Raw genomic sequence first — 72089 nt, forward strand, 5'->3', positions numbered from 1 at the left:
TTTGGATGGTAACCACTAATCAGTTATATGGTGTCCATATATTTTCTCCCATTCTTTAGGTTGCATTTTTATATTGTTGAAGGCTTTTTTACTGTGCAGAAGCTTTCTGGCATGAGATAGTCTCTCTTGTTTATTTTTCCCTTTGTTGCCTGTGCTTTTGGTATCATATCCAAAAAATCATTGCCAAGACCAATGGCAAGAGGCTATTTCCTTGTGTAGTTTTCTAGGTGTTTTACTGTTTCAGGTCTTACATTTAAGTCATTAATCCATTTCAAGTTTATTTTGTAAGTGGTGTAAGTTAGGGGAACTATTTAATTCTTTTGCAAGTGAATATCCAGTTTTCCCTGCACCATTATTAAAGAGACTATCATTTCCTCATTGAGTATTCTAGGCTCCCTCATCAAATATTAATTGACCATAAATGCAGGGGATTCTTCATGGGCTCCTAATTCTGTTCCATTAGTCTATGTGTCTGCTTGTATGCCACTACCACATGGTTTTGATTACTACAGCTTTGTAATATAGTTTGAAATAAGGAAGTGTCATGTCTCCATCTTTGTTCTTAATTCTCAGGATTTCTTTGGCTGTTCAAGTTTTTAATGATTCCATATAAAATATAGAATTGATTTTTTATTTCTGTGAAAAGTGCCATTGCAATTTTGATAGAGATTTGTGTTGAATCTATAGATGTCTTTGAGAAACATGGATGTTTTAACAAAATTAATTCTTCTGATCCATAAGCATATGACGTTGCTTCATTTATTTGTGTCTTCAATTTATTTCATGCACATCTTAAACTATTCAGTGTACAGATATTTCACTTTCTTGGTTAAATTTATTCCTAAATATTTTTTTCTTTTCAAAGCTCTGAACTACAATAAAAGAGGCAGCAGAAACCGTGAAGAGTCAAAAAACCAAAGATGGCCACAGAGGAAAGTGTAGGAAGCATTTTTCCTACGTCACATCTTTTAGTCCAGAGAAGTTTGGTTTCAAAAGAGTTCCCCATAGTGAGATGTTAACCCATGAATAAAAGGAGAACAAGAAGACCCCAGTAGTCCTCATCACTGCCTTGGTCATCTGCAGTTTTTGAGACCAAAGACCCCCACAGTCTTTGCCAAAACTGAGCCCAGCTCAAGGAGTTGCCCACAGATCCCACTGCTGTATCTCCTGCCCAAGGCTGAAACTGTCACTTTGGTGAGACCTCTGCCTGAGGCCCAAGTCACTGCTGCAACCCACTGTCCAGCATCAGGACCCACAGTGCTTCTCCATCTACGAGGACCAGAGGTGCTGCTGCACTGCCCTCTGCCCTGGGCTTTAAGTCAGGGGTTTAACCCACCATCACCAGTGTTGATCCTGCTCTGTGCCTTCCCCCCTGGGTCCTGAGTCAGAGCTTTGACCCTCTCACCAGCACGATCTGCTGCAACTCTGTGCCCCACTTCTGGGTCCTAAGTTATGGCTTTGACTCTCCATCATCAGGAGTGTGCTGTTGCTGCTCTCTGCCCCTTATCCTGGGTCCTGAGTCAGGGAATTGAACAAAGAGTTAGAAATCATGATAAAACCCAAACAGAAATTAAGGAGCTGAAGAATACAACAATTGAAATTTTAAAAATAGAATAGAGAGCTTCAACAACCAGCTTGATCAATCAGAATAAAGAATCTTTGAACTTGAAGGCAAATCTCTTGAAATTATCCTGTCAGAGGAAAAAAAATGATAATGAGAGTAAAGAAAACCTGTGTGAGTTGTGGGTTACCAATAAGAAAAACAATAATTGCATTATGGAAGTCCCAGAAGGAGAAGAGAAAGAGAAACAGGCAGAAAATTTATTTAAAGAAATGATAGCTGAAAATCCCAAATCTGGGAAGAGATATGGACATCTAGGTACAGGAAACTCAAAAATACCTGGACAGATTCAACCCATTTCCGATGTGTGTGGATATTCCCCAAAGAGCCAACCAATTCTCCAACACCAGCTGGGTGTTCTATAATTCAACTCAGTTCTGACACTGTCCACCTGGAGATAGTTTGAGATTCCATAGGATAAGAGCTCAGTCCCACAGACTGCTCCCAACTTCAGATGCCAATCTCAAGTCCAGGTTGTTACCTGTGCTCCTGACCAATTGGCTATAATTCAAAGGTTCCCTTGACCCCTCCTTGAACTCAATTAATTTGTTAGAGTGGCTCACAGATCTCAGAGAAACATTTTACTTACTAGATTACCAGATTATTATAACAGGATATAACTCAGGAACAGCCTGATGGAAGAGATGCATACAGCAAGGCACGAGGAAAGGATGTGGGGCTTCCATGCCCTTTCTAGTGCACCCCTCGACTAAACCCCCATGTGCTCACCAATCTGGAAGGTCTCTGAACACCTTTGTAGGGGGGCATAATTTGCCACCTCAAGATGTGTCTCCTTGGCATGAAGATTATTTGGGGCTGGTTACTTTTTTTTTTTTTGCTGAGAAAGATTAGCCCTGAGCTAACATATGTGCCAATCTTCCTCTACTTTACAAGTGGTGTAGGTTCACATCCAGGATCTGAACCCATGAACCTGGGCCACCAAAGTGTAGCGTGCTAAACTTAACCACCAGGCCATGAGGCTGGGGGCTGATTACTTTTAAGAAACTGCAGACATGAGAGAAGCTCTGAAAACCAAATAGAAGTTACCCTCTGTAAGAGGCATTTACATTTGTAAGGGAAATCTCCATTTGTAAAGGTGTCTCCCTCTCTGTACCGGAAAGAGAGGAATAACCTTATCTCTAGAAACTCTTATCAAAAGAAGACAAGGACTTAAATCTGCATAATCACCTTACTCTTGTTTACTGTGCTTTTCTGGTAATCTCCCATAACTGACTCCCCCACCCCCAACATCCTGCTTTGTCTTTAGCTGAAAATGGTATTTAATGGTGGCAGCTTTGGCCATTCTGTGAGTTACTCAGCTTTCCTGGGTTTCTCCCAGATACACATGTTATTAAACTTTGATTTTTCTCCTGTTTTTCTCCTGTTATTCTGTCTCATGTTAATTTAATTCTTAGACCAGCCAGAAGGACCCAGAGGGTAGAGGAATTATCTTCCTCACCTACACCTTCCTCATGGGTTTTCATGAAAGTTTTATCACACAGGCATGATTGATTAAATCATTGGCCATTGGTGATTGAATTTAATCTCTAGCCCCTCCCTCATCCCAGGAGATTAGGGGATGGAACTTAAATTTCAACCCTCTAACCACATGGTGGTTCTTCTGGCAACCAGCCTCTATCTTTATGTGCAGTCCAAAGATCACCTCACTAACATAACAAAAGACACTGTTATGGCTCTCACCACTAAGGAGATTCCAAGAACTTTAGGAGCTCTATTCCAGAAATAGGATGAAGACCAAATATATATATTTCTGATTATAAATCACAATGTCACATTTATAAACAGAGTACTGGGTGGAACCCTGATTGGAATTCCGTCAGGTTGCTTCCAGTTCTCAAACTCTGGCACAGTGGTTCTCAATCAGATGATTTTGCCCCTGGGGATATTTAACAATATCTGAAGGGAAACTGCTCAACTCTTCTAATCCACAGGACGATATCCAGTACAAATATTTATATAGGACCAAATGTCAACAGTGAGAAGGTGAGAAAACCTATTCTAGACCATCACTTCTCCAAATTACGTGCATACAAACCAATAAAGTTTATAATTCAAATGCAAATTCATCATGTTTCCAGTGGGCCCAAAAGCTCTGTATTTCTTACAAGCTCCCAGGTGGTGTTGATGCCGTGGGTCCTGGTCTGTGGACCACAATTTGAATAATGTAGGGGGGGAAGACACTTCCTCTACCCTCTGGGTCCTTCTGGCTGGGCAACAAATTAAATTCACATGAGACAGAATAAAAGGAGAAAATTAAATAAGTTTTATAACATGTATACGTGGGAGAGACCCAGAAACTGAGCAACTCGCCAAAATGGTGGAGGATCTTACCATGGGAAAACTATCTATATATCAAATTGAACAAAAGTTTAATAAAGTGAATTACTTAAATTTTATAAAGAAGTTTAATCAAAGAAATGGACACTCATGGAAAAAATAGGAAGAGCAAGTTTTACTTTCACCATCTGATCAAAGAAAATCAATTTCTGGCTCCAAAGCTTTTAACCCTGCAATCAAGGGCACTTCTTCAGACAAGGACAATTATTTCTTTTATAGCTTCCATCCCAAAGAATGATTTCAGAGCCCTCCTTATATCTTCATTTCTCAGACCATAGATGAAGGGGTTTGCCATGGAGTGACAACAGTGTACATCACTGAGGCTGTGGCACTTGATTGTGAGCTGTGGGTAGCATCAGACCTGAGGTACACTCCTAGGCTCGTACAATGAAACAAGGAGACAACTGAGAGGTGAGATGCACAGGTGGAAAATGCTTTCTACTTCCCCTGAGCTGATGAGAGTCCACATGTGAAGGAAACTGAGTATGAGGAAAGGCTGCCAGCAAGGGCCCACCAGCCAGCAGCGCAGCTGCAACACACATCACCATGTTATTGAGAAAGGCGTCAGAACAGGCAATTTGGAACATCTGATTGTGTTCAAAGAAAAATTGGGGAATTTCTAAGTCTCTGCAGAAGAACAATTGTAACACCATTAAGCTTTGTAACAAAGAATAAATGGTACTCATGAAACAGGACACCAGAACAGCTGTGTACAGAGCTGGAGTTCATAATCACCATGTAGTTCAGGGGGTGGCAGATGGCCACAAAGTAGTCGTAGGCCTTTACAGTCAGGAAAAAGTCATCTAATCCTGCAAAGAAAATGTAAAAATACATCTGGGTGATTCAGCCTTCATAGGTTATGCCTTTTCTCTGGGTCTGCATGTTCAGCAGCATCTTTGGTATGGTGGTAGAGGTAAAACAGATGTCCAAAAAGGACAGGTTGGAGAGGAAGAAGTACGTGGGTATGTGGATGTGGGAGTCAAAGATGGAAGCCAGGGTGATGAGCAGGTTTCCAAACCCAGTGATCAGGTACACAGTGAGGAAAAGTACAATATGAGGGGCTGTAATTCTGGTTCCTCTGAAAGTCCCAGAAGAAAGAATTCTGAAAAACATATATCATTCCCTGGTTCCATGTGCAGGAGGTGACTACCAGAAATAGAAAAAATAAATGACTAATTTTCATACAAGCAAGTGTTAGTAACCTACCACAAATGCCATATGTAGAAATATATTTTAGAATCAAGAAATTAATTTCAGTATTTTATGTATGGTCTGGTTTTCATTAGGGCATCACTAGTGCTATTTCTCATTAGGAATTCCTTTCCCACTGGCAACTTGTTCCTCAAGCATATTTTATACTACTGTTTTACTAAATATCTTGCATGTATTTGAAGAATATATTTGGAATATAGACCATTTTCCAAGAACTTTCCAGAGAAAAAAATGCTGAAAGACTGAAGTCCCTAATCTAATGATGGAGAAAGAATATAATCAAGTAAAAATAATAATATAATGTGTGATGGTGACAGATACTATGATGAAAGGAAAACATATAGAAAGGAGAGAGTGGTTAGGGGATGTTACCTTTTATTGGTAATTCAGGCAAGAGCTGCAAATAAGGTACATTTTAACAGACACCTTAAAGAAGAGTGAGTGGGGACACAAGTTCATCTGTGGAAGTATGTCCTGGCAGAAGGAATAGCCAGTGCAAAGTCTTTGAGAGAAACGATTGTTTTAGAGAATCAAATTTCAAAATGAGCCAGCATGTTGAGGAAAATGAGCAAGTGGAAGAGTGATGAGATGCTTTCAGAAGATGATGAGGAACAAGGTGGCCTCCCTGTTGATGTTAAAACTTCAAGACACAGGGAGTCCCTTGTCTGCACTATGTAAACCTTGCACTTTATTAATCTTGTTGGAAAAGTGTTCCACAAAGTGAAAAAAATCCCATCTTTAGTACCTTCTCTTGATTATGTTCCCTGTGTAATGAGTCACCTTGGAATACATGAGTCCAGGTACCCCAGCTCTGAGGACTCCTCTCAGTTCACAAGGCTCATACACACAAGTAGAGCATGGTCTCCTCGTCTGTGCTATTTCTATGTCCTTCTCACTCTCTTCCTCAGTATTTAGGCTATGAGTGGATACAACTCAAGTTGTTCACATCAAATATACATCCCCTAAGGAATTTAGAAATTGTACCCAGATATTCCTATTAAAAGCCTCTTGTGGACAAATAGACCTGGGGCCCCATAATGAAATGTCCAATTTCTGCCCTGTATTTAAAGGAACAATCTGTTGAAGAAACTAGAGGGAGAGAGAAGAATGAGATAAACGTGAATAAGAAAAAGATCTAAAAGTTCAGTTGGTCCCTAAGAGTCTTTGAGGGGAAAAAACCAAACTTCATTGGTTTCTGACAGCTTTCCAACCCCAATTACATTCCTTTGATGCCCAGCAAAAACAAAAAAGGAGAAAAAATAAATGTGTTCAAATGACACAAGTAATGATAAATTTATGGTGTGAAATACCTTACAGATTGAATATCTCAAGTGAAAATGGACCAAAGAAAATAAACCAATAATTCACAAAAGGAGATACTGTACAAAATACAACAAAAGTTGGGGAATTTTTATCAAGTAGTGGAAGACATTTTCCCTGTGCCTAGTGTATGTTTATTGACCAGTTGGATTTTTATATGGTTGAATAGAAAATGAGGCAAGCCCTTTTCTCTCTTCTCTTATGTGGCAGGTTTTCTTTTTGTCTTGTACGTGGTTTGATCTGTTTCTTGACAAGTCCAATGTGCACACTCTAGTCCTGGTTACAATCATCATCCAACCTACAAAGTCCTCCCCAGAATATGCTCTATAAAATCCTGCACTCACCATGACAATTCCATCCTTTGACACTGAATCACTTCTTCGTATGATTTATCCCTGGGCACATTATATCATACACAGATTTATTTTGTTGTACTCTGACTTAAGCAATATAATGTAAGATCCAAACAAGAAGGGCTTCACCAGTTTTATTCACCTTTGTATTTTCAAAAATGTATGTGAATATGCGTGCACCTATGTAGGAATAAATTTAAGTAAATATGAAGCTATGAAATAAAAAGAATGACTGAGAGAATGAAACTAGGTTAAATAGAGTGGTTCCAAAGCAACGTATTAAACAAAATGAAATGGAGTGTTAAAAACTAACAGAAACATGATATGAAACAGCAATAATCTAATAATATCAACATGGATTAATAATTAAATTGTCCAAGACATAGACATAAAAGAATATAATACATAATGTTCCTGGAAATTATGGCACATAGCAGAGGCTCAGTTATTATTTGCTGAATGGATTAGGAATTAGGTCTCAGTATATGAGTACCTTTCATGTATAGTAAGGTTGTATTTCAATATATTAATAAATACTGGATTGTTGAATAAATTTGGCAAAATGGATATTGACCAGGAAGAAAATTAAGTTGATCTCCCCTCAGTCATATTACAAAAAATCAGAGGGATTACCCACTCATCATAAGAGTAAGCAGCACTTTTGGGGTGAACTTCTAGAAAACTACATGTTAAAATCTATGGGTGGGCTAAATCATCTTAATAAGGCAAGAAACTCAGAAGTATGAAGATAGAAATATTTGACTAAAATAATGTAAAATATTTTTATGACCAAAACATCCCCCAATGTCAGTCGAGAAATAAAAATTTTTAAAAATCATTTGACAGGCTGATAACTGTAGAATAACATATATATAATATATCAGCATATAAAATTAATAGGCAAGTCAAAATGGTGATCAAATATATGAATCTTAAAGTCATGTCAGCATTCTGGTGGAATGAGTTGTTCCCTTTGTCTCTCCCCTCTAAGTTACAACTAAATGTACATTCATTAACCAGCAGAAGATTCCCTGCACAGCACAACAGGAAATCTGAGAGATCCACACAGCCAAGCATGTGAAGGTGAGTGGACTGAGTCCCTGGGAGGCAATGGAACTAGATGAGTGCATCCCTCCACTCCCAGGCAGCAGTGAGCCAGGCCACAGATCCTTACACAGTGGCTAGCACAACTGTAAGAGGAGGTGGGGAAGATCCAAGTCTACCTAAACATTTTCAGAGTGGTAGCCTGGCCCATGGGAGTGCCCAACATACCCCATTGGCCCTGCCTGTGGGAACACTGCCCCCAAAGTAGTGGCAGCTCAGCTACCACAAAGGCACCCACCTGCCAAGTGCAGTGTAGGCAAGAAGGTGCCTCTCCTGCTCAGAAGGTAGCCCACTTGCAGAGCACAGCAGCCCAAAGAAACCACTGAATGGTGGCTCAGGCCCCGCATAGGATCCCCTCCTGCCTACTGCAGGAGTTCAGCCAGTACCCAGCCAATCACATTGGCCTTACCCACCACTCACCTACCAAGCACAGAGGCCCCACCTACAATGCCTGACCAGCCTGCCCAGTGCAGACACCCTGCCCATGTGAGCACAAAGTGAAGAGTGGCTGTGGCTGGCACATACAAATGCAGAGCATCTCTACCCTCACAATGTCCAGCAGAAAGGGCAGGATCAGAAAACACAGCCCTTGCTCCCCCCAAGTGGTGGCAGGTAGAATCTGTGACCTGAAACTACCACAAATGCACCACAAAAGGATAAATTCATCAAACACCATGAAGAACCACAGTAACACTTCAGAGCAGAAGGCAAATGACGAGTCTCCAGAAGCCAGTCCTGAAGTCACAGAAATTTACAGTCTAAATGACAGAGAATTCAAAACAGCTGTGATAAAGAAACCAAATGAGTTACAAGAAAGCACAGAAAGACAGTTCAATGAGCTCAGGAGTGAAATTAATGAGCAGAAGGAATGCATCACTGAAGTGATTAAAGCTATAAAAAAACAACCAAACAAATTCTGGATATGAAGAACACAATTAATGAGATAAAAAATTATCTAGAAACCATAAAAAATAGAGCAGATGTTATGGAGGACAGAATTGGTGAATTAGAGGACAGAAATATAGAAATGCTTCAGGAAAAGGAGAGAGAGCTAAGATTTTTTTTAAATGAAGAAATTCTTTGAGAAATATCTGACTTAATAAGGAAAAGCAACCCAAGAATTATTAGTATTCTAGAGGGAAAATAGAGGGAGAAAGGAGGAGAGAGCTTGTTCAAAGAAATAATAGCTGAGAACTTCCACAACCTGGGAAAGAACTGGACTTACAAGTGCATGAAGCCAATAGAAGTCCTAATTACATCACTGTAAATAGACCTCCTCCAAAGTATATAACATTAAAACTAGCAAAAGTCAATGAGAAATAAAATGTACTAAGGGCAGCCATGCAGAAGAAAATAAACTAGAAAGGAACCCCCATCAGGCTTTCAGCGCTTTTCTCAGCAGAAACTTTACTGGCTAGGAGAGAGTGGAATGATGTATTCAAAATACTAAAAGACAAAAACTATCAGCCAAGAATACTCTATCCAGTGAAACCATCCTTCAGATATGATAGAGAAATAAAATCTTGCCCAGGTGAACAAAAGCTGAAGGAGTTCATCACCACTAAATCTGTCTTACAAGAAATGAGAAAGGGAGCTCTCCCACTTAAACAAAAAGGCAAAGGTTTACAAAGCACTGAACAAGGAAATAAACAGACAGAAAATTGCAGCTGTCCATCAGAACAGGTTACCAAACAATTGTAACACAAAAGATAAAGGGAAGGAAAGCATCAAAAATAATTATAAACACTTCAATTGAGTCACAAACTCACAACACAAAAAGGAATAATTTGTGAGAATAACTCAAAAAGGGAAGAGGAAAAGGGTAGAAACTACTTAGGCTAACAGAGATCAGAGGCTATCAGAAAATGGACTATCTCATCTATGAGTTCTTTATACAAGCCTCATGGTAACCACTAAACAAAAACTCAAAACAGAGCCACAATTCATAAGTAAAGAGAAAACTAAGAAAACCATCACAGAAAACCCCCAAACTGAAATAGCAATCAGAAATACAAGAGGAAAGAAACAACAGAAATATATCACAACCAGAAAAAAAGAGATAAAATGGTAATATTAAGGCCTCATATATCAATAATCACTCTAAATGGATTGAATTCTCCACTCAAAAGATGAAGAATGAACAAAGGATTTAAAAACAAGACCCAACAATATGCTGCCCGCAGGAAATACATCTCAGCTCTAAAGACAAACATGAGTTAGGAGTGAAAGGATGGAAGATGATACTCCAAGCAAATGGCAAGTAAAAGAAAGCAGGTGTTGCCATACTTATATCAGGCAAAGCCGATTTAAGATAAAAAATACAATGAAAAAAGAGGGGCAGTGTACAATGATAAAAGAGACATTCCCGCAAGAGAATATAACCCTTATGAATATATATGCACCTAACACAGGAGCACCAAAGTATATACAGCAACTACTAACAGACCATAGGGAGAAATTGACAACAACACAGTAATAGTAGGGGACCACCCACTTACGCCAATGGGGAGATTATCCAGACAGAAAGTCAACAAGGAAACAGTGGCCTAAAATGAAACACTAGACTAGATGGACTTAATAGATACATATATATTCCATCCAAAAACAGCAGAACACACATTCTTCTCAATTCTTCACATAGAACATTCTCAAAGATAGGCCATATGTTGGGAAACAAGGCAAAATTCAATGAATTTAATAAGACTGAAATCATATCAAGCATCATTACCAAACAGAATACTATGAAACTAGAAATCAGCTACAATCAAAAAGCTGGGAAAGGCACAAATGTGTGGAGATTAAACAAGACAATATTGAACAAGCATTTGATCAAGGAAAAATCAAAGGAGAAATCAAAAAATACCTGGACATAAGTGATAATGAAAATGCAACATACCAACTCTCACAGAATGCAAAACTGGTACCAAGAGGGAAATTTATAACAATACAGGCCCACCTCACCAAACAAGAAAAGTCTCAAATAAACAACCTTAAACAGCATCTAAAAGAACTAGAAAAAGAAGAACAAATGAAGTCAAAAGTTGACAGAATGAAGGAAATAATAAAAGAGCAGAAGAACAAAGCCCAAAACCAGTAGAAGGAAGGAAATCATAAAAATCAGAGCAGAAATAAATGAAATAGAGACTAAAATAACAACAGAAAAAATCAATTAAACCAAGACCAAGTTATTTGAAAAGATAAACAAAATTAACAAACCTATAGTTAGACTCACTAAGAAAGAAAAGAGAAAAGACTCAAATAAATAAAATCAGAAATGAAAGAGGAGAAATTAAAACATACACCTCAGAAATACAAAAGAATATAAGAGAATACTATGAAAAGCTATACACCAACAAATTGGATTATCTAGAAGAAATGGGTAAATTCTCAGAATCATGAAACCTTCCAAGACTGAATCAAGAAGTAATAGAGAATTTTAAAAGACCAGTTACCAGTAAGGAGATCAAAACAGTAATCAAAAACCTCCCAAAAAATAAAAGTCCAGGACCAGACAGCTTCTCTGGTAAATTCTACCAAACATTCAAAGAAGACTTAATGCCCATCCTTGTCAAACTTTTCCAAAAAATTGAAGAAGAAAGGAAGCTTCCTAACTCATTCTCTGGAGCCAACATTATCTTGATACCAAAACCAGACAAGGACAAAAAACACACAAAAGTTACAGGCCAATATGACTGATGAATATCAATGCAAAACTCCACAAAAAAATACTAGCAAATCGAATACAATAATACATTAAAAAGATGATACACCACGATCACGTGGGATTTATTCCAGGGATGCAGGGAAGGTTCCACAACTGCAAATCAATCAATGTGATGCACCACATTAACAAAATGAAGAATAAAAATCACATGATATTCTCAATAGATGCAGAGAAGGCATTTGACAAGATACAGCATCCATTTATGATAAAAATTCTGAATAAAATGGGTATAGAAGGAAAGTACCTCAACATAAAAAAGGCCATATATGACAAACCCACAGGTAATATCATTCTCAGTGGAGAAAAACTGAAAGCTATCCCTCTAAGTACAGGAACCACACAAGGATGCCCACTTTCACCACTCTTATTTAACATAGTATTGGAAGTCTTAGCCAGAGCAATCAGACAAGAAATAAAAGGGATCCAAATTGGAAAGGAAGAAGGGAAACTGTCACTATTTGCAGATGACGTGACTTTATATATAGAAAACACTAAAGAACCCAGCAAAAACTTTTAGAAATAATAATGAATGTAGTAAAGTTGCAAGATACAAAATCAATGTACAAAAATCAGTTTCATTTCTATACACTAACAATGAAGTAGCAAAAAGAGAAATTAAGAATACACTTCCATTTACAATTGTAACAAAAACAATAAAATATCTAGGAATAAACTTAACCAAATAAATGAAGGACCTGTTCACTGAAAACTATAAGATTGTAGAAAGAAATTGAAGACACAGGAAATGGAAAGATATTCCATGCTCTTGGATTGGAAGAATTAACATCGTTAAAATGTCCATCTTTCCTAAAGCAACCTATAGATTCACTGCAATCCCTATCAAAGTTCCAACAACGTTTTCACAGAAACAGAGCAAAGAAACCTAAAATTTACATGGAACCACAAAGACCCCGAATAGCCAAAGGAATCCTGAGAAAAAAGAACAAAGCTGGAGGTATCACACTCTCTGATTTCAAAATATACTACAAAGCTATGATAACCAGAACAGCATGGTACTGGCACAAAAACAGACACACTGATCAATGGAACAGAATTGAGAGCCCAGAAATAAACCCACACATTTATGGATACCTAATTTTTGACATGGAGCCAAGAATATGCAATGGAAAAAGGAAAGTGTCTTCAACAAATAATGTTTGGAAAACTGGACAGCCACATGCAAAAGAATGAAACTAGACCGTTATCTTACACCATACACAAAAATTAACTCAAAATGGATTAAAGACTTGAATTTAAGACCTGAAAACATCAATCTTCTGGAAGAAAACACAGGCAGTATGCTCTTTGACATCAGTCTTAGCAGTATATTTTCAAGTACCATGACTGACAAGGGAAACAGTAGAAAAAATAAACAAATAGGACAACATCAAAATAAAAAGCTTCTGTACGGCAAAGGAAACCATCAACAAAATGAAAAGACATCCTAACAATTGGGAGAAGATATCTGAAAATCATATGTTTGGTAAGGTGTTAATATCCAAAATACATGAAGAACTCATACATCTCAACAACAAGAAAATCTAACCACCCAATTCAAAAAAGGGCAAAAGATCTGAACAGACATTTCTCCAAAAAAGATAAACAGATGGCCAACGGGCATATGAAAAGATGCTCAACATCATTAACTATCTGGGAAATGCAAGTCAAAACTACAATGACATATCACCTCACTCCCATCAAAATGGCTATAATTAACAAGACAGGAAACGAGTGTTTGAGAGGATGTGGACAGAAGAGAACTCTCATACGATGCTGGTGGGAGTGCAAACTGGTGCAGCCACTATGGAAAACAGTATGGAGACTCCTCAAAATATTAAGAATAGATCTACCATACGATCCAGCTATTCCACTGTTGGGTATTTATCCAAAGAAGACAAATGCATAAAGATAGATGCACCCCTATGTTCATTGCAGCATTATACACAATAGCCAAGACGTGGAAGTAACCCAAGCGTCCATTGACTGATGAATGGATAAAGAATACTTGATATATATATATAATAGAATACTACTCAGTCACAAAAAAAGACAAAATCATCTGATTTGCAACAACATGGGTGGACTTTGAGGGTATGCTGTTAAGCGAAATGAGCCAAAGAGAGAAAGATAACCCCGCATGATCTCACTCGTATGTGGGAGATAAACAAGTGCATGGCTAAAAAGAATCGATTAGTGGTTACCAGAGGGGAAGGGGGTTGGAGATAGGTGAACGGGATAAAGGAACAGATACGTATGGTGACAGATGAAAATTAGGCTATTGCTGGTGAGCACAGCGCAGTCTATATAGAAACAAATAAACAATAATGTACACCTGAAATTACACAATGCTGTAAATCATTATGACCTCAGTGAAATAATTGGGAAAAAAAGGAAAAAATTAAAAAAATCAAAAGTGCACAGTAAGCTTTAATGCCTTTTTTATGTAATTGTTAAAAATGTAATCGCCCTGAACACCACTTTCCTTGTTCCTGAAGGTAATGTGTGATAGTAAACATAGCTTCAGGTGAAAGTTAAGATATTCAAGATATAAATAAATCAAGATATAAATGAAGTGTGGACATATTTTGTTGAGTCTAAAAGGAATGTTCAAAGGTAAATTTGTGTGTTTGTACATGTGTGGGTAATTGTATACATTTTTATTTCAATAGTTATACTCACACACGTATAGGTACACAAACTTTTATAACCATGTTTTATGTTGAAGCAAAATTGAGAGAAAGTTGAAGATAGAAATGAAAAGAATGAATGTTTGAATTAACGTGAAATTTTTAAAATGTAGCAATTTATACAGAAAGGTTTAAAGTAAACAGTACACATGAATTTAAATGATGAATTACTCTTCCCAGCTTAATGCCTCAACGGCATCAAAACCTAAATCACATTTATATTACGCAATGAGAAAATCTCTTCCAGCTAAAGAGGCAAAATATCTTCAAAGTGATTTAAATTTTTTTTCTACTTAAGGTGGGATTACACAAAATGATTTTACCCAGGGGATCTAAATGAATGAACTGAAAAGCTTAATCTGTTTCCTGAACAAAATTTTATTGGATAAATGTTTTTACTTAATTTCTAATGCTAATATAAGATTTCCACACTAGTCATTTAAAACAAACACATTTACGCTCCTGCAGTGCTGGAGGTCAGAAGTCTGAAATGGGTCTCGTTGGGCTAAAACCAAGATGCTGGCAGGGATGGATTCCTTCTGGATGCTTCAAGGAAAAATCTACTTACTTTCCTATCCAAGTCCAGGTTATAGTGCAAAAAATGTAAATGTGTCTCTTCTAAGTAAGTTTCATAATAATGGACCAAATGGCAGTTCCTAGTATGAAATTCCTAATTGCATTGGAAAATGTGTTGAAACAAAAGTGTGTAATGCCCAAGGTTTATATCAAAGAAGAAAGTTCTTCCTAATTGGAAGAGTAGAAGAACTGTTTTCTGTAGATATCAGGGGCTGTGTCTCCACCACAAGCCAATAGTTTGAAGATTGAAAAGATCCGATGGAGACAGGATCTTCAGTCTTAACTTTGGAGAAAATTTTAAATCAGGGTTGGGCTAAGGGTCTGGGAGGTTAGACCTGTGGAAGCCAGCAGAGTTCATGAGGAAGAACAAATAAAACCTGGATTCATTTGATGTTAATCTGGTCTATCGGGAAAAGAGGATCTTCAGGAAAGCTTTTCCTTCTGTCCAAACTAGCGTCCCTCAGGGAAATCATGTGCTTAGAAGTTGGAGTAAGAAGAGGGAAATGTGCCTAATGAGCAGACATAGGGAGCTGTAAATGTCTCCTCTGCTCAGTCCCTTGGCCTGTGCAAGCTTGGGCTGGATGGAACATCATTGTTGCTTCTGGAGTCCTAAGTTTGGCTGAGACTAATGCTAGACTCCTCCCTGCTGTCTAGTGTGGAGCTTCAGTCTCATCATCAACTATCCAGGAGGAATTTGGACTTCCACTCGGTGACCTTCTTCTCAGAGTGTCCAACCAGGTGAGTCCGAGAGCCCAGCAGGTACTGCGAGAAGGGGTCAGAGAGAATCAAAGACAAGCATATACACCTGCGGTCACCTGAGAGCCACCAGCCTGGACCAAAGCTAAGAGACTGCACAGTTGTTTTCTTGCCTGATTAACTAATTAACCAACGCATTTTTCATGCTGAAAAGAAAAGTGAACACTGAACTTAGCAACACAGCAGTGATTGCTGACAATTAAGTGATAGCAGCCCAATTAGAGAAGGGAATGGGAGGCATAAAGCGCTTCCAGTAAAATGGAACATGTCGAAGGGGTTTTGCAGTTAGAGGGAGTAGAAAAATAAGAGTATCACACAAAGAAGGATGTCCAGTGAAGTGAGGGCATTTCTTTTATATTTTTAAGATGGGGCATATTCAGTGATGTTTCCACATTGATGAGAAAGATCCAGACCAATGTATTGCTTGTGAATATTACCCTGCAATGACAGTTTATGAGACATTCAGTCCACAGTAGCTTTTTTCACTCTGAATATTCACAATAAAAGATTTATGTAATAAGTAAAAAAGGTTATGCTTTACTTTGCAATTATTTCATTACCTGTAAAGCTGAATATATTTGTGTTATTCATTTGTTTTCTCTATTGCAATTTGTCTGTACAAGTTCTTTACATTTGTATAGTGAGGTCAGTGTTTTTATTCCTGTTTTTGGTTGTATTCTTCTAAACACGGAAATAGAGTTTTTGTCACGAACTTTGTGGTTTGCCATTGAGCTCTTTCATGTATGTATAGATGTATATGTGGGGAATTGTGAGTATTTATTAACAGTGTGGTGTCAATTCTATCACTCAGTCATATTGTGCTCTCTCTATTGCTTTTTGATGTTTTATTTTTCTTACTGAAATATTAAGCTGTCTCTTTCTTATTCTTCACTTTTGAATTTTTGCTATAAACAAAAATAAAAGTTTTTCCGTATACTTAGTGCTAATAAGTTACCATTTATACATATTACCAATTTGTTTTTACATCTCTGCTGTTTCCTGGTTCCTTTCAGCATTTTGTGATTAGATCTGTTTCCAAACTTTGCAAGGTCTTCGACCTTCATCTGAAGACATCCTTGTTTGCACTTGACCGGAGATCACCTTGACCTTCTTTAAACATGTGTGAATCTATATATCTTTATATTAGGTTAAATTATAACTTGATTCTGCTTTTCCCTATATTTTAAAAGGCTTTCTATTATATTCTCTTATTTCCAAGTATTTGGAAGTTTACTCTGGAATTAGTAACCCATGTTGATATCACTAAATTATTATTTCATGTCGTACATAAGTTAGTTTTAGATTCTCCTTCAATTTTGCTTATTACAGTTATTTTGAAACCACTATACTTAACCTAATTTCATTCCTACCGACAATCTTTATTCCACAAATTCTTAGTTTCTTTTAAAACTTCTCTTCCTATGTTATGCACACATACATATTCATACCCTTTATACGAAAGCGTGACTAGTATCCCGTGCTTGTCATCAGTGTTCTTTATGTTTCGGTGTGTTCGGTTTTCCTCTGCATCTGCTCTTCCTTCTCACCCAGTAACACCCCAGGGACTTGCCTCCAATCAACAAGTGAAACACTGACATTATTTCGGTGTCTGCATAACATTTCATGGTGTGACTGTGCTACTCAGACTTTGAAAGCCTTTTATATTCTTTCTCAGTGCATTGCTATTATAGAAATTACACAAAAATATTTTGATATTATTCTGTTAAAACTCTGGCTCCCCACCAGAGGAATGTTGTTCCCCAGGGGATAATGAAAAATGTCCCTAGACATTTTGGCTGTCACTTGGGGAGCTGTCAGTCGAGGCCAGGGATGCTCTAAACACCCTTCAGTGCCCAGGACTCAGCCACCACAAAGCACAGTCTGCACCAGAATGTCAATAGGATGTATGTATAGACGCATATGGGGGGACTGAGGCACACAGAGTAAGGAATATTTGTATTTTTGATATTTACAGCTGTTTTCAGGTTGTTTTCTAGCCTTGTAGCAGATTACATTTCTGGCATCAAAATTAGAGAATACTCCTTTGCTTCCTGTTTGAAATTTCGAAACCCAATGAATGGCACAACACTTTAAATGTTTTCCCAGACTGATCAGTGTGGAAGAGATTTCTGGGTTTTTTCTTAAACCATTACTGATTTTGATCCAAGATTCATATATTCAATCACCTTTTTGATTTGCATATAATTATTATATGCCCAAATATTGCATGCCTACTTTCGTACATTTATCAGCATTTCAACAGAGTTTTAAAACTGTTATTTCCCCATTGACATTTGATTGCCTATTTCTGGCCAATATGAAGTTTTAAATTTTGTGTAAATATGTCTCTTTTGACGTCTGCATTTCTTGTCTTATATAAGAAGGTTTTATCCACCTGTAGATTTTATATGCAGTTTTCTAGATGTTTATCTAAAATATATTGGTTATTCTTACACTACGTTCATAACCTCTGATTTTTTTGAAGATATCTGAAGTTTGGGAGAAAGTTCATTTTCTTCCAGATAGACTATTACCGTTTTGCATATTGTTTCAATCAGTGGTTGGTTCTCCATTCAACTTTACTTACTAAAGTGGTTTTAATACCATGCTACCAAACTTGGTTTCATTCTCTCTTTATTTTTATTTTAACTTTTCATATTATTAAACTTTTTTCATGTAAGTGCACATATATTCACATCCCTTTGTGAAAATATGAAGATGAGTACAAAAGGTGACGTCCCTACTCTTCTGGATCATGCATTATAATGGCAAGGATGGAAGACAATGAAATAAATGTGTTATGCCATATGTCCTCAGGCACAGCCACACAAAGAAAGTTGTTCAGTGTAAAAAGAGAAAAGTATCACGACGTGACCAGGATTTATAGAGCATGGTCAGGGGAGGCCTTTGCATGTTGAATGAAGACCAGAACCAAGACTAGCGTGTGCCCATTAAGTTTCTCAAAAAGAAATCAAAACCCAAAGCTCGAGAACAACAAAGAAAAAATGCCAACTAAGAAAAGGGAGAAAAAGGCTTGCCTCATGCTCTGTCAGATCTTATAAAACCCAATTAGTCAAAGAATGTAGAATAGGCACTGGAAAAATATATCTTCTTGATATTAAAAATGTCCAACTTCTGTTGTACTTTATTTCCTTTTTGGGTTATTCCTTTTACATGTTGTTCTCTTGGGGTGTTCAATTTATAAGATGTTTGACACCGTAAAATTATCACTACTTTAACTTTCGACACATTTTTGTTTTGTTTTTTATTTTTCTGGGTATCAAGGGGATGTGATCAAGATTAGAATTCCCCAGAACCAAGGAAGATTCTTATTACTCACAGTCTCTCAGGGATCACCTGATCTTATGGGATTTTTTTTTCTCCTCATCCATTTTATTTTTTTATCTCTTTTTGTCTCTCTCTTTACTGAACAGATTTTTTTTTAATAGAGAGCTGTAAATGGCCATCCCAAAATACAGCCCCAAGTTTATCTTCCAATGGGAAGCTTATGATTTGGAATTTCAAGATACCATTCCTATGTTCTTTAGGGAATAGATCATTGATCTGGACACTTTGCATCATTTCCATTTCTAGCCTAATCAGTGTGGCTGGGGTGAGAGGGGCATGGAAGTACCACAGCCCAGGAGGTCTTGATGTGTGTGTGTGTGTGTATATGTGTGTGTGCCCTGTGGAGTGAGAGCAGTCCTCAGAGAACAGGTATACCTGGGCTCATATATTTCAAGGTGACTTATAATATAGAGGTGAGAACTCAATAAACAGAAGTTACTAAAGACAGGCTTTATTTCAATTGATGAGCTGTATTTACAACATAATAAAGTGCAAGAGGTACATGGTGTGGATGACAAACCATGTGTGTCTTGAGGTTTCAGCAGTGACAGAGAAGCCGTTTCACACCTTGACCTTTGCTCACACTGTCTCATCACACTCGTTCTTTCTCATTCATCTCGCAACATCACCTGTCTTTTTTTGACGGGAACACCTGAAGCAAGCACTTCCTCTGGGCCTCTGCACTGGCCATTCCACAAAGCGGAACAAAGAAAATCATCACCACTAATAAACAATCTTTTACTAACAGGAGGAAACAATGCTAAACTTCTTACATATATTGTCAACCACCTCAGGAGGATGGACACTGCTATCCTCACCATTTAGTGAGAACATAAACATTCAGAATGGTTTGGTTGTCTCTCGCAGTTCAAACACTACGTGGTAGATTCAAGATTCAACACCAAATTTTGTGATTCCAAAAGTTTGATGTAATATAATTTAGAAGTGTTGTTTACCATTTCACTTTAAGGATCTCCCACCATTGTTGTACATTGTGTATTTCCTTTTGTAAATTGTGGTTTCATTCCCTTTGCTCATTTCTCTGGTGAGATAGTCAATCAGTAAGATGTCTTCATATTGTAAAGGTTTCACTCCTTTCTCTTTTGAATGTTTGGGGTGTTTTTTGCTTTATTCATTATTCTGGGCATCAAAGGGACATAAATGGGGTTGGAATGATGCCAGAACCAAGGAAGTCTGCTCCTGAGCACAATCTCTCAGGGACCACCTGAGCTTACTAGATCTTTTCCCCCCACTTCATGTTTATTTCTTTCCTCTCTCACTCTGTTTTTGAATTACTCTTTATATTTCTTTTAATACAGGGTACAAAATGGTAGTTTTATAACAAAGCCCCTTTTTCCACATCTTGGGAGGCTCACCAACTGGAATTTGGGCACTATTTCTACATTCCTTAGGGTAGAGCCAGTTTCATTTCCACAACACGCCTTGCATCATTTCTTTCCTAATTATTATGGTTAAGGGAGAGAAGAGCCTGGTAGCTCCATGGTCCCAAGACGTCACAGTACATCGGGTGTGTGTGTGTGTGTGTGTGTGTGTGTGTGTGTGTTTTGTGGAGCATGAACAGTTTTCGGGGCAGGGGTACCTCAGCTCATACACTCTAAAATGTAACAGTTAAAATACAGATGCCAGAATATTAACCATGGATGGAGATGAGGAGGATACCATTTCTAGTCACAGATTTTCTTGGAAACAAAATTAATAAACGGCAAGGAACAACATGATCGAGGGCCTCCCTGTGCCCTGAAGTTTCAGCTGCAGCAGGGAGCCGCCTCATTCCTCAGCATCCTCTGACACCATCTCATCACTTTCCCTGTTGCTCATTCCCTTCAACACACTGGCTATCTTTTGAGCCTTGAATATCTGTAGAAAGACCTTCCTCAGGACTGGCTCCTTCCCCTGCAGGGCACACACTTTCCCCAGACAACATGATTGCTGTGTTTGGAAATCTGCTCATCGTCTTGGCCATCAGCTCAGACTCCCACCTCCACACACCCATGTGGTTCTTCCTCCCCAACCTTTCCTTCATAGACATCTGTTTCACCTCCACCACCATCCCAAAGATGATGTGGAGCACCCAGACATGAAGCAAAGTCACAACCTATAAAGGTTGCATCATGCAGATGTATTTTTGTGTGTTATTTGCAGAGTTGTACATCTTCCTCCTGACCGTGATGGCCTATGTCCAGTTTGTGGCCGTCTGTCGCCCCCTGCACTACACAGTCATCATGAACTCTTGGCTCTGTGGCCTCTGGGTTCTCGTGTCCTGGATCACAAGTGCGCTGTATTCTCTGATACAAAGCTTAATGGTGGTACAGCTGTCCTTCTGTGCTCACATGGAAATCCCCCACTTTTTCTATGAACTTAATCAGGTGGTCCAACTTGCCTGTTCTGACACCTTTCTCAATGACACAGTGATGTATTTTGCAGCAGTGCTGCTGGGTGGTGGTTCCCTCACTGGGATCCTTTACTCTGATCCTAAGATAGTGTCCTCCATGCTTGGAATTTCAACAGCTCAGGGGAAGTACAGAACATTTTCCACTTTTGCATCTCAACTCTCAGTTGTCTCCTTATTTTATTGTGTGGTCCTAGGCGTGTACCTCAGCTCTGCTGCTACCCACAGCTCATACTCAATTGCAATGGCCTCAGTGATGTACACCGTGGTCACCCCCATGCTGAGCCCCTTCATCTACAGTCTGAGAAATAAAGACATAAACGGGGCTCTAAAAAGAGTCTTTGGGGAGAAGACTATAAAGGTACAATTGTCCTGGAGCTGGAGAAGTTCCCCTGAATGCAAGGCTCAAAACCTCAGAACTAGGGGCTGGCTCTGTGGCCGAGTGGTAAGTTTGCATGCTCCACTTTGGCGGCCCAGAGTCTCACTGGTTTGGATCCTGGGCACGGATATGGCACCGCTCATCAAGCCATGCTGAGGTGGCGTCCCACATAGAACAACCAGAAGGACCTACAGCTAGAATATACAACTATTGCTGGGGGGTTTTGGGGAGAAGAAGAAGAGAAAAGAGAAAAAAAAAAAAGAAAAGAAAAGATTGACAACAGATGTTAGCTCTGGTGCCAATTGTTTTTTAAACCCTCAGAACCAGGAATTGTGATTTTCCTAATCAGATTTTGGAAATAAAACTTGCTCTTTCTATTTATTTCTGGAATTTTCATTTCTTTTACTTCAACTTCCTTGTACAATTTAAGTAACTCACTTGATTAAGTGCTCTGCTCTGTCTGACATATAGACGGTTTTCCCTTTTGTCCTTTTTTTTTCTTGAGGGAGATCAGCCCTGAGCTAACATCCACCACCAATCCTCCTCTTTTTTGATGAGGAAGATTGGCCCTGAGCTAACATCCGTGCCCATTTTCCTCTATTTTATATGTGGGACACCTACCATAGCAAGGCTTTAGGAGCAATGCGTAGGTCTACAGCCAGGATCTGAACTGGCAAACCCTGGGCTGCGGAAGCTGAGTACATAAACTTAACCACTTCACCTCTGGGGTGGCCTCCCCTTTGTCCATTTTCTTACTTTCACAAAGTTTTTCCCAATCTTGAATTAGAAATATTTATAAATTCCTATTTATTTCTAGGGGCAACAAGGATTTCTTAAATAATTTCCTCTCAAATTACATATGTCATTCCAAGGAATTTTACCTGGTTTTCCTGGAAGAATAGTCATGAGTGGTATCACTCATATGGGCAAAAATGCACTTGGCAACTAAGGCCATTTACATAATTTTATTGCAAAGAAAACTCTAAAACCATAGTTTTCACTTTGGGTTCATCATTCTTGTCTGTGTTACTACCTTAACTGCTCTTTCTGATATTGTAGACTTTATGGGTTACTGAGTTTTATAACTGGTCCCCTGGTGTTATTCTCCTGTTCAGCTCAGTGTGCAGATTGTCTACCATAATCATGGCAAAAATTGATGGTCAAATGTTGATCTCCTAGTGGAGTCTACATGGAAAGGCAAATTTTGATAATAGCCTGACTTAATATGGTCTTAGAGTCAGTGATGAGTTTAAATATGACGAAGCAAAATTTTAAATCACATATTTTATTACTATGCAAAATATCTCTTCTCATGTTGTACATCTGCTCACTGAAGTGTGGAAAATTGGTGTCCACATATGAGGGGGTTTATGCATTTGAATGAAAGAATTATTGGTGTGTTTTTAGATTTTCTTGAACTATTTTTCTGTTTCTGCTTGAAAAATTTTAGTTCTGCCTACAAATATGATTCCTCTAGTGCTCTAAATAAAATATCCCCCTTTTTCTAAATTTTGTCATAATCACTAAAGGGACTGCAAATGAAAAATGTCAAGCTTACACATCTCCTTCTTTCTCAGAAATCCTTTCAATCTTCATAATCAAGTGGTGGCTCATGAGAGCTTGAATTCCTGCCCAGCCATGTAACAGGGCCAGCAGTTGTTCTCCACAAATAAACATGTGCCTCCAACCTCTCCAAGTCCCCTGCAATGCAACCTCAATATAGCCACTTGTTGTACAACTATCCGAAGTGAACTTGAACAATAGAATGATCATGAGTGTTGTCTTCAATTAGAATATGTGCCAAATAAGAAGAAATTGATGATCAAATTGCCATCATTTCTGTTTGCTTTGATTATTGTACCAAATAGCTATTGCTGCATAATAAGTCATCCTAAAGTCAAATGGTTTAACATAATACCTTTATTATCCCATGGGATTATACCTTTATTATCCCATGGGATTATATGATGTGGAGTTGTTCTGACCTACACTGAGCCCCTTATGAGGCTTTGGTCAGCTGTCCATCTATACATTATGTTTTTAAGACTCATCTAGGATCATATGTGTGGCCATAGGGCATTTTTGTCTTGAACCAATTAGTGTCAATCTACTACATTTGTATTTAGTGTTTCAATGTTAATCTTCTACTTACAGGGAAAAGAGCTTATCATGTGAATTACTAAACTTAGTTCACTGTTTCTATATCCATATATGACACTTTGTTTTCTTCCCAGTTAGAAGAGTCCCCCACACCTATTCAGAATGACACAGCTACCTGCGCTCTAGATCCTACTCTGAGCCGTGCACCATTCTCTCCATTTAACTAACTTATGAGACTATGATAACCTTCAATAGACCATACATATTTAAAATGTACTCTTTCTGGAATTAAAGGAGCCATACAGAAATTGAGAGTGCACACTGCATCATTACATTTTTATATAATTCAAGAAGGTGTACAATAAGCTTTATCTGCCTTATTATATAATAATTAAGAATTTAATCTCCTGAGCCTCAGTTTCCTGATTTCTGAAGGTAATGTGAAATATTAAACTTAACTTCAGATGGATGTTGTGAGGTATAAATGAAAATGTGGAAATGCCTTTTTAATTCCAAGAAAATGTTCAACAGTAATGAAGATATATATGTACATGTTATGTGCATTTATATATTTTTTTCAAATAAGCACACTCACACACATATATATATACCTATACACAGATGCATGTATAATCTCATCTTTTACATTAACTGGACTTAAGAGAATGTTAGAAAGGATAGAAATGGAAAGAGGGAATGTTTGAATTAACATGAAATTCAAAGAATGTAGAAAAGTAGACACAGAGATTTAAAGTAGAATGGTTGACGCTAATTTTAATAATGGATTACTTTTCCTATCTTAATGCCCCAAAGCCTCAAAGACAGAACAAAAATGGGAAATTCGCTGTACCATCTATTAATACTGAATTTCTCCCAATTGACTTTAGATTTCTTCTTCCATTTAAGGTAGGATTTCAACACAAAATGCGCTTACACAAGGGAAGCTAAATTAAAGAACCATGAGGCTTAAATTTAATTCCCTGAAACAAAATTTTATTGAATAAATTAGGCCTTAGATTATTCCTGCTGCTATAACAAATTGTCACACTAGTGGCTGAAAAAGGACAAATCCATGGTCTTACAGTTCTGGAGTCAGAACCCTGAAATGGGCCTACATGGACTGAAAGCAAGATATCTGCAGGGCTGAGTGTTTTTGGAGGCTCAGGGAAGATTTCTTTCCCTTCCTATTCCAGTTTCTTGGGGCCACCTACATTCCTTGGCTCATGGCCCTTTCTCCATCTTCAAATCCAGTAGCTTAACATTTTCAAATCTCTCTCTGACAGGAACTTTTCTGCTTGCCTCTTCAACATTTAGAGGACCGTGAGGGTTACCTTAGTCCCACCTGGGTAACCATGCTATTCTTCTTATCTTAAAGTCAGCTGGTTAGGAAACTTATTCTATCCACCACGTTAATCGTCCCTTGCTGTAAAAAAAATAACACATTCAAATGTACTGGGAACTAGACCGTGGACATATTTTGGAGGCTTTTATTCTGCCTACTAAAATTCTTCTTCTGATGTATATTATTTGCTGACATCCGAGGACCCCATACAAAAGAATTAAACACAGGATTTATCACAGCTTCTGGAATGAGTAAATAGACTGTTCCTTCAAAATTACGTACAAATTCACTTTTTGGTGAAGACCTCAAACCACCTACACCTTACTCTAACATAGCACCACAGCCTTACTACTCAAAGAGTAGTCCATAGATCAGGGTCTGTACTATTAACATTATCCCAGAAATTGCAGAATCTCTGGGCCCACAGGATCTGCTGAAGCAGAATCTACATTTGAACTAGCATCCTGGGTGATCTGCATGCACAATGAAGTTGGAGAAGTGGAGAATGGATTTCCCACAGTTGACATTTGGGTCACAATAGTTGTTTATGCTGAGCGCTGTCCTGTGGATTGCTAGTTTTTAGCAGCATCTCTTCACACGTTGCCAAGTATCTACAAAGGCAAAATCATCTCTGGTTGAGAATACTGCCCCAGAGTTTGAGAACTGAAGCATCCTGACAGAAATCCCATCAAGGTCCCATCTCTTACTTGTTGTAACTTTGGGCAGATCTCTAAACCCCTCCAAGCACAGAGAATGGAGTTCATTATAGTACTGCCTCATAGAAGGGGCTTTTATGAGACTTGAATCACACAATCCCTAAAAGCTGCTAACCTTAGATTATAGTGCATAAAAAGATACCAATATTTCTCTTATAATTAACAAATATTTTATAATGAGGTGTTAAATGATAGCTTTGAATCTTTAATATAAAAATTAAATAGAATTTTGGGGCAAAATTTTCATGGAGCCAAGGAATGTAGTGCTCAAAATCTTATATCAGAGTAACACAACTCTGCCCCTTGTTGAAGAGGAGGGCAGGAATTTTCTGGAGACTCAGGGGCTGTGTCCCCACCACAAGTCAATGCTTTGAAGATCCAAGGGATGTAGCCAGACAGGCAGTTTTGTCAGTCTTACGTGTTCGAGAAAACTTTAACTCAGAATTGGGAAAAGGTGCTAATAGGTTATACCTCTGGAAGGGAGGAGAGTCCCTGGAGAAGGTGTAAAAAACAACTGGATTCACTTGACTCCTAATCTGGTCTCTTGGGAACAAAGAATCAGGAGGGAAAGTTTTTTTCTGTTTAGACCAGTGTCCCACAGGGAAAGAATGTGCTTCGAGGCTGGAAGAACAATAGGGAAATATGCCTAATGAGCACTGTAGGAAGCTGTAAATATTTTTTCTGTTGCAGTCCCTGAGTGTGTGCAGCCTTGGGCTGGATGGGACATGGTTGTTTCTTTGGGCTCCTAAGTGTTACTGGAAGAACAATTCTTACCTCCTTCCTGCTGTCTTGTCTGGGGACAGATCTTCGGTCTCCATCATCAACCACCCAGGAAAGAATTTGGGCTTTCACATGGAGACCTTCCTTTCAGAGGTCCCTTCTAGGTGAGTTCAAGAGCCCAGTAAATAGTCTAGGAGAGGGATAGAGAGAATGGAAGAGAAGAATGTTTACCTGAGGTCACCTAATAACTAATCCAGCCTAGTACTGAGCCCAGAGATCACAGTAGTTATTTGCTTGCTTGATAGATTATTAATTTGTTCTTATTTATAATGCTGAAAGGAAGTGAATATTGAACTCAGCATCACAGGGGTCGTTGCTGACAAAGAAATCATGGTTAAGAAGCCAAATTAAAACAGGGAATGGAAGGTGTAAAGTCCTTACAATAAAGGTAGGACATAATGCTGAGGATTTTTGCAATCAAAGGGCATAGAAAAATAGCAAAATAGGTGTGAAAGGATGTATAGTGAAGTGAGGGCATTTCTTATTTTTAAGAATGGGGCATATTTGACTTTATTTCTGTATTGATCAGAAATATCCAGATCAGAAAGATATTACCTTACAACAGCTGTCCATGAGACACACATTTTGCAGTATCTTCTCTCATTTGCAGTATTTACATGAAAGAAATTTTAATTTAATTGGTGAAAAGGGGTATGCAAATAACTTTACCTTGCAAACATTTCATTACCTGTGAGGCTGAATATGTAGCATCCAGCATCACAGCCACACACAGCCGCCATAGTATGACAAGCTACAGGTGGGTCCTGTGGTTCCTAGACCAGGAAAGGAGCATAGGCCACAGCAGAGAGAGCACTGAATCTTAACCACTAGACCACCAGGACTGGCTGTTAGTGAGTTAGCCATTGGCTATTTCTATTGTAAATTATCTGTATAACCCCCTTTACATTTGTATAGTGGATCAGAGTGATTTTTTTCCTCTTTATGACTGCATTTTTTCAAATGAGAAATTGAAGATTGTTTCATCAGTTTTGCTCTTTTTGCCATTTAGTTCTTTCACGTATAAGTGTATGTAGTTTTTTAGTAATGTGTAGTCAAATCTACCAGTCAGTCATATTTAGTTCTTCCCGTTGCTTTTTTAACTTTATTTCCTTGCTTAAAACAAAATGATAGGAAGGCTCTTCTGTACACTTAGTGCTAATAAATCACCCTTGTATCTGTTACTAACTAGTCTTCGCATCCTTGTTAGTCCTTATTTTTCCTTTTGGTCTTTTGTGATCAGATCTAGTTCTAAAAGTTGCATCATCAGGATTTTGGCCATCATGTGGAAGGCATTCTTGTTTCAATTTGACTAGAGATCACCTTTACCTTCCATAAAAATGTGTGAAATCCACATATCTTTATATAAGAGGAATTATAACTTAGATATTACTCCTCCCCACATTTTATGCCTCTCTTTTATACTATTTTATTTCCAAGTCTTTGGCAGCTTAGTTTTCAATAAGTGACCCATGTTGATGTCATTAAATTATTACTACTTTATGTCTTTATATAAGTTAGTTGTAGTTTTCCATTCAATTATGTTTCATATAGTTCTTTCGAAACCACTATATTTAACCTATCAATATTCTCATGGCCATTCTTTGTTCCATAAATTCTTAGTTTCTTTAAAAGTTTTCTTTCTACATTTTGTGCACACATATCCATACAGTTTAAACTCAAACGCACACTTAGAGTACCGAGCACTTCATAAATTCTCTGTATGTTTTAGTGCAGTCTTCTTTCTAGCTTGTCTCTCCCTTTCCTTCTTACTCAGCAGTACCTTGTGAACGTCCCTCTAATCAACTAGCAAAGTGCTGATTCATTTATTTGATGCCTGCAAACATTTCATGGTGTGGCTGTGCCATTCGCACTTTTGACGGGCTTTCATATTCTTTCTCATTAAATCACTATGATGTGAATACTACAAAAATATTTTGGAATTAATTTAAAACTGCTGTTCTCATGAGGGATATTTTTTCCCTCATTACACTACACTCATATTACACTGAGTAATATCCAGAGGCATTTTGGCTGTCACACTGGGAAGACGTGGATGGATGCAGGGATGCTCTGGGAATCCTACAATGCCCAGGACAGACCCCACACCAGAAGGCCATCTGCCCCAGAATGCCAGTAGTGCTGAGACTGAAACACTGAGTTAGAGAATACCTATATTTTCACTACTTATACTATTCTTCAGAGTGTTTCCCAATGTGTAACACTTCACAATTCTGCCAGCAAGATTAAGAGTACTCTTTTGCTACGTGTTTAAAAGTTCCAACCCCAATCAATGTGACAGCTCTTTAATGTCATCCCAGGCTGATGGGTGTGAAAGAATTTTTTGTCATTCCCTTAGCTATTACTGAGTTGAGCAAAAGTCATACATCACATCAACTTTTGATTTATCTATTATTATTATAAGTCCATGTATTATACGCCAATTTTTCTACAGTCATTAGAATTTTAAATGATTTGTACAGATTATGTTTCTCAATTGACTTTTGAGGACACTTTTAGCCAAAACAGTTTTATATTTTGCTTACTTAAATATGCCTGTCTTCTTACCTCTGAGTTGCACTCCTTAATTAATGTAATATTGTCACTTCTTAGATTTTATATGTAGTTTTATAGATGTTCAACTAAAGTGCATTGTTTACTTAAAGTGAGGTCTTTAAGCTGTCTGATAATTTGCAAGAAGTGTATAATGGGAAATCAATTTATTTTCTTCCAGATAGATAGGCATTTATGCCAGCTTTTATTCATCAATCCAACCTTTTCCAAATAAATTGAAATGTGACCTTGTCATGTATTAATGCCCATATGTACTGACCTAATTCCTGAATCATTCAACAAGTAATAAGAGAGCATCTACTGCATAGCAGAAGTTCTATTAATATTTTGTCATGCTCTTTTGTGCCATGTTTCTGTGAATTTGATTATTAATCTATGATGATATTGTTAAATTATTCCTATTGTAGATCTTATTTCTGTTAGTTTTTTATGCTCCATCCAATATTTTTTCTAAAACATTTGTGTTGAAACCACTCTGCACAGCCTGGTTTCATTTTCTCTGCCATTGCTTTTATTTCATAACTTCTTATTTTCTTAATTTAGTTTCTATATAAGTGCACATATATTTACATAACATTCTGAGAACACAAAAATGAACAAAGTTGGTGAACTACCTGATCCTTTGGATCTTGTGTCACTATGGAGAAGTCAGAAAATAATGAAATAATGTGTATATGACATAATGTCCTCAGGCATAAATCATACAAAGCAAGCTACTCAGTGTAAAAGGATAGAATTTTCATGGTGTGTGCAGGATTTATAGAGTAAGATCTGGGTAGGCCTTTGCATGTTGGATGAAGACCAAAACCAGAACAAGAGGATGCCCACTGCATTTATCACAAAAAAAAAAAGACAAAACTCTAAATCCAAGAACAAAGAAAAGATGCCACATAAGAAAAATGAGGAAGAGGTTTGACTCATACACTATTGGACTAAGTAAAAACTAATTGGTCAAGTAAATATGGAAAAGACACAGGAAATATAAACCTTCCAAGACTTTATGTAAAACATGCCAACTTTTGTTATACTTTACATATTTCCTTTTATCAATTTTTGGTTTATTTCCTTTTTTATATTTTTCAGTTCTTTGGTTGACCATCTCACTGTGCTCATCCAGTCTTCTCCCAATAACTGTGAGTATCCTTATGGGTTTTTGTTTGAACTCTTTGTCAGGTAGGTTGCTTATTTCTGTTTCATTTAGTTCTTTTTCTGGGGTTTTGCCCTGTTCCCTTGCTTGGAATGTATTCCTTTGTCTCTTCATTATGCCTCTTTCTCTGTGCTTATATCTATGTATTAGGTGAGTCAGCTATGTCTCCTGAGCTTGGAGAAGTGGCCTTATTTAAGAGATGCCTTTTGAGGGTCAGCAGTGTGCTTTGCTCTTGTCATCAGTCCAAATGATCCAGGCCTGACCCCTTTGTGGGTTCCTTATGTCCTTCTGCTGTGGCAGGGTTGCTCTTAATGGATGTATGCAGGGAGTCTAGTCTTTCCCTCCCTGGCCAGCTGTTTGTAAATCTGGTTTGGGGAGCCTCAGCACTGTTGGCTTTAAGGTCTGACAGCACACTCCTGTTGCACTTTTCCTGATAATTGGGTGCATACCCAGTGTAGCTGGTTGTTAGGCTCAGGGGCTTAAAGTTGCTATAGGTCTCAGGCCTACAAGGCTGTTGTCAGTTCTCTTAGGAGTGCAGCTGAGCAGGGCTGGCCCTAGGCATGGGAGCACACAATTGTTTCAGGCTTTGGAAGGTGGGGCTGATCCTTTTTATGGCTATTTGTGAAGCTCAGGTCTTCTGCTGCTGATAAGCCCCACCCCCTACAGGTCCACACACATCATCAACAGAGTCCTGGTCCATGCACACTTCCTAACCCCCTGGAGCATATCCTGACGCTGCCCTGCAGAGACCCCCACCTCTCCACCAATGCCCCCTACAGTTCACCTGGTCCTCACACATGCCCTGCCCCACAGAGGTGGACACACTCACCTGCCTGTAGAGGATCAAGGCACCCAGTCAATGCAGACTGAAAAGTAGCCTGAGGGCTTGCTTTTGGGTGGAGCTGGTTCCTAGGGCTGGCTGCCTGACCTGGCTGAACTAGATTAAATCTGAGCTCTAGTGGATGTGGCAGACCCCTTGGCTAACAGGCCAGGGGAAGAACTTCAATGGCTTTTCTGAAAGGATCTGTGTCAGCATGCCTGGACTAGGCGACAACAATGGCCACCACCAATGTCTCAGTCTCTGGAGAGGTCTCTCCTCTTACCAAGATGCACCCAGAGCCTACTAGGTGAGTCTCTTTTCACCAAAGGGCTGTTAGCCTTCTTTCTGGTGATTTTAGGGTGCTCACTGAGATGGGTAAATTTGTCCATGGTCTCTTTAAGAGCCAGGCTTTTTGGCTTTCCTCCAATAGCTTTTCTGGGGGTATTCCCCACTGCACTTAATAGCCAGTGAAGCCAGATAGTAAGACCTTCGTCTCAGTTGGGCTGAGTCTGAAGGATGCTTATAGTGGTAACGGCACCCACTCTGGACCTCACTCCTCCAGGGAGGGCTGCATACCTTAGAGTGGCTCCCACCTGGCCGGCTGTGAAACTCTGCTGCTCATGAAGGTGGCTTTTTTTCCTCTCCGGAAGGAATTTCTGCCTCTTCCGCCTTAGTCAGGACTGTCCCTTGTTATGGGGGTTCTTTTTATCCAGTTTTCAGTTTTCTATCCAGGGTAATTTTTCCAAAAATAGTTGTAACCTGTTTGTGTTCGTGGGAGGAGATGAGTGCAGAGTCTGCCTACACCACCATCTTGAAGAGATCTCCCTGTTGGTTTATTTCCTGTGCTCATTTTTCTCTTGGAGTATTTAATCTATCAGGTATTTGACACTATAAACATATCAATATTTCCATCATTAGGATAAAGATACTTTTCTTTTTTATTATTTTTCCTGGGCATCAAGGAAATAGAACAGAAATTGGGATGTTGCCAGAACCAAAGAAGCTTCTCTTTATCACATAGTATCAGGGAACATTGGAGTTTACTGGATCTCTTCCCCTTAATGTTCATTTCATTTCTCTCTGCCTCTCTCTCTCTCTCACTGTGTGTTTATTGAACATACTTTTCTTTTATCTTTCTTTAAAACCAGGGCAGAAAATGACCATAGCAAAATAGAGCCCCAAGTTTATTGGTCCTGGGAGGTGTACAAACTGGAGTTTCTGGGTACCATTTTACAGTTTTTAGAAGAAAGGTAATCTGATCTGACCAACTTGAGTTGCATCCACTCATAGTCTAATCAGGGTGAGGGAGGGTGAGAATGACATGGCAAAAACACATCCCCAGAGGCCATGGTGGTAGTGGTGGTGGTGGTGGTGGTGTGGGTGTGTGGGTGTGTATGCCTTGTGGAATGAGAACAGTCCTCAGAGCAGGGGTACATGACCTTATATATTCCAAGATGACCTTCATAATACAGAGGCCAGAACTCAATCAACAGATGATAGTAAGGAGGGAATTTATTTCGCTTCATGGGAGGACTTTACAACCAGATTTATAAAGTACAACAGTTACATAGTGTGAATGAATGACCTCCTGTGTCTTGAAGTTTAAGCAGAAGCAAGGCCACCTCATTCTTTGAGATTGCCTGGCACCAGCTCTGATCACTCTCTCTCTTACTTATTCCCCTTCTCACACTTACTTCCTTTTTTGGACTTGAATATCTGAAAGTGGTATAGTCTTTGGGGCCTTTGCAGTGGCCATTCCCTCTGGCCGAGACACACTTCCCCAGATAACCTCATGTCGCCCACTCTCTCCTTCTTGTGGACTCTGTTCAAATGTCAACTTCTTTACTGGCCTTACCTGAACACTAATTTTTTAAAACATCTCCTATCCACTCTCTCCTTATACTTGCTTTTGTTTTCTCCAGGGTGCCTGTCACCATCTGACATATATACAATGTTTTTATTTTCTCATATTCATTCACCATGAGGGGATTGTAGGGCCTTTTGGTTTTCAGCACCCTGTGTATATTGCCAAGATAGTGCTTAGGACATGGCTGACACTCACATGTTCCCAAATGCATGAAAGAATTTCTCAATGAAACTAGAATGCACCACCTCTTGGAGAAATTGGCATGTTGGACAAAAACTCAAAATTAGAGATGAAACAGGGGATTCTCTGAAAGGGAACAGATCCATTCACAAACCATTGGGATTATTTTCTAGACCACAAAATATAAATTGTAGAATTTCAACCATGTGAGTAATGCCAGGTTGTGTAAAAATTAGTCAAGGTATTTTCCTCTTTCCAAGTAGTCGCCTGCACCACATGGAACCAGGGAACCTGACAGGAGTTTCAGAATTTCTTCTTCTGGGACTTTCAGAAGAACTGAAATTGGAGCCCTTCATATTTGGGCTTTTCCTCTCCATGTGCCTGATCACTGTGTTTGGAAACCTGCTCATCATCCTGGCTGTCAGCTCAGACTCCCACCTGCACACACCCATGTATTTCTTCCTCTCCAACCTGTCCTTTGTGGACATCTGTTCCACCTCCACCACCATCCCAAAGATGCTCCTGAACATCCAGACTCAGAGCAAAGGCATAACCTATGAGGGATGCATCACCCAGATGTATTTTTTTGTACTATTTGTAATGTTGGACATCTTTCTCCTGACTGTGATGGCCTATGACCGGTTTGTGGCCATCTGCCACCCCCTGAACTACAGGGTCGTCATGAACCCCAGGCTCTGTGCACTGCTGGTTCTGGTGTCCTGGATCTTGAGTGCCCTGGATTCCTTGTTACAGAGCTTAATGGTGTTGCAGCTGTCCTTCTGTACATACTTGGAAATCCCCCACTTTTTTTGTGAACTCAATCAGATGGTCCAACTTGCCTGTTCTGACACTTTCCTCAATGATATGGTGACATATTTTGTGGCTGTGCTGCTGGCTGGTGGTCCCTTTGCTGGGATCCTTTACTCATACTTTAAGATAGTCTCCTCAATACGAGGAATTTCATCAGCTCAGGGGAAGTATAAAGCATTTTCCACCTGTGCATCTCACCTCTCCGTTGTTTCCTTATTTTATTGTACGGGCCTAGGTGTGTACCTCAGCTCTGCTGCTACCCACAGCTCACACTCCAGTGCCACAGCCTCAGTAATGTACACTGTGGTCACCCCCATGCTGAACCCCTTCATCTACTGTCTGAGGAACAAAGACATGGAGAGGGCTCTGAAAAAATTCTTTGGGATGGCAGGTATAAAAGGACCAATTGTCATAAGGCTAGAGAAGTGTCCGTGACTGCAGGATTCAAAGTTCAGAGCCAGATATTGTGGTTTGTATCAGATTGTAGAAGTAGAACATGCCTCTTCTATTTTTTCCTGGAATTTTTATTCCTTTGATTTCAACTTCCCTGTACAATTTATGTAGCTTACTATATTAAACTATGTAATTTCTCTGTTATGCAAGAGTTTTCCCTTTGTCATTTTCCTACACTCCCGATGTTATTCCCATCTGTGGATGTGAAATATTAGGAAATTCCCATTTATCTCAAGGGACTACATGGATCTCTTAAGAATAATTTCTTCTCAAATGAAATATATCATACTGAGTATTTTGTTTGTTTGTTTGACTAAAGAATAGTTATGAGTTGTACTGATCCTATGGATAAAACTACTCTCAGCAACCACAGTCATTTAAAGTTTATAACAGAGGAAAATCTGAGACAACTGCTTTTCACTTTGGAGAACATCATTCCTTTGTATATTACTAACTTAAATGCTCTTCCTGATAAAGCAGACTTAACATACTGGTTGTTACAACTGATCATGCATCTTTTTCTACTCATTAGGATCCTGTTCAGTTATTCAGCTCAGTGTTCTCCATCTGTGCCGTAGTTACTAGTAAAAACTGATAACAAAATACATGTCTCCAATTGGAATCTAAACAAAAAGACAAATATAAATAAATTGATTAACATAATATAACCTTAGGGTGAGAGTAGACCTTAAATATGATTAAGCAAAATGTTAAATCATACATTTTTACTATACAAAAAATGTGTATATATGTGTATGTATGTATATATTTGTATACATTTTTCTTTGAAATAACCACACACACATATACATACATGCACACAGAATCATTTATACTTCCGACATCATGTTGAAAGAAAGCTTTAGAGAAAGTTGAAACTTAAAGAAACAAATGTACGAGCATTTAAATTAACATGAAATTTCAGGAATGTAGAAATTTAGACATGAATATTTAAAGTGGAATGACCTTAATTTTAATAATAAATTACCTTTCCCATCTTGATGCCTCAAATTCAGAACCACATTTACACTTACGCAGAGGGGAATTCACTGTATCAGCTAATGGAGCCAAATATCTCCAAATTGACTCTAATTTGTTCCTTCTATTAAGCTGGGAATTTAACACAAAATGCCTTCACCCAAGGGAATCTTAAAAAACGAATAGAGAGGCTTAAACTCAGTTCCCACAAATAAACATTACTAGAGAAATGTCTGAATTAGATTTTATTGCTGCTGTAACAAATTACCGCCTTAGGCTTTAAAAAAACACAGAAATTTTTTTCTTAAAGTTCTAGAGATCAGAAGTCAAAATGAGTCCCACTAGGCTAAAGTCAAGATGTCTGCAGGGCTGAGGTAGGTTGGGTTGCTCCAAAGAAGAATGTATTTCCTGCCTAAATCATTTTCTAGTGGCTAACTGCATTCCTTGGCTCATCCCCTCCCTCTGTCCTCAAAGCCAGCAGCATAGCATTTTCAAATGTCTCTCTGACTCCAATTTGCTTTTTCTGTTTCCACATTTAGATAAGCATTGTGATTACATTAACCAACCTGAATAATACAGACCAATCTTTTTATTAGCAACCTTATTCCATCTCTGGCTTAATTCCCCTTTGCTCTATAAACTAATATATTAAATACTTCTTGGGTTAGGATGTGGACATCTTTTGAGGCCCTTATTCTGCCTACTACAAAATCATTTTCAGATGTATATTACTTGATGACATTCAAGCGCCCCTATATAAAAGAATCAAACACAGACTTTATCATGGCCTCTACAATGAGTGAAATATTTTTCTTTCAGAGTTACATACAAAGACGATTTTTGCTGGAGAAGACCTAAAACTACCTACAGCTGGTTCTAACACAGGACCACACCAGCTGCTCAAACTATTATCCATAGACCAGGACCTGCAGCATGAACACCACCTGGGAGCATGTTACAAATGCAGGATCCTCGGGACCACCTGCTGAATCAGAGTTTGCATTTGAACTAAAATCCATGATGATGTATAAGCACGATGAAGTTAGAGAAGTGCTGGTGTTGAATAAGGTTTCTCACCCTCTCACTGTTGACTCTTGGGGCTGGATAAATATTTGTGTTGGGTCCTGTCCTGTGCATTGCTGGTGTTTCACAGGATCCCCTCACTCATTGCCAAATATCCCTATGGGCAAAATTATCTCTGTCTCAGAGTTTGAGAACTGGAAGCATCCTAACAGAATTCCAGTCAAGTGTCCATCTCAATTTGGTGTATAACTTTGAGCAGAACGTTAAATCCCTCCGTGTAACATTCCTGAAATGGAGAATGGAGAACATAATAGTACTACCTCATAGAATGGACTTTTCTAAAAGCTAAATCAGACAGTCCCTACAAACTGCTAAGCTGGATTATGGCACATGAAAAGATTTAAATATATGTTTTAAAATTAACAGGTATTTTATAGACAGCTTCTAACTTGTGATATGTTTGAAATCCCTAATTGTTTTCAAAAGTACCATAAAGTCAAGGAGGGTAGTACCCAAAGTATAAAGGGACAAAGTTCTCCCTCTTATAAATAGGGGAAAAATAATTTTCTAAGGATATCATACGCTATGTTATCACCACAAGTCAAGGCTTTGACGAGCCAAGGGACCTAAGCAAGACAGAATCCTCAGTCTTCAACTTCGAAAACTTTAATTCAGGATTGGGATAAGGTGCATGGAGGTTTAGATCTGTGGAAAGCAGATGAGTTAAAGAGAAGGAACAATAAAAACTGAATTCATCTGGCTTACAACCTGTTCTCCTAGGAACAGAGGATCAATAGGAAAAATCCCCTTTCTGTCCAGACCAGTGTCCCACAGGGAAATTATGTGCTTAGAGGTTAGAGTAACAAAAGGGAAATGTGCCTAATGAGCTGATATAAGAAGCTGTAAATATCTCACCTGCTGCAGTCCCTCAGTGTGGGCAACCTTGCTGGACTGGACACAGTTGTTTCTTTTGGACTTCTAAGTGTGGCTCAGGGACTGATGCTTCACTCATTCCTGCCGTCTTGTCTGGGATCACAGTTTCAGTCTCCAGCATCAACCATCCAGGAAGGGGTTAAGATTTCCATAAGGAGACCTTCCTCTCAGACTTCCCATCCAGGTAAGTCAGAGAGACCAATAGACTCTGCATGAGTAGATAAGAGAGAATGGAAGCCAAGAACATTTACCTAAGGTCACCTGAGAACCAATCCAGCCTAGTCCAGGTACCAGAGATCTCCATGGATGTTTGCAGGCTGATCAATCAACAAATGTATTTGTTGAAGATACTAAAACAAAAGTGAACATAGCACTGTGTAATGGAAGTGTCCACGTGAACAATTAAAGGATGTTAATGAAAATCAAATTTGAAGAGAAAATGGGAAATGTAAAGTGCTTCCAGGAAAAGCAGAACATAATCCAAGGGCGTTTATTAATCAACAGGAGTAGACAAAGAGGGCTTTCCATTTTATTTTTAAGATGGGGCATATTTGACTATGTTTCCATATTGACAAGAAAGATCTAGATCAAGGATTAGTTACAATTACATCCTTGCAACAGCTGTACATGAGACATACATATCACAGTAACTTCTCCCTTTGGATATTCACGTGAAAAACCATTTAATACGTGAAAAATAATATGCTAACAAGCTTTACTTTGCAATTATTTCACCACATTTGAGGCTGAATATATATGTGGGTTTGTTAGCCATTTATTTTCTCTATCATAAATTATCTGTGCCAATCCTTTGCTTTCATATGCTGGGGCTAAAGTGCTTTTATTCCTGTTTTTTATTGCATTCTGTCAAACAAATTATTGGCAGTTTTTTCACAAACCGATTGTTTGCACTTAGTTCTTTTAACGTATAGCTATAGATGTATAGATATAGATGTATAGGTGTATTTGTGGGAAATGTATGAGAGTCTATAAATTTCATATGGTCAAATCTATCAGTCAGTCATTTTCTATTTTCTTCATTGCTGTCTTATTTTTTATTTTTTGTTACTGAAATAATTGAGTAGTCACTTTAATGTTCTTTGCTTGTGAAAACTTAGTTTAAACAAAAATTACAGTTCATGTTGTCCCGCATGCTAATTGCTAATAAAACACCTTTATAAATAATATTTTCAACTTGTTGTTTCATCTCTGTTTTTCTTATTTTTCCTTTTGCCCTGTAGGGATTAGATCTATTTCTAAAGATTGCATCATGTTTGGCCATCATCTGGAAGGCATGTTTCTTCGCATTTGAACAAAGGTCACCTTTGCCTTCCATAAGTACATTGGAATCCATATATCTTTATGGAAGATGAAATTATAATTTAGGTACCATTTTCTACTCATGTTATAAAAACGCTTCTATTATATTTTTTTATTTTCAAGTATTTGGCAGTTTAATATTGTTTAGTGACCAATGTTAAAGTCATTAAATTATTACTAATTTATGTCTGTATGTAAGTGAGTTGTAATTGCCATTCATTTTGTTTCATACAGTTCTTTTGAAACCACTAGACTTAAACTAATTTCATTCTCACTCTCATTTTTCCCATAAGTTCCTAATTTCTGTTAGAGTTTCTCTTTCCCTATTATGCATACACACATATTCATGCGGTTTCATGCAAATGCACGATTAGAATCCTATGCACATTGCAAACGCTCTTTGTGTTTTAGTGCCGTCTCTTTGGATGCCTTATGTCCTCTTTTCCTTCTTAGTCAATAATACCTCAGGGACTTGCCTCCAATCAGCTCATAGGAGGCTGGTTCATTATTGCAGTGGCTGCAGAATATTTTGCAGTGTGACTTGCCTCTCACACTTTTGATCGTCTTTCTCCTTAAATTGCTATTATATCACTGATACAAAAATATTTTGCTATCTTTATGTTAAAACTTTTCTTTACAGCTAAGGACTATTTTCTCCCCCAGGGTAACTTGAAAAATATCTGAACACATTTTATCTGTCACACTGGTGAAGGGAGGGCAGAGGCCAGGGATGTTGTAAACACCCTGGAAGGCTGAGGACACACCTCACCTCATACAATGTTCTGGCCAAGACATCAATAGTGTCAAGATTGAGAAACCTGAGGTGAGTATTTTTAACATTTATACCAGACTTCAAGAATGTCTCCTCTACGTGTTGTAACACTTCACATTTCTGCCAACAAAATTAGACCATACTTCTTTGTTATCTGTTTAAAAGTCCCAAGTCCTAACAATCTGACAGCTCTTTAAATCTTCTTCCAGGCTAATGTGTGTGAGGGAGAATTCTTTTTGTTTTCTTAAACTATTACTCAGTTTGGCAAAATTATTATATTTAATCAACTTCTTTATTTGATTATTATAATTATAAGCCCATCCGTTAAATACCAAATTTTATACAGTTATCAGCATTTCAAAAGATTTTGACATATCATTATTTCTCAACTGGACTTCGGGGGGATATTTTTGGTCTTAAAAAGTTTAAATTTTTTTTAGTTAAATGTGTCTGTCCTATTACTTCTGAGTTTCTTGTCTTAATTACTATGGATTTGCCCACCCATAGACTTTACATGTAGTTTTCTAGATATTCATTTCACAGTATTGGTCACTCTTACACGGAGGTCTTTAATCCTCCTGATTTTTTCTAAGATTGGAAGATAGAAAATCACTTCATTTATTTCAGACTGATAGACATTTATGGCAGCTTTGATTCTACAATCCAACATTTTCCAACTAAATCGAAACATAACCTTGTCATATACTAAATGAGACCTAATTTCTGATTCATTCAGCAAATAATAACAGAGCATCTGTTACATACCAGAAAGTTCTAGGAACATTATACATTATACATTATAGTCTCGTATGTCAAGGTCTTTGGTAATTTAATTATTAATCCATGTTGATGTTGTTAAATTACTGCTATTTTATACCTCGTCTCAGTTAGTTTTCAATGTTCCACCCGATTTTAATACAGTTCTATTGAAATCACTCTATTTCATCTAGTTTCGATTTCACTACCATTCTTTCATTTCACAACTGCCCATTTTCCTGAACTTGTTTCTATATAAGTCACATATATTACATAAGTTTGAGAAAACAAAGGTGAACAAAGCAGGTGAAGTCCCTGCTTATTTGATACTTGCATTGTAACAATTCAGAGTACAATGAAATAAATATGTGTCTAACATTACGTCCTCGGATAAATCATATTAAGAAAGTTATTTGGAGTCAGAGGATGCACTGTCATGGTGTGCACAGGATTTATAGAGTATGGTTTGGAGGGGCCTTTGCATGTTGGACAAAGACCAGAACCAGGACTAGAGTGTGCTCATTGGACTTGTCAAAAAGAAATCAAAACTCAGGCCATGCCCAGTGGCCCAGTGGTTAAGTTTGACATGCTCCACTTTGGCACCCCAGGTTTGATTCCTGGATGTGGACCTACACGACTTGCTGTCAGTGGCCATGCTGTAGCAATGGTTCACGTACAAAAAGAAGAAGATTGGCAACAGATGTTACCTCACAGCAAATCTTCCTCAGCAAAAGAAAAGAAATCAAAACTCAGAACCCAAGAATAACAAAGAAAAGATACCACATGAGAGAAGGAAAAGGGGCTTGTCTCATCTGCTATCAGACCATATAAAAGCCAATTGGTCAAATACATATGGACTAGGCACAGGAAACACAAGTTCTGTTGCTTGATTTTAAAAATGACCAACTTTCATTGTTCATTACATATATGTATATCCTTTTGCGATGTGTTAGTTTATTCTCTTTGCTCATATTTCTCTTGAGCTATTTAATCTGTAAAGTGTTTTGTACCATAAAAATATCACTACTTTTGTCTTTTGGACTATTTGTTTTTCCACTTTTATTACTTTTTCTGGAAAACAAGGGGTATAACTGAATCAAATGCCACCAGAACTAAGGGAGATTTTCCCCACTCACAGTCTCTCAGGATTATTAGATTTTACTCCTCATATGTTTCAATTTCTCTCTCTCTCTCTCGCTCTCTCTCCCTCCCCCCCCCACACACACACACATTTTTATGTTTCATTAAATCAGGGCAGAAAATGACCATACAGGTAGGGAGCCCTAAGTTTATTTTCATTGGGAGGCCTACAAACTGGAATTTCTGGGCAACATTTATACACTCTTTAGGGGTTAAGATAACATGATCTAGATAATTTGTGTGGTATCTTCTCTTAGCTTAATCAATGTGACTGAGGGTGAGAAAGGCATGGAAGTAACACAGCCCACGACGACACGGTGAGCAATGGGTGGGTGTGTGTCTACTCTCACTTTCATACCAGGTTTCATTTTCAGCAGCTTACCTGTCACCTTTGGATATGTTAATTTTTAATTTGCTGACATTCTCTCACCATCACTGAACTGTAGAAGCTAATGTTTTTCATCATTCTGTGCTCATTGACTAGACAAGGCCTGCAACATGGTTGACACTCAGATATATTCCATAAATGCAGGAACTAATTTATCATTAAAACTATGGAATGCTTGACCTCTTGGGGAGAAGGCTGATGTTGGCACAAAATACCTAATCAGAGATGAAACAAAGGATTCCTTGAAGGGAACCATATCCATACACACAACATTGAAATTAATTTCCTGACTGTCAAAAGCCAATAGAATAATTTAACTATGTGAGTAATGCCAATATGTGTGAAAATTAACCACGTTATTTTCTTCATTCCTAGTGGTCACCTCCACCTATGGAACCATGTAACAATACATGAATGTCAGAATTTCTTCTGGGATAGTCAGAGGAAGCAGAACTGCAGCCTCTCATATTTGAGCTTTTCCTCTCCATGTATCTGATCACTGTGTTTGGGAACCTGCTCATCATCCTGGCTGTCAGCTCAGACTCCCACCTCCACACACCCATGTACATCTTCATCACCAACCTGTCCTTTGTGGACATCTGTTCCACTTCCACAACCACCCCAAAGATACTCCTGAACATCCAGACTCAGAGCAAAGGCATAACCTATGCAGGACGCAACATCCAGATGTATTTTTTTAAACTCTTTGCAGGATTCGACATCTTTCTCCTGACTGTGATGGCCTATGACCGGTTTGTGGCCATCTGCCACCCCTTGTACTACATGGTCATCATGAACCCCAGGCTCTGTGCACTGTTGGTTCTGGTGTCCTGGATCCAGAGTGTCCTGCATGCCTTGTTACAGAGCTTAATGGTATTGTGACTGTCCTTCTGTACAGATGTGGAAATCACCCACTTTTTTTGTGAACCAATCAGATGATTGAACTTGCCTGTTCAGACACTTTTCTTAATAACGTGGTGGTGTGTTTTGCAGCTGGTCTGCTGGCTGGTGGTCCCTTTGCTGGGATCCTTTACTCATACTTTAAGATATTTTCCTCATTAGGAGGACTCTCATCAGCTCAAGGAAATATAAAGCATTTTCCACCTGTGCTTCTCACCTCTCAGTTGTCTCCTTATTTTATTGTATGGACCTAGGCGTGTACCTCAGCTCTGCTGCTACCCACAGCTCACAATCAAGTGCCACAGCCTCAGTGATGTACACTGTGCTCACACGGATGCTGAGCTCCTTCAGCTACAGTCTGAGGAAGAAAGCCATAAAGAGGGCTCTGAAATCATTCTTTGGGATGGCAGGTATAAAAGCACTGAGTGTCCTAGGGCTTGAAAACTGCCCACGATGTCAGGTTTCAAAGCATGCAGAAATTATGATTCGTATCAGATTTTGGAAGTGGAACATGCCCCTGCTGGATTTTTCCTGCAGTTTTTCCTATTTTTTCCTGAAATTTTTATTTCTTTGATTTCAACTTCTCTGTACAATTTATGCAACTTCCCTTATTAAGTTTGTTTTCTCTCTGAAATTCAAGAGTTCTTACCTTTGTCATTCTCCTACTTTCCAAATATTATTCCCAACCTTGGATTTAAAATATTTGGAAATCCCCACTAATCTCAAAGGACTGCATGGATCCCTTAAAAATAATTTTTTCTCAAATGAAATAGATCATATGAATATTTTTGTTTTGTTTGACTGAAGAATAGTCATCACTTGTACTGCTCCTACAGAAAAAAATACTCTTGGCAACCACAACTATTTATATGTTTATAACAGAGGAAAATTTGAGACCACAGTTCTTCACTTTTGTGAACATTATTCCTCTGCATATCCACCTTAGCTGCTCTTCCTGATAGCAAACTTTAACATACTGTTTGATATAGCTGATCATGTGTTTTTTCTACTCATTAGGATCCTGTTCTGTTATTCAGCTCAGTGTTCACCATGTCTAATATAGACACTGGAAAAAAAATGATAATAAAACACGTCTTCAAGCAGAAGGTACACAAAAAGACTAATATGAATAAATAAATTGCCTGTTAGAGTTGACCTTAAATATGATGAAGCAAAATATTAAATCATACATTTATTACTGTACAAAATAAATAGTGTATATGTCTGTGTATTTGCATAAATTTTTCTTTCAAATAACTACACACACGTATATGGACATGCACACAGAATCATTTATAATCTTGTCTATTATGTTGAAAGAAACCTTTAGAGAAACTTGGATGGTAAAGAATGAACATTTGAATTAACATGAAATTCCAGGAATGTAGAAATTTAGACATGAATATTTAAAGTAGGAATGAGTGACCTTAACTTTAATAATTAATTACTTTTCCTATCCTAAAGCCTCAAAGTCGGAACCACATTTACACTTGGGCAAAGGGGAATTCACTGAATCAGCTAATGGAGCCAAATATCTCCTGATTGATTCTCATTTGTTTCTTCTACTAAGGTGGACTTGCACCACAAAATACCTCTGCCCAAGGGAATCTGAATGAATGAATTGAGAGGCTTGAACTCAGTTCACAAACAACAGGTATCGGGTAAATGTCTGAGTTAGATTCCTACTGCTGTTGTAACAAGGTGCCACATTAGGCTTAAGAAACACAATTTCATCTTAAAGTTCTAGAGATCAGAAGTGAAAATGGGTCTCATTGGGCTAAAATCAAGATGTCTGCCAGGCTGGGATCCATCTGGAAGCTCCAGGAAAAAACACATTTCCTCCTTAATTCACTTCCTAGTGCACCTGCATTCCTTGACTCATCCCCTTTCTCTGTCTACAAAACCAGCAGCATGGCATTTCCAAATGTCTCTCTGACTCCAAATTAAGTCCTTTCTTTCTGCATTTAGAGGACCATCATGATTACATTACATCAACCCGGATAATTCACGCTAATCTTTTTAAGATCAATAATTTGCAAATTGATTCATCTGCATCGTAATTCCCCTTTGCTCTGTAAACTAACATTTTCAAAACTTCTTGGGTTAGGATGTGGACATCTTTTGAGACCCTTATTCTGCCTCCTACAAAGTCATTTTCAGATGTATATTATTTGATGACACTCAAGCAATCTTATAGAAAGGAATCAAACAGAATTTATCAGAGCTTCTATGAGTGAAACACTTTTCTTTCAAAATTACATACAAATACATTTTTGGTGGAGAAGACCTAAAACTGTCTGCCCCTGACATTAACACAGGAATACACCCTGCTATTCAAAGTAAGATCCACAGACCAGGACCCGCAGCATAAACACCACCTAGGACCACCCGGACCTTGGACCACCTGCTGAATCAGAGTTTGCATTTGAACTAAAATCCCTGATGATTTTCATACACAATGAAGTTAGAGAAGTGCTGGTGTAGAATGATTTCTCATCCCCTCACTGTTGACATTTGGGGCTGGATAAATATTTCTGTTGGGTTCTGTTCAGAGCATTGTAGGTGTTTGTCAGGATCCCTTCAGCCATTGCATAATACCCCATGGGCAAAATCATTTCTATCTCAGAGTTTGAGAACTGGAAGCATCCTAACAGAATTCCAGCCAAGGCTCCAATATGTACTCAGTTTATAACCTTGAACAGAAGATTAAATCCCTCTGAGCCCCACTCCTGAGAATGGTGTGCATGATAGTACTACCTCACAGAATGCGCTTCTCTAAAGATTAAATCAGACGATCCCTACAATGTGCCAAACTAGGTTATAGTGCATAAAATATCTAAATGCATCTTTTATATTTTTTTGTTTTTTTATTGCAGTAACATTGGTTTATAAAATTGTATAAATTTCAGGTGTACATCATGATATCTTTCAAATTCTGTGTGGATCACACCATGTTCACCACTCAAAGACTAATTATAATCCATCCCCACATACATGTGCCTAATCACCTCTTTCACCCTCCTCCCTCCCACTTCCCCTCTGGGAACCACCAATCCAATCTCTGTCTCTATATGTTTGCTTGTCGTTGTTTTTATCGTCTACTTATGAGTGACATCATATGATATTTGACTTTCTCCCTCTGATGTATTTCACTCAGTATAATACCCTCAAGGGCCATCAATGTTGTCACAAATGGCCGGATTTCATCATTTCTTATGGCTGAGTAGTATTCCATTGTGTATATCTACCACATCTACTTTCTCCACTCATCCCTTGATGGGCACCTAGGTTGCTTCCAAGTCTTGGCTATTGTGAATAATGCTGCGATGAACATAGGGGTGCATGTATCTTTACGGATTTGTGTTTTCAAGTTCTTTGGATAAATACCCAGCAGTGGAATTGCTGAATCATATGGTAGTTCTATTCTTAATTTTCTGGGGAAGCTGGATATTGTTTTCCATAGTAGCTGCACTGTTTTGCACTCCCACCAGCAGTGCCTGTGGGTTCCCTTCTCTCCACAACATCTCCAACACTTATTGTTTCCTGTCTTGTTAATTATAGCCATTCTGATGGGAGTGAGGCGATATCTCACTGTAGTTTTGATTTGTGTTTCCCTGATAGTGAGTGATGTTGAGCATCTTTTCATGTGCCTGTTGGCCATCCGTGTATCTTCTTTGGAGAAATCTCTGTTCAGATCTTTTGCCCATTTTGTAATTGGGTTGTTAATTTTGCTGTTGTTGAGCTGTATGAGTTCTTTGAATATTTTGGATATTAACCTCTTATCTGATATATGGTTTGCAAATATCTTCTCCCAATTGTTAGGCTGTCTTTTCGTTTTGTTGATGGTTTCCTTTGCTGTGCAGAAGCTTTTTAGCTTTGTGTACTCCCATTTGTTTGCTTTTTCTATTGTTCCCCTTGCCCGGGCAAACATGGTGCTTGGAAAAATGCTGCTAAGACTGATGTCAAAGAGCATACTGCCTATATTTTCTGCTAGAAGTTTCATGGTTTCAAATCTTACATTGAAGTCCTTAATTCATTTTGAGTTGATTTTTTGTGCATGGTGTAAAATAACTCTACTTTCATTCTTTTAGATGTGGGTTTCCAGTTTTCCCCACACCATTTATTGAAGAGACTCTCCTTTCTCCATTGAATGTTCTTGGGTCCCTTCTCGAAAATGTGTGTCCATAGATTTGTGGGTTTATTTCTGGGCTCTTTCTGTTCCACTGATCTGTGTGTCTGTTTTTCTGCCAGTACCATGCTGTTTTGGTTACTATGGGTTTGTAGTATATTTTGAAATCAAAGAGTGTGATACATCCAGCTTTGTTCCTTTTTCTAAGAATTCCTTTGGCTATTTGAGGTCTTTTGTTTTTCCATATAAATTTTAGGATTCTTTATTCTATTTCTGTGAAAACGTTGTTGAAACTTTGATATGGATTACATTGAATCTGTAGATTGCTTTAGGAAGTATGGACATTTTAACTAGCTAATTCTTCCAATCCAAGAGCACAGAATATCTTTCCATTTCTATGTGTCTTCTTCAATTTCTTTCAACAATGTTTTATAGTTTTTGGTGTACAGGTCTTTCACCTATTTAGTTAAGTTTATTCATAGGTATTTTATTTTTTTGTTGCAATTGTAAATGGGATTGCATTTCTTAATTTCTACTTCATCATTAGTGTATTAATGTATAGAAACACAACTGATTTTGTTATGTTGATTTTGTATGCTGCAACTTGACTGTATTCATTTAATATTTCTAGAACTTTTTGAGTGGATTCCTTAGGGTTTTCTATACATAAAATCATTTCATCTGCAATTAGTGACAATTTCACTTCTTCCTTTCCAGTTTGGATTGCTTTTATTCCTTCTTCTGGCCTGATTACTCTGGGTAGGACTTTCAATACTATGTTTAACAAGAGCAGTGAAAGTGGGCATCCTTGTCTGTCTCCTGTCCTAAAGGAATAACTTTCAGTTTTTCTCCATTGAGAATAATATTAGCTGTGGTTTTGTCATATATGGTCTTTATTATGTTGAGGTATTTTCCTTCTATACCCATTTTATTTAGAGGTTTTATCATAAATGGATGCTGTATCTTGTCAAATGATTTCTCTGCATCAATTGAGAATATCATGTGATTTTTATTCTTGATTTTGTTAATGTAGTGTCTCACGTTGATTGATTTGCAGATATTTAACCATCCCTGCATCCCTGGAATGAAACCCACTTGACCTTGGTGTATGATCTTTTTAATGTATTGTTGTATTCTATTTGCTAGTATTTTGATGAGGATTTTTGCATCAATGTTCATCAGTGATATTGGCCTGTAATTTTCTTTTTTTGTGTTGTCCTTGCCTGATTTTCATATCAGGATAATGTTGGCTTTGTAGAATGAGTTAGGAAGCTTCCCCTCCTCTTCAGTTTTTTGGAAGAGCTTGAGAAGTATAGGTATTAAGTGTCCTTTGAATGTTTAGTAGAATTTACCGGGGAATCTGTCTGGTCCTGGACTTTTATTTTGGTGGCGGTTTTTGATTGCTCTTTTGATCTCCTTACTGGTGATCGGTCTATTCAAATTTTCTACTTCTTCGTGGTCCAGTTTTGGAAGGTTGTATGATTCTAAGAATTTATCCATTTCTGCTAGATTATCCAATTTGTTGGTTTATAGCTTTTCATAGTATTCTCTTATTATCTTTTGAATTTCTGAGGTGTCCGTTGCAATCTCTCCTTCTTTCGTTTCTGATTTTATTTATTTGAGCCTTCTCTCTTTTTTTCTTGGTGAGTCTACCTAAGGGTTTGTCAATTTTGTTTATCTTTTCAAAGAACCAGCTCTTGGTTTCATTAATTTTTTCTATTGTTCTTTTAGTCTAGATTTCATTTATTTCTGCTCTGATTTTTATTATTTCCTTCCTCCTGCTGATTTTTGGCTTTGTTTGTTGTTCTTTGTCCAGTACCTTTAGATGCACTTTTAGATTGTCTATTTGGGATTTTTCCTCTTTGTTGAGGTAGACCTGAATTGCTATAAACTTCCCTCTTAGAACCGCTTTTGCTGTATCCCATAGATTTCGGCATGTCGTCTTTTCATTTTCATTTGTCTCCAGGTATTTTTTGATTTCTTCATTGACCCAATCATTGTTCAGTAGCATTTTATTTAATCTCCACATTTTTGTGGCTTTTCTGGTTTTCTTCCTTTAATTGATTTCCAGTTTCATACCTTTGTGGTCAGAAAAGATGCATGGTATTATTTCGATCTTCTTAAATTTATTGAGACTTGTTATGTGGCCTAATATGTGATCAATGCTGGAGAATGTTCCATGGGCATTTGAAAACAATGTGTATTCTGTGGTTTTGGGATGTAATGTTCTGTACATATCTACTAAGTCCGTCTGGTCTAATGTGTCCTTTAAGGCCAGTGTTTCCTTGTTGATGTTCTGTTTTGGATGATCTAACCATTGGTGCAAGTGAAGTGTTCAGGTCCCCTACTGTTATTGTGTTACTGTCTATTTCTCCTCTTATGTCTGTTAATAATTGCTTTATATTTCGGTGCTCCTATGTTGAGTGCATAGATATTTGCAAGTGTTATATTTTCTTGTTGGATTGTTCCCTTTATCACTATGTAGTGCCCATCTCTGTCTCTTGTTACAGTTTTCCTTTTAAAGTCTATTTTGTCTGTTATAAGTATTGCTACCCCTGCTTTCTTTTCTTTGCCATTTGCATGGAATATCTTTTTCCATCCTTTCGCTTTCAGTTTGTGAGTGTCTGTAGGTCTGAAGTGTGTCTCTTGTATGCAGCACATACATAGGTCTTGTATCTTTATCCAATTGGCCACCCTATGGCATTTTATTGGAGCGTTTAGTCCATTGGCATTTAAAGTAGCTATTGATAAGTATGTATTTATTGAAATTTTTTCACTCATTTTTTTCTTGGTGTTTTAGTAGTTCTTCTCTGTTGCTTTCTTTTTCTCTTGCTCTCTTCCCTTGTGGTTTGATGGCTTTCTTTAGTAATATGTTTGATTTCTTTTGTCTTACTTTTTTTCTTGCTTGTTATAGGTTTCTGATTTGTGATTACCATGAGGATCTTATTTAATATACTATGCATATAACAGTCTATTTGAGTTGATAGAGTGTTTAGCTTGACCTCTTTCTAAAAGCTCAGCTTTTTCACTCCCCTCCTGCCACATTATATGTTTTTCAAATCATATATGGTCTCTTGTTTAGTGTGTGTCTATCCATCACCCTCTTATCATTGAAATAGGTGATTTTAGTACATTTGTTTTTTAACTTTCATATTATCTTCACAAGTAGTTGATCTGCTGCCTTTACTATATTTTTACCTTACAAGTGATTTTATTGTTTAGTGTTTTTTGTTGTTGTTGTTTTGTTTTTTGATAATTTTTGTTATCTCTATTTGTGGTCATTGCTTTTCCACTTAAATAAGTCCCTTCAGCATTTCTTGCAGAACTGGTTTCTTGGTGATAAACTCCTTTAATTTTTTCTTGTCTAGGAAGCTCTTTATCTCTCCTTCCAGTCTGAATGACAACCTTGATGGATAGAATATTCTTGGCTGTAGGTTTTTTCCTTTTAGCACTTTAAATACATCGTGCCATTCTCTTCTCACCTATAGGGTCTCAGCTGAGAAGTCCACTGATAGCCTGATGAGCTTCCCTTTATATGTCACTTGTGGCATTTCTCTTGCTGCATTTAGGATTCTCTCTTTGTCTTTAATTTTGGACAATTTAATTATAATATATCTTGGTGTGGGCCTCTTTGGGCTTATCTTGTTTGGAGCTCTCTGTGCTTCCTGAACTTTGATGTCTGTTTCCTTTCTCAGGTTAGGAAAATTTTCCTCTATTATTTTGACAAATAAATTTTCTGCCCCTTTGTCTCTCTCTTCTCCTTCTGGGACACCTATAATCCAAATGTTAGCATGTTTGATATTGTCCCAGACTTCCCTTAGACTGTTCTCATTCTAATTCTTTTTTCTCTTTTTTGTTCTGCTTGGGTGATTTCCTCTAATCTTTTATCTAGCTCGCTGATCCGTTCTTCTGCTTTCTCTAGTCTGCTATTGAGTCCCTCTAGTGAATTTCTCATTTTGAGTATTGTATTCTTCATTTCTGATTTTTTTTTATATATATATCTTCCAGTTCTTTGCTGCTGTGCTCACTGTGTTCATCTATTTTTCTCCCCATATCTGTGAGCATCTTCATGATATTTTGTTTGAACTCTTTGTTGAGTAAGTCACTAGTTTCTGTTTCATTTAGTCCTTTTTCTGGGGTTTTGTACTGTTCCCTTGCTTGGAAACGATTCCTTTGTCTCGTCATTATGCCTCTTTCTCTGTGCTTATTTCTATGTATTAGGTGAGTTGGCTATGTCTCATGATCTTGGAGAAGTGACCTTATGCATGAGATGCCTTATGAGGCCCAGCAGTGTGCTTCCCTCTTGTCACCAGTCCATAAGAACCAAGAGTGACCCCTTTGTGGGCTACTTATGTCCTTCTGCTGTGGCAGGGTTGCTCCCACAGCAGGGACCCAGGGAGTCTAGTCTTTCCTTCCCTGGCCAGCTGTTTGTAAATCCAGTTTGGGGAGCCTCAGCACTGTTGGCTACAAAGTCTATCAGCACATTCCTATTGCAGTTTTCCTCTCAATTGGGTTGGTAACCAGTGTAGCTGGTTGATAGGCTCAGGGGTGTACAGTTGTGATAGACCTCCGGCCTACAAGGCTGCTGTCAGTTCTCTTAGGAGTGCAGCTGAGTGGGGCTGGCCCTAGGCACAGGGGCACTCAATTGTTTCAGGCTTTTGAAGGTGGGGCTGATCCTTTTTATGGCTGTTTGTGAAGCACAGGTCTTCTGCCACTGATAAACCTCACCCCCCACAGGACCACAAATACCGTCAACTCAGTCCTGGTCCATGCACACTTCTCAACCCCCTGGAGTGTACCCCAATGCTGCCCTGCAGAGACCCCCACCTCTCCACCAATGCCCCCCACAGTTCACCTGGTCCTCACACAGGCCCTGCCCCACAGAGGCAGACACACTCGCCTGCCTGTAGAGGATCAAGGTACCCAGTCAATGCAGACTGAAAAGTAGCCTGAGGGCTTGCTATTAGGTGGGGCTGGTCCCTAGGGAGGGCTGCCTGCCCTGGCTGAACAGGATTAAATCTGTACTCTAGTGGGTGTGGCAGACCCCTGGGCTAACAGGCCAAGGGATGAACCTCAATGGTCCCCACCGATGAGGATTTTAGTCTGGTTAATTTTAAAAAACTGCAGATGAGAAGCAAGCTCCAAGGACTGGAATTTGCTTGCTCTTTGAGAGATATTTGCATTTGTGAAGGAAGGGGGGATGACCTTGTAGGGACCTGAAATTGGCCACCCCAAGATATGTCTCTTTGGCATTGGGATTGTTTTGGGCTGATTGCTTTCGATAAACTGGGACAGGGAAGGAGGCTCTGGGGAATGGAACTTGCCCTTGTTGGGACACATTTACATTTGTAAGGTAAATCTCTATCTGTAAAAGGTGCCTCCCTCTCTGTACCAGGAAGAAGAAGAGAGATGACCTTATCCCTAGAAACTCTTAATGGGGAAGGCAAGAACTTAAGTTGGTTGCTGTCTGGCAATCTCATGTAACTGATTTAGGGTGGTGGCTTCTGACCTTTACTTAATCCGATTTGATTCTTTTCTAAAAGTCATGGGATCACTCAACGACCAGACCCCACCTACACTGATACCATTTTAACGTTTTTTCGTGTTCTTTCCTTTGTCTTGTAAAGAAGTGACTCACATACCCATGCCTTATAAAATTAGCCCTAAGCTTCAACTCAGGGAAGCAGCAGGAGCTCTGACTGCTCATGGGTCCTGTCCCCACGCACCAGCTCTACCTGCCCATGGGTCCTGTCCCCATGCCAGCGGGGGCAGCAGCAGCAGCTCTGCCTACCCATGGGCCCTGTGCCCATGCCAGTGGGGGCAGCAGAAGTGGCGGCAGCAGAAGCTCTGACTGCCCATGGGCCCTGTCCCCATGCTACTCTATTCTCTAAATAAAAGAGCACTACTGCCAGATCTTGAGAGTCCAAGAAATCTTTCTTTCGACTCCTCGGCTCACTGACCCCGCATCACCCACCAGGGTTGTGTCAGCACGCCTGGACCAGCTCAGAACAATGACCCCCACCAATGTCTCAGTCTCTGCAGAGGTCCCTCCTCTCACCAAGATACCCCCAGAGCCCACCAGGTGAGTTTTGCTTCACCAAAGGACTGTCAGCCTTCTCTCTGGTGATTTTAAGTTGCTGCAATGAGTGAGTTTGTGTGTGGGCCCTTTAAGACCCGGGTCTTTTTGGCCTTGGCTGATAGCTTTTCTGGGGGTATCCTCACTGCAGTTAATAGCCAGCAAAGCCAGACAGTAAAACTCCCATCTCAGATGAGCTGAGTCTGAAGTATGCCCACAGCAGTATTGCCCCCACTATGTACCTCACTCCTCCAGGGAGGGCTCGTACCTTAGGGTGGCTCCCACGTGGCTGGCTGAGAAGCTCTGCTGCTCCCAAAGGAAGTTTTTTTCCTCTCCAGCTGGAATTCCTACCTCTTCTGCCTTCATCAGGACTGTCCCCTGTTGTGGGGGTTCTGTTTATCCAGTTTTCAGTTTTCAATCTGGGGTAATTGTTCCAAAAATTGTTGTAAGCTGCTTATGTTCGTGGGAGGAGATGAGTTCAACGTCTGCTAACACCGCCATCTTGACGAGATCTCCTGTTAGATTGTTTATTTGGAATTTTTCTTGTTTGTTGAGGTAGGCCCATATTGCTATAAACTTCCTTCTTAGAACCACTTTTGCTGAACCCCTCAGATGTTGGCATGTTGTATTTTCATTTTCATTTGTCTCCAGGTATTTTTTGATTTCTCCTTTGATTTCTTGTCTGACCCAATCGTTGTTCATTAGCACTTTGTTTAATCTCCAGATATTTGTGGCTTTTCCCATTTTCTTCCTGTAGTTGGTTTCTAGTTTCATACCTTTGTTGTCAGAAAAGGTGCTTGGTATTATTTTGATCTTCTTAAATTTATTGAGACTTGTTTTGTGGCCTAATGTGTTATCAATCCTGGAGAATGTTCCATGAGCATTTAAAAACAATGTGTATTTTGTGGGTTTTGGATGGAATGTTCTCTATATACCTACTAAATCCATCTGATCTAATGTGTCGTTTAAGGCCAATGTTTCCTTATTGATATCTGTTTGGATGATCTATCCATTGGTGTAAATGGAGTGTTAGAGTCCCTACTATTATTATGCTACTGTCAATTTCTCCTTTTATGTCTGTTAATAATTGCTTTATACATTCAGGTGCTCCTATGTTAGGTGCATAGATATTTACAAGTGTTATATCCTCTTGTTGGATTGTTCCCTTTGTCATTATGTAGTGTCTTTCTTTGTCTCTTGCTACAGGTTTTATTTTAAAGTCCATTTTGTCTGATATAAGTATTGCTGCTGCAGCTTTCTTTTCATTGCCATTTGCATGGAGTATCTTTTTCCATCCCTTCACTATCAGTTTGTGAGTGTCTTTAGGTCTGAAGTGTGTCTCTTGTATGCAGCATATATATGGGTCTTGTTTTTCTATCCAATCTGCCACCCTATACCTTTTGATTGGAGCATGTAGTGCACTGACTTTTAAAGTAGTTATTGAAAAATATGTATTTTGCCATTTTGTTACTTTTTTTTCTGGGTGTTTTACTAGTTCTTCTCTGTTCCTTTCTTCTTTTCTTGCTCTCTTCCCTTGTGGTTTGATGGCTTTCTTTAGTAAAATATTTTATTTCCTTTCTATGACATTTATTTATTATAGGTTTCTGGTTTGTGATTACCATGAGGTTCATATATAAACCTATGTATATAACAATCTATATTGAGTTGATAGTCTCCTTAGTTTGACCTCTTTCTAAAAGTTCTACTCTTTTACTCCCCTCCTCCCACATTTTGTTTTTGAAATCATATCTAATCTCTTATTTTGCTTGTATCCATTATCCTCTTATCATTGAAATAAGTAATTTTAGTACTTTTGTTTTTTAACCTTTGTATTAACTTCATAGGTAGTTGATCTGCTACCTTTCCTGTATATCTGCATTTACCAGTGATTTTATTGCCTTTTTTTTTTTTTTTTTGATAATTTTCTTGTTCCTGTTTGTGGTCTGCTCTTTCCCAATTAAATAAGTCCCTTCAGCATTTCTTGTAGAACTGGTTTCTTAGTGGTAAACTCCTTTAATTTTTGCTTGTCTTGGAAACTCTTTATCTCTCCTTCCATTCTGAATGATAACTTTGCTGGGTAGAGTATTCTTGGCTGTAAGTTTTTTCCGTAAATCTCTTTAAATAAGTCATGCCACTCTCTTCTAGCCTCTAAGGTTTCTGCTGAGAAGTCAGCTGATGGTCTTATGAGGTTTCCTTTGTATGTCACTTGTTGCCTTTTTCTTGCAACTTTTAGGATTCTCTCTTTATCTTTTACTTTGGACATTTTAACTATAATGTGTCTTGGTGTGGGCCTCTTTGGGTTTATCTTGTTTGGTAGTCTCTGTGCTTCCTGTACTTGGATGTCTGTTTCCTTCCATAGGTTAAGAAAGTTTTCAGCTATTATTTCTTCAAATAGTTTCTCTGTCCCTTTGTTTCTCTACTCTCCTTCTGGGACACCTGTAATATGAATGTTAGTGCACTTGATATTGTCCCAGAGTTCCCTTACACTTTTCTCGTTCTTTTTAATTGTCTTTCTTTTATCTGTTCAGCTTGGATGATTTCATCTAGTGTTTCGTCCAGCTTGCTGATCTGTTCTTCTGTATCATTTGCTCTGCTATTGAGTCCCTCTAGTGAGTTTTTCATTTTCCGTACTGTATTCTTCATTTCTGATTGGTTCTTTTTTATATTTTCTAATTCTTTCTTGATGTTCTCACTGTTTTCATCCGTCTTCTCCCAAGATCAGTGAGCATCCTTATGACTGGTTGAACTCTTTGTCAGGTGGATTGCTTATTTCTGTTTCATTTAGTCCTTTTTCTGGGGTTTTGTCCTGTTCCCTTGCTTGGAATGTAGTCCTTTTCCTCCTCATTTTGCCTCTTTCTCTTTGCTTATATTTCTGTATTAGGTGAGTCAGCTATGTCTCCTGAGCTTGGAGAAGTGTTCTTATGTAAGTGATGCCTTTGAGGCCCAGCAGTGTGCTTCCCTCCCATCACCAGTTCCAAATGATCCAGGAGTGACCCCTGCATGGGCTACTTGTGTCCTTCTGCTGTGGCAAGGTTGTTCTTACACTAGGTGCACAGGGAATCTATTATTTCCCTCACTGGCTGGCTGTTTGTAAATTGGGTTTGGGAAGCCACAGCACTGTTGGCCACAAGGTATAACAGCACACTCCTGTTGCAACATTTCTGTTAATTGAGTAGGACCCCAGTGTAGCTGGTTGCTAGGCTCATGGGCTTACAGTTGCTGTAGGCCTCAGGCCTGCAAGACTGTTGTCAGCTCTCTTATGATTGCAGCTGAGAGGGGCTGGCCTCAGGCATGGGAGCACTCAATTGTTTCAGGCTTTGGAAGGCAGGGCCAATCCCCTTTGTGGCTGTATGTGAAGCACAGGTCTTCTGCCTATGAAAATCTGCACCCCCCCCACACACACACAGGTCCACACATAACATCAACACAGCACTGGTCCAAGCATATTTCCTGACCACCTGAGAGTGCCCAGTCACCCCACTGCAGAGGCCCCCACACTCTCCACCAATGCCCCCCACAGCTCACCTGCTCCTTACACAGGCCCTGCCCCACAGAGGCAGACACACTCACCTGCCTGCAGAGGATAGAGGCACTAAGTCTACACAGGCCAACAAGTAGCCTGAGGACTTGCTGGTGGGTGGGGCTGGTCCCTAGGGCAGGCTGCCTGTCCTTGCTAAACTTGGTTAAATCTGCACTCTACAGAGTGGAGCAGAATCCTAGGCTAACAGGCCAGGGGAAGAACTCCAATGGCATCTGCCAGTGTCTGTGTCAGCATGTCTGTACTAGGTCACAACAACAGTTGCCACCATGGGAGGAGGTGAGTTCAGAGTCTGCCCTCATCACCATCTTGATGAGATCTCATCTTCTATATTTAAAAACATTTTATAAAGAGGGGCTCAAAGACAGCTTTTAACTTGAGACAGAACTATGAAATTCCTAATAGTTTTGGCAAAAGGGTAGGAGCCAAAGAATGTAGGGTCCAAAGTTTGATATTAAAGGCATAAAGTTGTGCCTGTTATAATGAAGGGAATAAGCATGTTTTGTGGAATTGTGGGCTGTGTTCCTACCACTAGTTAATACTTTGATGATCCAATACTTTGATGATTAGGTACTTAGAATCATCAGTCTTAGACTTCAGAGAAAACAAGGTTGGGATAAGGTGCTAGGAGTTTACCTCTGGAAGGCAGCTGATTCAATGGAGAATGAGTAATAAAAACTGAGTTTACCTGGCTTAGAACCTGGTCTCCTGGGAACAGAGAAACTGCAGGAAAAATTCCTTTCTGCCCAGATCAGCATCCCACAGGGACATCATGTACTTGGAGGTTGGAGTAACAAGAGGAAAATGTGCCTAATGAGCAGACATAGGGAGCTGTAAATATCTCCTCTGCTCAGTCCCTCAGGGTTTGCAGTTTGGGCTGTAGGAGTCATGGTTGTTTCTTTTGCACTCCTGAGTCTGGTTCTGGACCAATGTTTGACCCCTTCTGGCTGTCTTGTCTGGGAGAGCGCTTCAATCCCCATCATTAACCATCCAGAGAGGAATTCAGACTTCCACATGGAGACCCTGCTCTCAGAGATCCCGTGCAGGTGAGTCTGAGGGCCCAACAGACACTGCAGGAGAGGATAGGAGAGAATGGAAGCCCAAAACTTTTGCCTGAGGTCACCTGAGAGCCAGTCCAGCCTAGCCCAGACCCTAGAAGTCACTGTGTTTGCTTGCCTGCTTGATTAGTATATCAATGTGTTTTTATGAGGCTAAAAAGAGAAGTGACATTGAAATGAGTAACACAAGGTTCAGTGATGCCAATTATGTGATAGTAGTGGAAACCCAACTTGAAGAGGAAACGAGAGGCATAAAGTGCTTCCAGTAAAAGTAGAGCTTAAGTCCAAGTATCTTATTAATTAACTGGAGTAGAGAAACATGATGTTAGATGTGGAGGGATTTAAATTGAAGCAAGGGCATTTTAAAAAAATGTTGAGTTGAGGCATATTTGACTGTGTGTCTGTAAGAAGATCCAGAACAAGGAATGTTTGCAAATACATCCTTGTAACAGCAGTATGTGAGACATACATTTTGCAGTATCTTCTCTCACTCTGGGTATTCACATTAAAAAAGACCAATATTTAATATGTGAAAAGTTGTATGCTAAACAGCTTTACTTTGCAATTATTTCATTAACTGGGAAGCTGAATATACATCTGGATTTGTTAGCCATTGATTTTTTATTTTTTTCTGAAAGAATTCAGCTGTCGGGGCTGGCCCCTTGGCCGAGTGGTTAAGTTCGCGCACTCTGCTGCAGGCGGCCCAGTGTTTCGTTGGTTCGAATCCTGGGCGTGGACATGGCACTGCTCATCAAACCACGCTGAGGCAGCGTCCCATATGCCACAACTAGAAGGACCCACAACGAAGAATATACAACTATGTACTGGGGGGCTTTGGGGAGGAAAAGGAAAAAATAAAATCTTTAAAAAAAAAAGAATTCAGCTGTCACTTTAATGTTCTTTACTTGCAAATCATGGCTTTAAACGAAAATCATAGTGAAAGTTCTGCATCCTTAATGCTGATAAATCGCCCTTTATGTGTTTTCCAACGAGTCTTCATGTCTCTGTTATTCCTTATTGTTCCTTTGGTCTTTGTGATTAGATTTATTTATAAAAGTTGTATCACCTGCAGCTATCATTTGGAAGGAATTCTTGTTTGCATTTGACTAAAGATCACCTGTATCTTCCTCAAGCCTATATGGAATCCACATATCTTTATATCAGATGAAATTATGTCTTAGATGCTATTTCCTCCTCACATTTTAAAAGCCCTTTTATGCTCTTTTATTTCTAAAACTTTGACATTTTAATTTGATGTTAGTTTATGCAGGCTCAGTGATTCAAGGAGTCAAAAGGAAGATTTACTGGACTCTCAAGGTCTGGCAGTAGTGCTCTTTTATTCAGAGAATAGTATAGAATTGTATGTGGACAGGACCCATGGGTAGTAAAGAGCTGCAGGCATGGGGACAGGACCCATGGGCAGTGAAGAGCTGCCAACATGGGTTGAGGGTAGGGCTAAATTTAAGGCATATGTATGTGAGTTATCTCTTTACAAGACAAAGGAAAGAATATGTTTTTTAAAAGTTGTTAAAATGGTATCAGTGCAGGTGGGGTCTGGTTATTTGGTGGTCCTATAACTTTAGATAAGAATCAGATTGGATTAAGTAAATGGCTGAAGCCACCACCTTAAATATCATCTTCAGCTAAAGACAAAGGAGGATGTTGGTGGGGGGGTCAGTTACACGAGGTTAACAGACAAGTACAGTAAACAAGAGCAAGATTATTATGCAGCCTTAAGTCCTTGCTTTCCCCATTAAGAGTTTCTAGAGACAAGGTCATCCCCCCTTCCTCCTGGTGCAGAGACGGAGACACCCCCACAGACAGAGACTTCCTTCACAAATGCAAATGTCTCTCATCAAAGGGCAAGCAAATTCCACCCTTCAGAGTTTACTTCCTGTTTGCAGCTTTCAAAAGTAACCAGCCCAAAATAATTCTCATCATTAGTGACCATGTTGGTGTCATTAAATTATTACCATTTCATGTCTTTATATAAGTTAGCTGTAGATTTCCATTCACTTTTGTTATGTGGAGTTGTTTTGACACTACCATACTTAACCTAATTTCATTCTCACTGACATTTTTCCGTAAGTTCTTAGTTTCTTTTAATAGTTCTGTTTCTATAGTATGCACACATATATACACATATACTTTTATATGCATGCATGAATAGAATCCTATGCACATCATAAATATTCTTTTGTTTTAGTGCCATCGTTTTTTCTACCTTTTGTCCCTTTTTCTTCTTATTCAATAACACCTCATGGACTTGCCTCCAATCAGCTAGGATAATGCTGGTTCATGATTTCAGTGCTGCAGAATACTTCATAGTGTGACTGTGCTTCTCACGCATTTGATGGTCTTCAGATCCTTTATTACTCAATTGCTATTATTTCAATGCTAGAAAAATACACTGAGACTGTGAATTTCAAATGGTGGTTGAACCAGGGTTGATTTTGTCATCCAGGGTACACTGAGCGATGTTGGGAGCTTTTTGTCTGTCATGCTGGGGAGGGTGGGCGGAGGTCAAGGATGCTCTAAACATCCTATAATTCACAGGACAGACCCCATCACAAACAGTGATCTGGCCCAGAATGCCAATTGTCCTGATCTTGTGGAACCCTGAGGTAAAGAATATCTGTCTTTTTAATATGCATAGCTGTCTTCAGAATTTTCCCCCATGTTAACCTAAAAATAAAGAGCTGAAATGAGAGGAAGAGAGGCGTTTATTTGGGGATCAAAGAGTTGCAATTCCAAGAGCACAGATTCAGGTGGAAACCAAAATATGGTCCCACTAGGGAGTAAAAGTCAGAAGCTTTTAAATGTAAAGAAAGGAGGTTTGCCTTACAAAGAATGCTAATTAGGGTTAGAGGCAGAAAGCTAATCTTGCTAAACATAATTGATTGTTAAGCCTGGCTAGAGGGAGACAGATGTCTATCATCATGAGGAGTTGTAGTGTTCTCAGAATATACCTGTCTTAACTTAGCTCAAAAGACACGCATAAAATCTGTTTCCTTAATGGTTTCCAGGCTCCATTTTAAATCCCTTAGACATAAGTGACTCCCGTTTGTTTCACATTTCACACCCAAAACCTTGTAACACTTCAAATTTGTACCAGCAAAATTAGAGAATACCTCTTTCCTACTGGTTTATAAGTTCTCACCCAAATCAATGTGACAGCTTTTTTTTTTTTTTTTTTTTTGGTGAGGAAGATTGATCCTGAGCTAACATCTGCACCACTCTTCCTCTATTTTGTATGTGGAATGCTGACACAGCGTGGCTTGACTAGCAGTGTGTAAGTGTGCCCCCAGCACCCAAACCTGCAAACTCCAGGCTACTTAAGTGGAGCATGTGAACTTAACCACTATGCCACCAGGCCAGCCCCTCAGTGTGACAGCTTTTAAGTGTTTTCCCAGGATGATGGATATGAAAGAGATTTCTTGTCATTTTCTTAAACTTTTAAACTGAGTTTAAGCAAGGATTCATATATTTGGTCACTATTTTGATTTGCCTCATTATTTTATGCTCTTTTGTTCACAGTTATCAGCCTTTCAGATAATTTTCACCAAAAAAAATTATTGTTTTTCAGTTGTGTTGGGGGCATATTTTTGCCCATAAACTTTTTAAATTTTATTTAGTTAAATGTCTATCTTCTTTCTTCTGTTGATGAAAATAATCCATAACCAATCTATAAATGAAAGTTTGGGTGAGTTTATTCTGAGCTAAAATGTGAGGACCATGGCCCAGGGCCTTTCTTCCTGAAGGAATAAAGGGAACCAAGGAAGTGGGGTGCACAGAGTGGTTATATACCACCCAAAGAGGATGTTTCACATATGATTGAAAAGTCCCTTTTACAATAGTCACGAGACTGTTCTGTCAGCACAGCAATTGATGGACACAGCAGGTAGGTCTGCTGTCTCGGTGGACCCAGCAGGGTGGCAGGTCTGTTGCCTCGAGCTGGTTGGTCACAGGTGAGCGCAGCAATCAGTTCCTAAGCTAAGGAAAGATGTTTATCCTTAAGGAAATGCCAATGTGGGGGGAAGTTACACCTTTATCTTAAGGGCCTTTGTTCTTACCGTAGCAAATGCTTAAAGCAGATATACAATGCATGCTCCATGGCCATGTCAGGCCCTTTTGGGAAAAATAAAGTCAGGCCAAATTAGGTTTACACCAAATGGCTTCCTCATATACTCCAATATATCCTGTTGCTTGCCATTTCTATTTGTCACTTCTGATTTTCTTGACTTATTTAAGATGATTTTGACCACACATATATTTTATATGTCATTTCTAGATGCCCATCTAGAATGCATGGGTCACTCTTACGCTGAGGTATAATCGATCTGATTTTTTGTAAGATATTTGAGGGAGGGGAGAATCTTAATTTTATGCAAGATAGACAGCCATTTGTGCCAGCTTTCATCAACAAGTCAACTCTTCCAAATAAGTTAAAATACAACCTTGCTGTATATTGTGTCCATATATAGTGGGACCTAACTTCTGATTCCTTCAACAAATAGTAACTCAGCATCTGCTACATGCCAGAACATTCTGGGAACATTTTATATTATGTTATGTCTAGGTCATTGCCAATTTAATTATTAATTCATATTAATATCATTGAATATGCTTATTTATCCCTTCAGTTAGTTTTCAATATTCCCTTCAATTTTGTTTACTACAGTTGTTTTGTAAGCATACTCTTTAACCTAGTTTCATTTCCTTGTCATTCTTTTTATTTCTTAATTTCCCACTTTTCTAAATTTATTTCTATATAAATACACACATATTCACATACCTTTGTGAAAACACAAATCTAAACAAAGCAGATGAAGGCCCTGCTTGTTGGGTTTTGCACTATAATTTAGAAGACAGAGGGAAATGAAGTAAACATGTGTAGGACATAATGTGCTCAGGCATAAATAATATGAGGAAAGTTATTCAGTGTAAAAGGGTGGAAATATGATGGTGAGTCCAAGATTTACAACATACAGTTTGGGGGGTTGGGCGGTGCCTTGCATGTTGGACAAAGACCAGAACTAGGATTATGGTGTGCCCATCAGACTTGACAATTAAGAGAGCAAAACCCAAAGCTCAAGAACAAGAAAAGATGCTACACAGAAAAGTGAGAAAGGGGCTTGCCTCATATATTATTGGACCATATAAAAACCAATTGGTCAAACAAACAAGGAATAGGCACGGAAACAACAAGTCTTCTACTGTTTTATATTTTTAAGTGTCCACCTTTTGTTGTGCTTTGTATATTGGCTTTTGTAAGTTTTTGGTTTATTCTCTCTGCTTATTTTTTCCTTGGGGTCTTCAATCTGTAGGGTATTTGATACAACACACATATCACTATTTTTGTCTTTTAGTTATACTTAGTTTTGTTTTTTTTATCTTTTTCTGGGCATCTAGGGAATATAACAGGATATGAAACATCACCAGAACCAAAGAAGCTTTTCTTCACCGTAGTCTCCAGGAACTATTTGGGCTTATTAGATCTTTATTACTTTTCATGTCCATTTTATTTCTCTCTCTATGTGTGTGTGTTTGTGTGCATGCGCTAAAATTCATTAATGGAGAAAAACATATATATATATTTACTGAAAAGATTTTTTATGTATCTTTAAATAGAAGGTATAAAATGACCATACCAAAATCAAGCCCCAAGTTTATTATTCCATAGAAGGCTTGCAAACTGGAATTTCTGGGTACCACTTATACATTCTTTAGGGGAAAGATAGATAGTCTTATTTGACAAAGTTGAGTTGTGTATACCTCTAGACTAATCAGCGTGGTTTGAGGGTAAAAAAAGACATGTAATTAACAGTCAGGAAGCCATAGTCTACTCTGTGTGTGTGTGTGTGTGTGTGCGCGCGCACGCACGCGCGCTGTGTGTGTGCCTTGCGGAATGTGAGCAGTCCTCATAGCAAGGGTACCTGCGCTCATACTCCAAGGAGACTTATTACACAGAGGCCAGAACTCAGTCAACAGATGATAATAAATAAAGGATTCATTTAATCCTACAGGACACCTTTGCAGCCAGATGAATAAAGTGCAAGTTGTACATAGTGTGGATGAAGGACGTCTTGTGACTTGAAGTTTCAACAGCAGGATGGAGGCCACCTCATTCCTCAACATTCTCTGACACCATTTCTCATCATTCTCCCTCTTGCTCATTCTCCTCAACACAGTGGCTTCATTTTTTTGGACTTGAATTTCTGAAACAAGCATCTACCTTGGGCCTTCACAATGGCATTTCCCCTTCCCAGGCATGCTTGTGGCTCCTGAACTCTCTTCCTTGAAGTTTCTGTTCAAATGTCAGCTTCTTTGCAGATCTTGCCTGAATACCCATTTAAAAAATAGCACCTGCTTCACTCTCTCCTTATACCTGCTTTTGTGTTATTCGCAGCACCTGTTACCATTTGATATGTTATATAATTTTTTTATTTGCTGGCATCTTTTTCTCTGTACCTGGATTTGAGTAACTTTTGTCTTCCAGCACTCTATACTCATTGCTAAGGCAGTGCTAGGAACATTGATGACACAATATATATTCCTCAAATGAATGAAAAAAATTTTTCACTTAAACTGTGGAATAATGACATCGGGGGGGGATGAGAGTGAGACAGATTTCCAAATTAGAGATGGCACAGGAAATTCCCTAAAGAGGGTCAGATCCATACACAGAATATTGAAATTAATTTTTTGTTTTTATTGAGATATGTTTGATATATAACATTGTGTACACTTAAGGTATACAACATGTTGATGTGATCCACTTGTGTATTGTAATATGATTGTCGTTGTAGCAATAGTGAGTACCTCTATCATGCTGCATAATTACCGTTTATTTTTTGTGTTGGGAACTATCAAGACCTAGTCTCTTAGCAAGTTTGATAACTATAAGCAGTACTGTTGTCCATAGTTCCTGTACTGTGCATTAGATCTTCGGGACTGATTTGTGTACTTGCTGCAACTTGACCCTTAAATAACATCTCCCCAACTTCCCCAACCCCAGGTCCTTTGCGACCATCATTTACTCTCTGTTTTTGTGAGTTTGGCTTTTTAAGATTCCACATACACGTGATATCATACAGTACAGTCATGGATCGCTCAACAGCAGGGATCCATTCTGAGAAATGCATCGTTAGGTGATTTCATCATTGTGTGAACATCATAGAGCATACTACACAAACCTAGATGGGATAGCTTTCTACACATCTAGGCTATACAGTACTAATCTTATGGGACCACCATGGTATACTCAGTCCATCGTGAACGAAAATGTTGTTATGCAGTACATGACTGTCTTTGTCTTTCTCTGTCTGACTTATCTCACTTAGTATAATGTCCTCAAGATCCATCCTTGTTGTCACAAATGGCAGGGTTTCCCTCTTTCTCATCTCTGAATAATATTCCATTGTATATATACTTTTTGCATCTTCTTTATCCATTTATCTGTTGATGGGCACTTAGGTTGTTTCCATATCTTGGCATTGTGAATAATGTTCCAGTAAACATGGGAGTACTTGTATTTCTTTGATATCGTGTTTTCATTTACATTGGATATATACACAGAAGTGAGATTGCTGGATCATATGGTAGTTCTATTTTTAATTTTTTGAGGAAGCTCCATAGAGGCTGAATCAATTTACATTACCACCAACAGTGTTACCAAAAGTTCCATCTCTGATCCTGATGTCAATCCAAATAATGAGAACAGTCTTTGGAGAAAAAGGAAAGCTTTACTTTGCCAGGCAGAGGGAGCTAAGCAAGGGCTAGTGCCCCCAAAGTTGCTTGCTCCCTGTTAAGAAATGAGTAGGTTTTTATTTGGGGTTTTAGGTAGGGCAGGGGGACCATGGACTTCTTGGTCAGCATTTTCCCATTGGCCTGTGTCTGGGGCTGCTTCTAGTGGAGGAGACAAAGGATTTCTAAGATGAGTGTCCTTCACTGTTTATCTCCATGGTGCAGGTAGACTCTGACATCAGGAAGCTGAGGAGTTGGGCCTGGGAAGTTTTGGTTTCTTGATATTCTCTGGACATTAGTTTCTCTGTAAAAGAACTTCAAGGTCCTTGGATTACCCACAACTTTAGTGGGAGTCCAGCTTGAGACAATGTGGGCTTTAACAATTTGTAACTTCTATTTGGTTGTAAAGTTCAGGGAGTAGGAGGTTAAAGACACAAATATTTACATATGAGGGTAACTAAAGACCCAAGGAACTAGGAATGCAGGTTTTTACTTTTAACCCCATACATGCCAGGTTCACTGTAGGGAAACCAATAACTGGGCTGATATTAACTAAGAGCCCGTAACAACAGTACTCAAGTGTTCCCTTTTCTACACACCATCATCAACACTTGTTATCTCTTAGCTTCTTGTGGTAGCTATTCTAACAGGTGTGAGGTGATATCTCTTCGTGGTTTTGAGTTGCGTTTCCCTGACTGTCAGTGATGTTGAGTATCTTTCCACATACCTATTGACCATTTGGATATCTTCTTTGGAAAAATGTTTATTCAGTTCCTCTGCCTATTTTTTTTATTAAGATTACGATAGTGTACAACCTTGTGAAATTTCAGTTGTACATTATTGTTAGTCATGTTGTGGGTACACCACTTCACCCTTTGTGCCCTCCCCCACCTCCCTTTCCCCTGGTAACCACCAATCAGTTCTCCTTGTCTATATGTTAACTTCCACCTATGAGTGGAGTCATACAGAGTTCATCTTTCTCTGTCTGGCTTATTTCACTTAACATAAAACCCTCAAGGTCCATCCATGTTGATGTGAATGGGACGATTTTGTCCTTTTTATGGTTGAGTAGTATTCCATTGTATATATGTATACCATATCTTCTTTATCCAATCGTCAGTTGCTGGGCACTTAGGTTGGTTCCACATCTTGGCTATTGTAAATATGCTGCAATGAACATAGGGGTGCATGGGACTTTTGGAATTGCTGATTTCAGGTTCTTAGGATAGATACCCAGTAGTGGGATGGCTGGGTCATAACGTATTTCTATTTTTAACTTTTTGAGAAATCTCCATACTGTTTTCCATAATGGGTGCACCAGTTTGCAGTCCCACCAATAGTGTATGAGGGTTCCTTTTTCTCCACAACCTTTCTAACATTTGTCACTCTTGGTTTTGGATATTTTTGCCATTCTAACAGGTGTAAGGTGATATCTTAGTGTAGTTTTGATTTGCATTTCCCTGATGATTAGTGATGATGAGCATCTTTTCATGTGTCTAGTGGCCATCCGTATATCTTCTTTGGAGAAATGTCTGTTCATGTCCCCTGCCCATTTTTTGATCGGGTTGTTTCATTTTTTGTTGTTGAGCTGTGTGAGTTCTTTATATATTATGGAGATTAACCCTTTGTCAGATAAGTAACTTGTGAATATTTTCTCCAATTAGTGGGCTGTTTTTTTGTTTCAATCCTTTTTTCCCTTCTCTTGAAGAAGCTCTTTAGTCTGATGAAGTACCATTTGTTTACTTTTTCTATTGTTTCCCTCATCTGAGGAGTTATGGTGTCCGAAAAGATTCTTTTGAAACTGATGTCAAAGAGTGTACTGCCTATATTCTCTTCTAGAAGACTTATTGTTTCAGGCCTAATCTTTAGGTCTTTGATCCATGGATTGGAAGAATAAACATAGTTAAAATGTCCATACTACCTAAAGCAATCTACAGATTCAACGCTATCCCAATCAGAATCTCAATGACATTCTTTACAGAAATTGAACAAAGAATCCTAAAATTCATATGGGGTAACAAAAGACCCCAAATTGCTAAAGCAATCCTGAGTAAGAAGAACAAAGCCGGAGGCATCATAATCCCTGACTTCAAAACATACTACAAAGCTACTGTAATCAAAACAGCATGGTACTGGTACAAAAACAGGGGCACAGATCAATGGAACAGAATTGAAAGCCCAGAAATAAAACCACACATCTGTGGACAGGTAATCTTCGACAAAGAAGCTGAGGGCCTACAATGGAGAAAAGAAAGTCTTGTCAACAAACGGTGCTGGGAAAACTGGACAGCCACATGTAAAAGAATGAAAATTGACCATTCTTTTTCACCATTCACAAAAGTAACCTCTACCCATTTTTTAATTGGATTGTTTTCTTTTTTGTTATTGAGTTGTATGAATTCTTTATACATTTTAGATACTAATCTCTTATCTGATGTATGGTTTGCAAATATTTTCTCCCATTCTATAGATTTCGTTTTATTTTATTGATTTTTTTATTTTGTTGTGCAAAAGCTTTTAAGTTTGATGTAATTTCACTTGTTGGTGTTTGCTTTTGTTGTTTGTGCTTTTGGTGTCATATCCAAAAATTCATTGTCAAGAGCAATGTCAAAGAGCTTCTTCTCTGTGTTTTCTTTTAGGAGTTTAATGGTATAAGGTCTTATGTTTAAGTCTTTGATCCATTTTCAGTTAATTTTTGGGAGTACTGTTAGAGGTCCAATTTCATTTTTCTTGCATGTGTTTATCCAGTTCTCAAATGCTGTTTGTTAAAGAGACTCTCTTTTACCCACTGGGTGCTCTTGGCTTCCTCAATGAATAATAGTTGGCTGTACATGTGAAGGGTTTATTTCTGGGCTCTCTGTTCTGTTACATTGTTCTATGAGTCAATTTTTATTCCAGTACCATAATGTAAAAGTACTATAGCTTGTAGTATAGTTTGAAATCAGGAAGAGTGATGCCTCCAGCTTTGTTTTTCTTGTTCATGATAAATAAACAAAAAGCAATAGGGCATACTGGAGTATATGAGGAAGCCATTTGGTTTAAAACTAATTCAGCCTGAACTTGTCTATTGAAAAGGGCCCGATGTGGTCTGTTGAGCTTGCATTGTCCATCTGCTTTAAACATTTGCTATTTCCCAAAGACAAGAATAATGCTCTTAAAGATAGGGATGTAGCTTCCCCCCTCCCATATTGGCACTTCTTTAAAGATAAGCATCTCTTCCTGGAAACTAAGGACTAATCACTGACTTGCTGTGCTCACCTTGTGACCACTGACCTGCTGTGCCAGCTAAACACCTCATAGCAGTAGTAACAGAGACATTCGTATCATATGTGATGTACGCTCTTTGTTCCAAGACAGTATATAACCCCTCTGTACACACCACTTCTTTGGTGCCCAGAAGGAAGGCCCTGAGCTGTAGTCCACAAACTTGACTCCTAATAAACTCACCCCAATTTTTATTTATAGATTGACTTTGGATTATTTGCCCCAACACTCAGGATTGCTTTGGCTATTCAGGGTCTTTCATGAGTCCATACAAATTTTAGGATTGTTATTTCTATTTCTAGGAAAAATAACATTAACACTTTGTTAGGGATTATGTTGAATCTATAGGTGGCTTTGGGGAGTATGGATATTTTAACAATATTAAATCTTCCTATCCATGAACACAGGATGTCTTTTCACTTGTTTATGCCTGCTTTAATTTCTTTCAACAAAGTCTTGTAGTTTTCAATGTACATCTTTTACTTCCTTCATTAAATCTGTGCCTTGGTATTTTATTGTTTTTGGTTCTATTGTGAATGGAATAGTTTTTTTTTCAGATACTCCATTACTAGTGAGTAGAAACACAACTGATTTCTCTATGTTGGTTTTATATCTCCAACTTTCTGAAATTAATTGATTTGTTCCAACAAGTTTTTGGTTGAGTCTTTGGGATTCTCTATATACAAAATCGTATCATCTTCAAATAATGATAATTTTACTTCTTCCTTTCTGATTTGGATGACATATTTCTTTTTCTTGCCTAATTGCTTTAGCTGAAACTTACAATTCTATATTAAATAAGAGTGGCGAGAGTGGGCATCCTTGTCTTGTTCCTGATGTTGGAGGAAAAGCTTTCAACTTTTCATTATTTAGTATAATGTTAGCTATGGTTTTCTTGTGTATGGTCTTTATTGTGTTAAGCTATATTCCTCTGATGTCTAATCTGTTGAGGGTTTATCATGAAAAAATGTCGTATTTTGTCAAATGCTTTTTCTGCATCTATTAAGATGATCATGTGATTTTTATCTTTCATTTTGTTAATGTGGTGTATCACACTTGCTGATTTATATATGTTGAATCTTGCATCCCAGGGATAAATCCCACTTGGTTATGGTGTTTAACACTTTTAATGTGTTTTGAATTCAGTTTGCTAATAATTTGTTGAGAACTTTTGCATTTATATTTATTAGGGATATAGGTCTATAGTTTTCTTTTCTTTTACTGTCCTTATGTGGCTTTGGTGTCAGGGAAATGCTGGCTCCAGCTCCATAGAATGAGTTTGGGAGTGCTCCTTCCTCTCAAAATCTTGGAAGAGTTTTAAAAATTTTGGCATTAATTCTCCTTAAATTTTTGGTAGAATTTTCCAGTGAGGCTGTGTGGTCTTCGGGATTTTTGTGTTGGGAGAATTTTTATTTTTTAAATTATTTCATTGAGGTGGTACTGGCTTGTAAGGTGGTGTAATTTCATTTGTATATTATTATTTATCAGTTTCTGTATAGCCTACATCGTGTTCACCACCAAGAGTCAAGTTTTTATCTGTCACCATACATATGTCCCTTTACCCCTTTCGTCCTCCCCTCACATCCTTCTCCTCTGGTAACCACTAATCCATTCTCCTTATCCGTTTGTTTATTTTCCACATATGAGTGAAATCACTCAGTGTTTGTCTTTCTCTGTCTGGCTTATTTTTCTTAAGATCCTACCGTCAAGGTCCATCCATGTTGTTGCAAATGGCACAACTTTCTCTTTTTTATTGCTGAGTAGTATTCCATTGTGTGTGTGCATGTTTGTGTGTATACCACATCTTCTTTTTCCATTCAACTGTTGATGGGCACTTGGATTGATTCCACATCTTGGTTATTTGAATAATGCTGCAGTGAACATAGGGATGCATCAATCTCTTTGAATTGTTGATTGCAAGTTCTTTGAATAAATACCCAGTAGTGGGATAGCTGTATCATACGGTATTTCTATTTTTAATTTTTTGAGAAATCTCCATACCGTTTTCCATAGTGGCTGCACAAATTTGCATTCCCACTAGCAGTGTATGAGAGTTCCCTTTTCTCCATATGCTCTACAACATTTTTTATTTTTGGTCTTCTTAATTATACCCATTCTGATGGGTATAAAGTGATATTTCATAGTAGTTTTGATTTGTAGTTCTCTAATAATTAGAAATGTTGAACATCTTTTCATGTGCCTATTGGCCATCTGTATATATTCTTTGGAAAAATGTCTGTTCATATCCTTTTCCCATTTTTGATTGGGTTTTTTGTTTTTCTGTTGTTGAGTTGTATAAGTTCATTATATATTTTGGAAATTAACCCCTTGTCGGATATATGATTTGAAAATATTTTCTCCCAGTTGGTGGGTTGTCTTTTCATTTTGTTCATGGTTTCCTTTGCCTTGCAGAATTTTTTTAGCTTGATATAGTCCCATGTGTTTATTTTTTCTTTTGTTTCTTGCCTGAGTAGACACCTATTTGAAAAGATACTAAGATTGATGTTAAAGAGAATATTGCCTATATTTTCTTCTAGGAGTTTTATGGTTTCAGGCCTTACATTCAAGTCTTTAATCCATTTTGAGTTAATTTTTGTGTATGGTGTAAGATAATGGTCTACTTTCATTTTTTTGCACATGGTTTTCACTTATTTTCCCAGCACCACTTATTGAAGAGGCTTTGCTTTCTCATTGATTGTTCTTGGCTCCTTTGTCAAATATTAACTTCCCATAGATGTGTGGTTTTATTTCTGGGCCTTCAATTCTGTTCCATTGATCTATGTGTCTGTTTTTCTGCCAGAATCATGCTATTATGACTACTATAGCTTTGCCGTATATTTTTCCCTCTTTTGTGAGGAAGAGTGTCAGTGAGCTAATGTTTGTGCCAATCTTCCTCTATTTTGTATGTGGGACACTGCCACAGCATGGCTTGATGAGCAGTGTGTAGGTCTGCGCCCAGGATCTGAACCCAAGAACCCCAGGCCACTGAAGCAGAGCACACAAACTTAGCCACTACCACTGGGCTGGCCCCCAATTTGTAGTATGTTTTGAAGTCAGTGATTATGGTACCTGCAGCTTTGTTCTTTTTCCTCAGGATTCCTTTGACTATTCAGGGTTTTTGTTGTTCTGTATACATTTTAGGATTCTTTGTCTATCCATGTGAAAAATGTTGTTGGAGTTTTGATAGGGATTGCATTGAATCTGCAGATTGTTTTAGGTAATATGGACATTCTAAATTTGTTTATTCTTCCAATCAAGAGCATGGAATATCTTTCCATTTATTTATGTCTTCTTCAATTTATTTCAATAATGTATGATAGTTTTCCGTGCATAGGTCTAACACTTCCTTGTTTCAATTTCTTCCTAGACATTTTATTCTTTGTTGTGATTGTAAAAGGGATCATCTTCTTAAATTCCCTGTCTGTTAGTTCATT

The 72089-nt window shown here is 38.5% G+C and overlaps 2 protein-coding genes and 2 pseudogenes across 2 annotated transcripts; 3 read left to right on the forward strand and 1 right to left on the reverse strand.

The window, feature by feature from the left end:
* Nucleotides 1–4169: 4169 nt before the first annotated feature.
* On the reverse strand, nt 4170–5092 carry LOC103542918 (olfactory receptor 7A17-like; annotated as a pseudogene).
* A 13984-nt stretch (nt 5093–19076) lies between these two features.
* Nucleotides 19077–33265, forward strand: LOC103542919 (olfactory receptor 1571-like). The gene is given in 6 exon segments (XM_070587683.1): nt 19077–19122; nt 21001–21914; nt 26697–26890; nt 30441–30530; nt 32473–32574; nt 33247–33265. Coding segments are annotated over 6 exon segments (1365 nt in total).
* A 382-nt stretch (nt 33266–33647) lies between these two features.
* On the forward strand, nt 33648–34616 carry LOC103542921 (olfactory receptor 7A17-like). The gene has a single exon (XM_008509840.1). It carries the CDS (start codon nt 33648–33650, stop codon nt 34614–34616), a length of 969 nt encoding a protein of 322 aa, XP_008508062.1.
* Nucleotides 34617–42334: 7718 nt separating this feature from the next.
* Nucleotides 42335–52824, forward strand: LOC103542922 (olfactory receptor 7A17-like; annotated as a pseudogene).
* The last annotated feature ends 19265 nt before the right edge of the window (nt 52825–72089 follow it).

The sequence above is a fragment of the Equus przewalskii genome, chromosome 20, assembly GCF_037783145.1.
Source record: "Equus przewalskii isolate Varuska chromosome 20, EquPr2, whole genome shotgun sequence".
In the NCBI taxonomy this organism is placed as follows: domain Eukaryota; kingdom Metazoa; phylum Chordata; class Mammalia; order Perissodactyla; family Equidae; genus Equus; species Equus przewalskii.

Bases quoted from the DNA above. Each gene is read 5' to 3' on its own strand.
- LOC103542921 (XM_008509840.1), top strand. From the start codon at position 33,648: ATGGAACCAGGGAACCTGACAGGAGTTTCAGAATTTCTTCTTCTGGGA.